This window comes from Odontesthes bonariensis, chromosome 17 (genome assembly GCF_027942865.1).
Source record: "Odontesthes bonariensis isolate fOdoBon6 chromosome 17, fOdoBon6.hap1, whole genome shotgun sequence".
Classification (NCBI taxonomy): Eukaryota; Metazoa; Chordata; class Actinopteri; order Atheriniformes; family Atherinopsidae; genus Odontesthes; species Odontesthes bonariensis.
In genome coordinates this window covers 9,973,870-10,034,817 of record NC_134522.1, presented here as the reverse complement: position 1 = coordinate 10,034,817, position 60,948 = coordinate 9,973,870, and the positions used below count along the sequence as shown (strand labels likewise).

General features: G+C 41.3%; 1 protein-coding gene across 2 annotated transcripts; it reads right to left on the bottom strand.

Annotated features, from left to right (window-relative positions):
- Window positions 1–5,803: 5,803 nt before the first annotated feature.
- Window positions 5,804–40,985, bottom strand: fndc5a (fibronectin type III domain containing 5a). 2 transcript variants are annotated; one of them, XR_012766850.1, is made up of 6 exons: window positions 40,402–40,985; window positions 20,606–20,721; window positions 19,147–19,345; window positions 9,261–9,350; window positions 8,969–9,172; window positions 5,804–8,586 (listed from the first exon to the last, which is right to left on the bottom strand). XR_012766850.1 is itself a non-coding variant. In XM_075448535.1 (6 exons), the coding sequence occupies exons 1-6, from the start codon at window positions 40,457–40,459 to the stop codon at window positions 8,527–8,529; spliced, it is 657 nt and encodes a 218-aa protein (XP_075304650.1). In that variant the 5' UTR covers window positions 40,460–40,985; the 3' UTR covers window positions 5,804–8,526. The 2 variants fall into 2 exon arrangements, 1 of the variants encoding a protein (XP_075304650.1); XM_075448535.1 differs by having other exon boundaries at window positions 9,039–9,172.
- Between the last annotated feature and the right edge of the window lie 19,963 nt (window positions 40,986–60,948).

The following is a 60,948-nucleotide window of genomic DNA, read 5'->3' as shown; positions in this document are numbered from 1 at the left end:
ATGCTGCACCCCTTAGTGGGCTGGGAGGGATGTTTTCTTTTGAAAGGTGGACTGAGAGCAGATTATGTGTCGGTACATGGCAGCTCAAACATGAATGCTTTCAGTTCATCCAACACAAGCTACATTTACTTCTTACTTACTCTACATTGTCTTATCACGGTCATTATTTAAAGCTGTCGTTGCGTACTGTGGTTAATGAACAATTAATTTGATTTATTTCCTCCTTCTCAACAGACATGGATGACAAATCGCACCCAAACACAATACTCAGGAGCCTTAATCCACCCAAGAATATACACCTGAAGCCTCTGTCTGCCTATTCACGGATGGCCACGTCACCAACAAAGTCACCTCGCCCGTTTATTAATTTTAAAATCGAGATAGTTAATGACTCTGCGAAGAAAAGGAAATTTGATGAATCTAGTCTGAATGATGGCAGCAGCAGTCCAGCCAAAAAGCTACGTAGCCCTAATGCTGTGTCCCCTGACCTTGGCTGCTTCACGGACTACAGCAGCCCTTTGTCAGGCAGAGATTCGATGTCACCCTTTACCCCCTCTTTCCCTGGATTGTATGAAGAGGCTCGGAGGACTGAAACAAAAGAAACTGTGCACTCGCGGCTTGGTTCGGAGCATGTTGGCTGCGGGGGCTCGTCGGTTCTAGGCGATAAAGAGGAGATCGAGCAGGCCATCTCTAACAGCGAGATGGCCTTAAATTTTTCATCCACTTTTGACCACGATGTTGACGACATGTTGTGCCTCAATCCCTTGAGCCAGGAAGAACGGAAAGTGGAGACAGAAGTGAAACCTGACCTGAGAACTGTGGAGGAGGACAATGGGTACATTTCCACATCTCACCCAAATGACGAGCAGGAGAAGTGTGAAGCGGACAGGTCATCGGAGCCAGAGTGTCACAAACCAACTCTGTGTGGTCAGCACTTTTCTTTCTTAAATAATGATTCGTGTACAACTGCAAGCGGGCCGCTGTTGGAGCCTTTGAGCTCCCCCAAGGAATCCTTAGAGGGGGATGTTGAGGAGGTTTGGGAAATTGGGGAGCCAATATTTGAGTCATCTATATGCCAGTCAAGTACTGCTGTTGAGCACATGAGGCGGCTGTCTGAAGCTCTCAAGGAGCACGCGTCCGCCTGTCAGGCCCACAGTGGAGGTGACTCCACCGTGGACACATCTTATGAGGACACTTTACCTCTAAAAGTGCAGGTTAGTTGCCCCAGCTGTTCTGCTTCATCAGGAGGTGGTGCTCATTTTGCACTGCTGTGTGTGATAATACAAGCAAACTGCTTTTTCTTTCTTTCTTTTTTTTTTTTAAAGGTAAAATCGAAAGTGGAGATTCCTCGCCCGTCTCAGACTTCCAGTAAACCAGCAGCTCAAGAGCAAAACGGGGACAGAACTGTTCGGAGGGACAATTGTGCGAGGAGTCAAAGGTGCTGTAGTGACCACTGCTACCTCTAGGAGGAGCAGTGTGACCACACCAGACGCACGTGGCAACTCTTTATGTCCTCATTAGTCTCTTGTCTCTACTTCTCTGCCTTTGTGGGTCATTTGTGTTAATGAGGGTTTTCCTTTTATTGTAACTATAGAATACTGGTATGTTATTTGTAGATTTAGCTACATTTAGCTGTGTATTTCTACAGTGACTAATTGTTTTTTTTTTCTTAGGCCCAACATCTGTAACAGCAAAACAGAATGGGAGCAACAGAAAAGGCAATATGTGCATTCTGTGACCAGTCACATGACTGAAAAGCAAGGAACAACTCAAGGTGGGAAACTAGTGTTCATAAGAATAATCCACTCCTAACTAATCCAGCTGTGTAGGTGTTGTTTTATGTCCTTTTCTTTCTCTTTAGTGGCTGATAATTGTCAGTTTGAAGTCCTGTATTGTGTGCTGACTGTTGAATGTACAGCTGCTTTTTTAAGTTGCTCCATTAGAGTTAAATAATAACTCGTGACCAGCTGATCTGTCTCAGGTTTATCAGTTTCGGTGTAGGTCAAATGGGAGTTTGCACTTGCCCCATTCAACTCTCACAGGCTGTATTTTAAAGATGATTCCAGGTCGTGTGACGTCATCTATTCATTATCTTAATTGCGTTAGCTGTTGACTGGGAACCCGGAGACATTATGCATTCCCTCTGGGTAGCAGTCTTTGCACTCACCTTCCACTCGGAGCAGCCCAGCAGACGATAATGCATAACTTTGCATCTTAATAAAAGGAATTCATTCTTCATACAGAGTCCATGTGTGCAAGTATCTTCCATAAATTTGGGGCATTCGTATGTGGAGGTCTGTGGGGACTGAGCCACCCTGAAAACGAATTGATTTCAGACAAATTTTGTCTCCTTGAAGCTGGCCCCAGAGGCGAGTCCACCAATCTGAGGATGAGGGCATAAATGAAGCAGTGTTTTTGGACAAACCGTAACGCGCTCATATGCCTTTCTGCCCTTGCTGCTGCCGCACATCTGAGCTACCTTGCAGGGTTCCTATGCTGTCTGGAAAAGTATAAAATTCTTATGAAACTGGAAAAAAACATTTGTTTCAAGACTATGTTCCCTGTTCTCTCTTTATTTTTATTAAATAAAAACACACATTTCTAAAAATGAACTGGTTAAACAAGCAAAGGGATATTTTCTGCATATACATTATTTATAAAAACATTGTAGCAACCATGAATATATCCTTTGGTTTGATTTAAAGACTTGAATTGGGCATTTTAGCCTTTGTTATCTAGCTTTTTTTATTCTGCTTTTATTTGAGCAGCCGTGTCGGAGCCCACTGGCCCACCGGACTGTTGCTACTCTTGTGCTTCGGTGCTCTGAGCAGGTGTTAAAACTTTAACCTCTCAGATGCAGGTTAAAGGCGTGGCGTCGTTCTTTGCTCGCCTTCGTAACTTCTGCTGCATCATGGAACTGAATTTAGACCCGAACAGTAAATGAACTGATTGTTTCATCGTCACCAAAGGGCCAAATGAAGAATACTTTGAAACGGAAACAGAACGGTCTTCATGCCCTCAGGTGCTCACAACACCTCTCGCCCTCTCCTTGGGTTTCCCGTGACGATGATGATTGAATTGAGGAAAGAAAAACTGAGACATTTGAAACCAGAAATGGTTGCAGTGTGAAGTGTTGCTTCTCCATAGTTGCAAATGGCATTTCCTGGCATTTGCTGCCTCAGTTCTTTTAAATCTCAAGGAGACGATTAACTCCAACTGTCTTTAACTGAACTACATTTTGGAGAATCAGTGTCCACACTGATTTTGAAATCAAAGATATCCAAAGAAGCCTTTTGTCTGTTCTCCAGGACTCATGACTGAGCTTCTGGACTTGATGACCCACGTTGCCGGCCAGACGGACTCTAATGGCGCGCAGTGGCGGCATCCCTCCGACCTCACCTGCAGGTATGTTGTTTCTGTTGAATATCTCTTGAATACACGTGCGTCAAATGTGATTTTTAAACCAGTTGTGAAGCAGATGTGTCCCAGCTATTGTGACGTGCACGGCTTTGAACCGGTGCTTGCTTTCAGAAACTACCAGAAACAGTTCGGCAATGAGACGCCTTCGATGACCCTGGACGAGTGGCGGGCCAAGAATTTAATGTCACACAGGCGCTTTTGCAAAGTCCCCAAAATTTTTGAGCGCAGTCCATTTCCTTAAATCTGCACCTCTGGATGGAGTAAACAAGTCGACCTCGACTCATTTCAAATCTGTTTTGTAAGTTATTCTGTGTCATATCAATGTTTGCACTGTTTTTTCCTTGCATGCACTTTTGTGTTGTTTTTTGTGTACTTTGCATGTGCCGTTTTATCGAGTTAATACACGTTTTAAGAGTTCTTTGACTTTATTGAAGTTAAAGAACAAGCACTTGAGGGTTTGAAACATGTGAGAGGACTCTCCTTTTAATAGATTTGAAGCTGTACCTGTTTTAAGGTTGTTTTTTTTTGTGTTATCTGTTCCTGATTACTCGTCTGTTCTGTAAAAGCGCTGCTGGTGGTAATAATGCTTGGCCTGTTCAGCTGTCGTCCTCTGTTAATGTGGGGAAGGGATGCTGCATCTTTCAGCTTTACTCTGAGTCACCTGAGCACTGGCACGGGTAGATACTGACAGATTTAAGCCCACACACACCGACTTGTTCAGCGTTTGTGTTATCGTCCAGTCTCCCAGGTGTTGAAGTTATCCTGTCTGTTAAGATAGGGCAGCTCGTCCTGAGCGGGCTGCAGGACGCGCGCACAGCCGCCTTTAGGCAATTTATTTTGTTCCTCTCTCTGGATCTGCTGGCGTTTGTCTGACATGCCGCACAGTTATGCGGCTGTGTTGCTTATTTTGCAAAACAGGCAAAAGACGATTATCATCCGAGCGTTTCTCCCACAGCAACATTGTGTCTGCTGATTGTTGCTTTTGTATCGATGCGAACACATTCTCGTGTTAAGCCTGACTAAGCTCAACATGACGAGTTGGTTTGCCACTCACTGATTTCTCAGTCATTACAAAATTGTGCACATTCTCTCACACAAGTTCCTAACTTGTCAGTACAGTAAATGCATTTTCCAGAGGTCGTGTTGTTGGGGGACTTTTCTTTGATTCCTCCCCCAGCGTTTGGAGATCTTTGACAGCTGAATCCTGGTAATGTTTCAGCTTCATCTATTATTTACCTGCATCTTCCTGGATTCTGTACAATTGTTCTCTTAAAGAACAATTCTCAACAAACTTCTCTTCTTTCTTTTTTCTTCACCCTTTTTTTTTTGCTCTGATTCACATGTCGTCACGTACATTTTTATTCTCCCCATTAAGAGAACACAAAGCCTTTTGATTGGAAAATATTAGATACTTTTATTTCATCGAAGCATACACAAGTAAGCATACACCGTTGTCTTCATAACTGAAGTTGTGTAATCTTGTGCATATAATAGTTGAACCATGCTAGCCCTCATTCAGTAATTACTGCTGTACACTTGATAGAATGAATATAAACACTAATAAAGCAGTTTGTTTTTCTAAACCATGCTTTGTGGAGCTCATTCCTGTAGTTTAAGTATGACTGAATACTCAAAACTTCTTTGTATAATCACAAGGCTTGGTTTGTGTTTCCAGGCGGACTGATACAAAACGCATTGTTTGAGTTGTCGAGGGGGGTGAAAAAAGAGGAAATAAATCCAGTGTCTCTTCACAAACTCGTTTGTAGGTTTTCAGATGTTGTACATATAATAACACGCCTCGGGCCTGAAATGAAGTCTTCGGTGTTGTTGAATGTGTAGTTGGAGCCCCACAGGGCTTGAGTGGAATGTTGCGTCCTTACGGTCGTCACCAACTCTGATCCAATTGATCCCGTATTCTATGAAGAAGGTCATGCATGGTTGATTAATTGGGTATCCGGATGCCCGAGCCTTAATTCACTGTTTGTGAGATCACTGTGTAGTTGTTAAACACGGTTGACCAATTCCCCCGTAAAATGAACTGTTCAGCGGTCTTTAACGGCTCACGTGTTGCTGTTTACGTTGTTTGGATGCGAACAGTTCAAAACTTTGATCAATCCATTTATGAGTTTCTGAGCTGTCAGAGTTGGGTGAGAATACCGATGCCACACATGTACAGGTCGAAGAAGTCACTCTCAGATAAACAAGTGACAGAAAGCGCTGAGACGTTGTGTTGCATTGTTAACATACTGAATTGTTCACGCTCTCTCGGAAATCCTTGACAACGCATTTCTGCAAACGGTGCAGATGATCGCTAACAGCATTTCTCTAGTTTAAATTCGCCTTATGCGAAGGATTCCAAGGTCTTTGTCATTTGAATGTCTCTGGTCTCTGGCATGCTGATGTGGTTTTCTTTTAGCTATTTCTTTTTGTTGGACCACATTTCCTGGTTATTTTTGAATAAACGTTGGCATAGGTATAAATAATTTTGGCCAGCAGCCGGTAAGCCTGACTCTGAGGTTCCCAAGCAGGGAGCATAGAGCTGCTGTAGTAGATGGTGGTAAACCAGCTGTCAAATATGCAGTAAATGTGATTTTCTGCAGGGGAAAATGGATGTCGGCTTTAAAAGGGGAGGCATCACAGAAAGTTTGAGAACCGCTGCCATAGACCAACAGAAAAATAAAGTAATGAAACCAGCCGCTGTGTGTAGCTGATGTGAAAGTGTTGTTGGCCTTCTCATCTCACTGCATGGAGACAAACATTTCCATTTCCAAAATGCCAAACTATCCAGTCAGGAAATAACCTGCCACAAAAAAAGCCTTTTTAGAATAGCCCTACATATAAATAAGTGATTAGGAATACAATATTTACAGCGGTGCCGACAGCGGTTGTGCAAAGTTTTTCTCATTTGCACAACTGAGGAAGAGGAGGAAGAGCGTTAAAAGCACTTCCACTGAATGCCACTGAGAAACATATTGCTGGCAACCTTTCAGATGGTCATGATTATCCATTACTGTGCGGATGGATGTCTATTGATTAGACAGTCTGCTTACGGGGACAGTGTTCCTGGGGAAAAAAATGGATTCAACCTTGAGTTGTGAAAGTTTTCCTTGAAGTGCTGATCACTGCAGCAGAGAAGTTTGTCCCGACCAAAGCTTCGATGGGTGTTAATCAGAGGGGTCAGTCCAAGTGATTTCACTGTGAATTAGTGGCTGCTTTCTCCGCTCTTTAAAGTGGAAGCGGAGTGTGTGTCTGCGTGAGAAAGAGGGGGGGGTGATGTCGATAAAAGCCTGCCATTACATCCGTCATCATTCTGCCTGCTGCACTCAGCTGTAACCTTCATCGTTATCCGCATCTTTCCCATTCTGATCAGGACTAAAGGGGCTTCGACCTGTTACTTTTTTTTATGCCCACGTGTGTTTGCCTGTTTAAATAATAAAAGACCATTCAGTATACAGAGAAATGAGAAGGTGTTCATCCTCCTGCCTCTCAGTACAGATCTCCAGCCCCTGAATGGAGCTCAGCCATGTTTGTGTGGTCCAAACATTCAGGGCCACTTCTTCTTCAATGCTTTCCGCTCAAAGAGTCCCTTCACGTTGCACATAAACAGTACAAGGGAATTATAGAGAATAATAGAGGTGCATAAAACTGGACTTTCACAGCAATGTGTTAACAAAAACGAGTCACTTCATTTTCACCAGTAGCAGTACCTTCTTATAGGAGTAAATGGCACATTTTCCACATAATTTAATAAAATGTTCTCTAGACTCACACCACGAAACAAGAATGACATATAAAATGTATTTACACATCAGTTTCCTGCCACTGATGACAACATGGCGTCCTGTTGAAATGTTTCCCTTCACCTAAATAAATAAAGACACAAATATGAGATACAGGGCCTCACATCTTATAACATAAATCATAGGATATATATTTACTTTTAAGGCAGAACTATTAAGTTCGAGTCAGCCCTCAAATACATAATCCATCCTTTCTAATATATTTAGCCTGAAACGTGGAATATTTGAAAAAGTCTTGATAGAAGCCCTTCTGTCTTGACATCTTTTTCAGGATGTCATAAAGAAGTCTCAGGGCCCATTAAAAGTTTTTCTTCCATGCCTGCCAACAAAAACGAGTTTCTTTTTCTTTTTTCTTTTTTTTTGTTAAAGAGGGCCGAAAGACTTTTGGGGTTCCGCTGAAATTGAAGTCCGGGGTTTATTCCCTCATCCTGGGTGTGCAGTTTGTTAATCTGCCACATGCTGAGAGTTCAGGTTTGGCTAATAAGACGATACAGAGTTCGGGTCCTGGCTTCCTTTTGCTTCCACCGAGGGCTGTTATTGCTGATTTAAGAGATCTCCTCAATGTCTCCTCAGAGTCCAGCCTCATTTAAAGTTAATTGGATGAATGCACTCTGTTATTGAAGCTCTGCTGCTCTCCAGAATGCTGTGAAATCCATCGCCCGCAAAGAAAGACACAAGGAGATACTAAAGGGCTCGTTCCAGGCGTGGAATGTTGTATTTTAGAAATACTATGTTGAAAATATGAGGACAAACACAAATATGACCAAGAATATTCCAGATCTTGTCTGCATTGTTTAGTGTATGTACATGTTTTAGACAGAAGGTGCCTCTCAATATGAGTTTGGGTGTTTCAGCCGAGTAATCCCTCTAAAGCGGCTCAGGTGCCTTCAACAGCACATCTTGGACACGGCTCTTCGGTTAGCCAGGTGGAGTCTAGATTCCCTGAGGTGGGGGGGGAAACGAGCTCACAGAGCAGCAAAGAGTCTCTGCAGAAGAAAGTACCTAAAAAAACAAACAAACAAAGCGGATACTAGTTGATCCCTGGGCTTGGTCTATCTGCAGTCTCTCCTTGTATCCGCTTCACTATCGTACAATAATCACCGAGCACGGAGCGGCCTCCCCGCTGTCTCTCCGGGCAGGCTGCGCTCGGCCCCCCGAAGTCCAGCACCTTCACCGCCGTGCTGATATCTGACGGGACAAAAGGCGCCGCGTAGAGGCCCAGAGTCGCAGCATCATCCTGACAAGCAGGCGGGCTCTAAAAGGGGCTCGCTTGTTTGCGTGGAGTCTTTGGTGTGAAGAGAAGGCGTCACACCTCGATGATGTTGACAGATGGCATCCTGTTGTTGTTGTTGTTGTTCCGGGGGAACTGTTGGGAGGAAAGAAGAAGAACGTTTGAGAAGACCGGCGGACTAACCGGGATCGCACAATGTCCTTCATTAATGAGCATGAGGATGCTTGTGTGGTTTTGTTTGTTTTCAAACAAAAAAGCGAAAGGAAAAAAAAGATTTTACTTTGACGTTTCTGCACGTATGGGTATGATATGGGGCTCTGCGTTGATCGAAACAGAACGTATAAGAAGCCATGACTCGAGTGCCTTTGCTGTTTGATGCAGAATGCTGCAGTCATGCACAGAATGGCGCCATGTTGGAGCAGCGTTTCGCTTCAGCCTGAAGCTGACGCTCAGATGACACTTTGACAGTTAATGAAGTGTCGGTGGAAAACGTGTAAAAGTGGCCGGGATCATTCACCTGCCCGGTGCCGCTGAGGGGGGACGGCACCCAGGGAGAGGAAGAGGAGGAGGAGGAGGGTGGGTTATACCTTACTGCGCAACAGCCCTCCCGTTGGGTGCTCAGGAGTGCTGCACTCTGAAGAGTTTTTGGCTTTGTCCTTGTTGTTGTTGGGCTCATTGTCTTTGATTATGTCATACTGGCGACAGAAGAGGGCGATCACACCTGGGAGGGGAGACAGCAGAGTGTTCTGTGAGGTCAGGATGGAAATGACGCACATTAAACCTGTCTGATTAAAAATAGCTGTCCTCACCTGCCCACATGATGAGCACCACCACGATGATGATGAGCTCCCCTGCCCTCAGCTGGGTGGTCTGGCCAACTTCCTCCATTGTGACTTCGTCTGATGGAGCAAAGGGAGTTGGAAGACATTAGGGGAATAAAGAATGATTCTGCATTTACGATTTAACAGCGTGAATTTGCTTCTGGCACCTAATCTATCACAGGAACCAAGGTTACTTAATTTGAGCCTTCGAGAACTTTCTTCTGTTAATGCTTCTCCTGATTTTTCTGATGTGACAATATTGTTAATATCCCCCATTCACCATAATGGCTTTTGGATAAATTCCCTTTTACAGTCGATGACCTGCCATAAAGTTTTTACATTACGTCAGCCTGCTGTGAGCTCCAATGCGAGTCTTGAGGCAGTAAAATGTTTTGCATCGACTTCATGACTAACACCTAAAACCCAGAGCTCGGGGGCAAAAAAGTCAGCATTTGTACGTTGGTGTTGTACAGGATTTAAAAGCTAAAACAAACGAACCTTTGCGTGATGTAACAACTGTACAGTCGTTATTACTGTACTCTGAAATAAGTGAGTGTTCGGGCTGTGATGCAGGTGATGGTTGTTGTAAACACACCGAGTTGTAAATATCTTCTTTGGTATTTTCAAAAGAAGAAAAAAAGTATTTGTTTCCGCATCACAGTCACTGATTTAATAGCGCCACTAAAGTAACACTTGAGAAGTTTGTGAACCCTAAAACTACTGTACATGCCTTCAGACTTGTTTTAAGGTACACCAACGCTTGTGACGCACCTTCTGAAACACCGCGGTTCATAACTTTGGTTTCCAGCCCTGCAACACGCCGTTTAGCTTTACAGTCTCTTGACACTTTTGTGGTCTTTTTATGGCGTCTTTGCGACCTCTTCAATGACAACAAATGCATGTGTATGGCTGCACATGTTCAGGGCTCACGTGGAGATTTGTTTAAATGACAGTGGTGTTACATCCCACAACTGCAGGGGGAGCAAAAGTGTTATCAAGTGTCACTTTGAGCAGAAATAAATCCGGAAAATGAATGGGTCTTTAATGGTTTTGCATGTCACCAAAGTCAAATGTTCGAAATGAAAAACACTTGTGAAATATATTGAATAAATTCAATACTGCATATGAAGGTTTTCATTGTGCTGACGGCTTTATTTTACGGAACATGTTTACACACAGCGGTGCATGAAACTTTCCAAACCCTACATTGTTTCATGACTTTATTTAAAGATCAAGTCTCACTCACTCTTATTTGTATTTGTAACATTTTTCAAAGCAAACTAAAATAAAATGGTATGAATAAAATTAAGAAACATGAAAGAATGACACAGAAAACAGTTGAAAATAGTAGTAAATAATTGTGATAAACAGCAAAAAGTTAAAAGAAAGATAAAAAATTATATTAAATCAGATAGATATTAAACATAAGAGGCAAAAATGACCATACTTGGTCATTTATTGAGAGGAATGATCAAATATTGCCTGAATCTTTTGGATGAGCAGTTCATTTGACTGATATTGGATTGATGTTTTTCCATCGATGGGATGCTAATGAGGTGTCACACAAAGAAAGTAACCTCACTAAAAGATCTACTAATGCTCAACAGGATAAGAAAGTTTGCAAAACCATCTCTAAAGAAGTTGGACTGGACTTCACCAGTTCCCAACCTAACCGATTTTGCACAAATACAAGAAATTCACCAAGACGAAGGTCCAAAGACCACATGGACCATCCACAATATTTCGGCTTAAATCCAAAAACATTTTTAGGAGAAAGGAAAATGTTGCCTTCCAGCATAAGAATGTTATTCTATCTGTAAAACATGGTGGTAGTATCATGCTTGTGGTCATTAAAGGAACAAACGAATATGAAATAAGATCAGTGGATTCTTCAGAAAAATGTCTGTTAGAAGAACATCTGTCTGTAAACTAACATCAACCCAAGATGCACCTGCTGTTCTACCAGGAAAACGGTTAAAGAATAGAATCGATTTCTTAAAATAGCCAAATTGAATTCCTTTACTATTAGAGAAACTGTCAAAGGGCCTGAAGCACCGTCACTGTGAGGAAACCCATCAACTTGTCAGAGTAGAAGCTGCTCTGGGTAACTTCTCATTGATATCAGGATATCATTTGTTTCATTGGTTTCTCTTCATCTACTTTTAGAATCAGTGAAAATCTGATGTTCTATGTTCACAGTTTTCTAAAAAAAAAAAAAAAAAAAAAAAAGATAATTGAGAGCCAAGAACAGCTTTTGCTTCTTTCTGTTTCTCTCTAGCAAAGCCAGGATGGTTTCAAACACCAGAGTCGAACGACCCATCTCCTCATAAACAATTTAGAGTGATATTTCTTACCATCTTCCTCCTGTTCACTGCAGGGTTTCCTGCTTCTCTCTGCAGCTCCAAAGATGTCTGCTGCTGCTGCTCAAACTGTGCTGCTCACTCATTTTCTCCATTTGGATTTTCACTGAAAGGCTTTAATTTCAGAAAGTTGCTGTTTGAAGGTTTTTGTTCTTTCTCTGGAGGTCTTTTGAGCTTTCTGGCAGAGCGTGTCCGTTTTCGATTCGGCTGACGAATGAGTGCGTTTTAGTGTAATTCGCAGCTGTCTTATTCCCTAAATGTTCTTTTAATTGAGGGCTTCTTCTCTCTCAGATCCCCTGTTTGTTTGTTTTTTTTACCATTTGTCAGATCGTGTTCTCTGGTCTTTACAGCTGCAGACCTCTGATGGCAGGGGACTGTTGCACAGGTGCAGCCTGAAAGAGGTGATGATTTTCAGTCCATTTAAAGCACATAAAAAGAGTTGTTCACATGCACGTAGAGTCAATTAGGGCGAATGTGTGCGTGAGTCATCCTGTGGATGTCAGATTTCTGTCAAACAAATCGCAGCCTTTTCTCACACTGCTGAGTGTTGTGGAAGTCACAGGCGTGACCTAAAGTTTACTGCGGCGTAGAGAGCACTCCGTCCCTTCAGTAGATGCAGCAGGTGACATTTGTATGGCCCGCTATGCAGGAGCCCCACGCTTCAGCGGCTTTTGGCAGCAAGCAATTCAGCCAATCGATTGGCCTCTGTTGCTTTGTGTTAAATAATCAAAGCGCAGCAGCGTATGTGCCTGATGCGGTTACCAGCCGGCTTTACTGGGGCAAACTGGTCAGCTGGAACAACTCAGAAGCACGCTGGCCGAGTTGTAGACGCGGCTGTGGTTTTTATCAACTGCTGCTCTTTCATGGCGTCGACTGCAGTTTTGAAAGAAAAAGTTCAAACATTTTGGAAACAACGTATGGCATTAGTTAAAAGTAGGGCTGGGCAACGATTAAAATTTAAAATCTAATTAATCACATGACTTCCCTGATTAATCACCATTAATCGCATTTGTACGCAAAATCCAAAAATGAATTCAAAAGTAGTGTATAGCTTTTAGCATTTAGTTTTATTTTAAATGTGCTGCCATATAAATGAAAGTGCCATAACATTTGTTGTGCAAACACACTTTTAACATCAGCATCTTTCTGTAGTTTTTATGTAGAAGCCTCGCTCCACTGTCTGTTTCCTTGAATGACTTGCTGCTATCAGTTGTGTGTTTTGCCTTTAAGTGATATTTTAGACTGGAACTACTACGCTGAGAAGACAATTCAACTTGGCGGTGTTTACAGATGACTTTGGTTCTGTCGACTCCGCCGTCTGGAAGAACTTTAAATGAAAACGGCCGAGTAAAAGTTCCGTACCCTTCTCCATGTTTGGTGGATCCGCCGATTACTTTCTTTTCCGGTTCCGCAGCAGACAGCAGCAGACTTTTACAAAATAAAAGCCTGTGAGCAGCAGACTTTTACAATAATAAAATAAATGACAGACTGTGGTCCGTGGCGTAGTGGGTTGAGCAGACGCCCCATGTACAGAGGCTTTAGTCCTCGCTGCAGCTAGCCAGGGTTTGAGTCCCGCATCGGACGGCCCTGTGCTGCGTCTTGTTCCCCCTCTCTCTGGCCCCTGCTTCCTGTCTCTGAACTTTCCTATCCATTAAAGGCACCAAAGCCCCCATGAAAAATAAAAAAAATAAAACCTATGTTAATGTGCGATAAACTATTTGTCAGCGTTAAATAATTAACGAGTTAACGCGATAATAACGAGTTAACTCGCCCAGCCCTAGTTAAAAGGTCACTCCAGGGATGTCGCTCATGGAAATAACCTCGCTGAGTACGTTGATGCTTTTGATGGAGGTCTTGGTTAAGCAGCCATCCAACATCTGGCCTGTGGGTAGGTGGTGTTTCCATTCACATGTGCTTTTAAAAACGAGCTTTATAAAGAATGGTTTTAAGAAACAGTCTGAGTAAAACAGAAAACAAACACATTCGTATTTTCTTAATACTTTTTTATGGTATTTTTTGTTGGTCTGCAGCTGTTAAAGGACTCCGACAAGTGAACTGGCCCCACCAGCTGTTTATCTTTAACCAACAGCTACTATTAAAGAGTCGACTCTTCAGAGTATAATGAGACTGAATCTGCCTCAAAACAGCAGTCTTGTAATGTCCTTGAACCCAAATCTTCAGGAGAAGATTCTGCTACAAACCCTGCATCCCTCCTGATGAGGACTCTATATGGCTGGTAACTTTAAAAACTGGGTTTTATCAAAATATCAGTGGAGGGAAACGGGCATTATTGCACATTTTGTTTTGTGCACAAACATTTGATGGAAATATGGCTGTGAAGGTCTTGTTAGGTTGCACCCTGCTGGGATAGGTTCATATGTCCCGTCACCCCGAACAGGATAAAGCTGCACAGAAAACGCATGATGGATGGCTTATGTTAAAATGTTGACCCATTCAAGGAGCTAAAAGTTTTTAGGTTTTGACCGTTCTTATTTTACTGTGTCACTTCTTCTTGTCACTTGATCTTATGTCTTCAGCTCATTTGTGATGAGTGATCCATTTAAGAGTTTTTATCTCCCAGACTTTCTACCTGGTCTTCTGATTTCCACGACCAGAAATAGGCCACAGCATTAAACCCAGCAGACTAAGGTGGAGCAGATCTCTCTCGCACCGCTACAGCAGCTCTGACCTGTGGGGTCATGAACGGGGAGCTCTGTGGATTTGTTCCAGTTTATCGTGGGCACTCAGATCAGAGTGAGATCTGAGGTGGTGGTATGTGCTGGAAGCTGGGATCCACAGACAGGTGGAGTGAACCTGTGGCTGAGTGCTTTATTTTGCAGTGCATTTATAGAGCTTGGCTAACTCCTTCCTGTGTTTATGCTAATCTAGGCTAAAAATAATCCCGACTTTTCCCTTTACTTAACATTCAGACATGGGATTGTTATTGATTTTCTTGTCTCATTATCAAAAGGAAAAGGATTACTTCTCCTTAAACGGCTGAATTTTAAGCTGTGTGGGATTCCTCCTTTGTCTTTTATGTGCCTCAGGAGTTTTGTTAGTCCGTTTTGGATGCAGCTGAACTAAGGGATGCTGTCTGGGGGAACATCTTGCAGTATTTATACTGCAGCTTGCCTTTGATGTACAGATGGAACTCCTTTGTGACAGAAGAAGACAAAGCTCATACTTCATCCTTCCTTGAGAATTTCTCTGTAGCGGAGAGAGAGGTTTCTAACTTTATTAGATCTGAGGAGACCAATGAGCCTTGTTTGCAGCACTTTTTATGTTCTATGTTTGGTTCAAGAAATGATCCTAGAGAGGGTGCACAAGTGCAAAGAACACACAGTTTGTGTGTTTCTGACAGCAGAATTCAGACATCCTTTATGACTTTTCCCTTTTTCCCTCTCTGTCAGTCACCTTCTGTTCCCCTTCTCTCTTCCTCTGATTTATTGTCTCTTCCTTTTTGTTTTTTGTGTACAGGTTGTGCTCTTTTTTTCCATCCTTCTCGCTTCCTTTGATCTCTTGCAGCTTAAGCCCATCATGAAAGGTGAAATGAGAAGAAGTATAGGAATAATACGGCATTTCAGGCTCATCCTTTGCTCCTTCTACTCAGATCAGGGTGATAAGGCAGAACAGAGAGGCTGAGCAGCTGAGAGAGGACTGTGAAACCTCTTTTATTCTTTGGATGTTTTCCTGTCAAATGGAGACAAGGGACCAACAGCTGTACCGAGACACACCATGCTCTCACTCTGTTCCCTGTGCAATTATCTGCTGTAAAAGACTAACTCTGTTTGTATCCTGTCGGCACATTTTGTCCATCAGACATTCAAACTGACCACACAGCCATTAATCTGCTCTTTCCTGCATTTTTCTTTAAATAAGTTCAATTATTTTCAGCTCAATTTACCACATTTATCTTGTCTCCCATGATGAGCATAATGGTGTAGCAACAAGGGTGTCGCATATTATTTGTCAAACCTCGATAAAGCACAATAGCCCAACATATGCAGGTGGATTTAAACAGGTTGCAATCTGAGTCATTTGGAAAATGAACAAATATTACTTTGAATGTTGCAACAACATTGATTTTTCAACTGTATCCCAAGATGTTGACTTGGATAATACCTGCTCATCTGCCATCAAAATGTTCCACTGTTCCAGCACAGCTGAGCTAATCAAACAGGCATCCTTGAGAAAGCAGAGCAAAGTGGTCCCAGAAGGACGTGTGGTGCCGTCTTAAACCGTCAAGATCTGCTCTCGGTGGATATTTGCGTTGGGATGATGGGAAACGCGTGAAGGAGCCGGGAACTCTTTTCTGCTCTGCAGCGCATGGGGACTCTCGCTGGGTGTGTGAGTACTGTGTGTTAATGTGCCGAGCCTGCCAGTGTGTGGAGATCTTCAGTTTTTGGGCAGCGGAGGAGCGGACTGAGGCAGAGTGCCGGTTCCACTAACAGCCGTCCACGTGGAACAACTCGACTCAACTACCTCATTTTAAAAGGTGGAGGGTGATGATCCGAACATCTGGAGGCTGCGCTCCCCCTTTGGGAAGTGGGCTTATTCGCTCTCGTTGAGAGTTGCATCAAAAGACTGCTGCCAGTCTCTTTCTGCCAGAGAAAGATAGTCCAGCTCTGTCTTCTTGTAACAGAAGCAGTTTACCAGCACCTGTGATTAATCTGAAGCAAAAGCAAACTGTTAAGAGATTAAAGAGGATTTTCCAACATATGCAACCATATGGTATTGCAGCGTCTGGTCTAATGTTGGAGACCATTTAATCCAAGACAATTTTCTCCCACCAGACACAATAAAACAGCTTTAACCTTGAACACAGATTAAATTAGATACAATATAGGTTGGAGGGAGATTTATGGAGGGATTTTTAATATTTTGAAACCCGTTTCTGTCTTGGAAAAGTTCAACTTATATATTATATTTCACAGCAATTTGAATGATAACACAATAATACTACAAACAGATTCCATACTACGAGTAGAATTGAGTTTTCAAAATGCAGCCACGGCTCAATAAAAAAGTTTCTGTGGGGGTGAAATGGGCCACAAGTATGAATAAATGCAAATTTTGGGCATAGTTAAATCAGTTTTCACAATTTATTACGAAGTTTCCAAACAAGCTTTTTTCTAAGTTTATTTTCTCATTTATTTAGATCCATTCATCCATTTTCTGTACCTATGGTTTTGGATTGGATGTTTTTAACCATCTGTCCAGGATGGGACCCCCCCCACCCTCATTTCTACATCTACTCATTTTTATATTTATTGATTGCAGCGTTTCTAAATGTGTTCATTTCTTCTTTGTATGTCCGTGAAGGGTCCCTGCTTGGACTTCAGCCGGTGAGATGTTGGTTTAAGGTGCAGTTGTTTCAGCTTTGCTGCCCTGGCTGGCTGCTCTGTTCCACTGGAGCTTTGCCAGCTTTGCTCTTTAGCCTTTTAGCTAAATGTTAATTACGAATGAAAACTCGACATGACAGAAAAATGTTTTTGCTACTAAAGTCACTCGATCAGAATAATGAAGTTGTTGCACCACTTATAAAGCCCGGCTGCCCGGCCCCACAGTTCGGGGAAGTGGTGCCCTTATGTGATGACACGGATCTGCAACATCATAAAGAACACACGACTCGGAAGTAGTTTCCAAAGCTGCTAATTTGAAGCCATCTCGATGAAAAGAATGATTTTAAATCAGTTTAGACTTATTTATTATAAAATACTTCATATGGAGAATTTCAACCCTGTTCCTATTTGCAATAATCATTTAATAGAGTGGGCGATCTTCCCTCCTCTGTCTATTCTTGGTTCTTTGCTCATGAGTTCTGTTGTAGCTGCTGGTCCGGCTGTGTGCATGTTGAGTGCATATGAGTCTATGCTGTCGGCAACTTCACCTTTTAGATGTCTCTAAATCACCCTCACTGCCCCTTAGATGTTCGTTTTACATCTGCCTGAGACTCATTATTGTTTAGTCTCATTCCTCTCAGCTTTTCCAGACTGTTGTCGTAGTAAAGTTGTGTCTCATCGACATTTTTGTTCATTATAGATGTGAAATCATGCCATCTTTTGCTGCCAGCAGGCTCTGTGTGCACACAACTTGTTCAGACAACTGCCACACACGTTTTACCAGGATTGTCAGCACATCTGGTAGATGTTTCAGCCTTAACTGGGCTACTTAGTTCAGTTTCATGGCCCAAAGGTCATGAGCTCGGCCAAACTTGGGATAAGGTACGTATCCAGGCATTAGGCAGCCGCTTTCACACAGAGTCAAACTGAGACCTTTAAATACAAACATGGCCAAGAAAAAAATGCACATGGGGGTAATATTTAGGCCACACACATGCTATCTGGGCTAGTGTCGACTATTAGAGCCTTTTGAGCTCGTATTCAAGTTTGTTTGAGTGTGTTTGCTGCCAACTAAAGGCCTTTCATAAACATTGTGGGTATCATAATGTAAAATTTGACAGCTTTTAAAAATCCTATTTTAATGGTTTCATTATTAAAGTGTGCTTCGTTGTGGCTGTGGTTCTGTAATGTATACATGATGACACATTATAGAAATCTGCCATGTGGATTGAAATATTTCTTCATTATGCTCCCTCATAGAATCTCTAAATAAAACATTTTTAGTGTCTGAGGCACTTCTGTTTATTTCTGTGCTATGCATGAGTTTGACCCACTGTTCTGTTCTCGCGGCTTTGAAAACAGGAGGAGATAAGATCCAGCCCGAAACCTAAAACAAACGAGCATGTGCCAGCGCACAAAAGGAAGAAAGAAAGCTGTAAATAAACGCTTGTTTTTCTTGATCCTCTGCAGTGATTGGTTTGTTGAAGGTCCCTCTCACTGCATAAAACAACGCACAGACAGCACATCCGGTGCTAATTAGGCCTCAGTGGTCCAGAGAGCATCTCTACGCTGTTCTGCAGTGATTGTTTTTATGTTCTACATGTCTCTGGAAGCCCTCTTGCCACCACAGCAGTTGGTTCAGACTCCCTCTGGCTCCACGCCCTCTGAAGTATCGGAGTATCGCGGCAGCTCATATGAGAGATGAGTGTAAACTAGAGGAGGAATAGATGGAGCAGAGCCTCAGCCAGAAACGCATCGATTCTCCACCCCTCGCAGCTCAGGCTCCCTCCTCTCTGGGTCTGATAAATGCCTTTCCTCACTCTGGTTTACAGTGAAGTTGTGCACGGTGCATGCAGAGTGAGGCTCACAGAGGAACGTCAATACACAGTGAACTATGCATCCCCCTTGGGCATTTTGTTCCTGAGTTGTGGTCAGCAGGGTGAGCTTCAAAAGCACTCTGTTGTAAAATTTAATTTCATGCTTTGTGTGTCTATTGATTTCTTTTGGTTTTTAGGCAAAATCTGTCACTAAATTTTCAAAAGGCCAAGTCCCCTCTGCACTCGTGCTGTGAAAGATGACAGAAACGGATTCGCACTTTTCTTTGTTAAAGTGTGGATGTGTTAGACGACCAAACAAGTGTGCGTTGTTTGTCTTGTCTTTCTGCCACTTCACCTTTGCTCTTAGAGGCCTGGGTCTCGGCCTCCTTCGGGGTTCGGAAGCGCAGCGGTTCGCTCAGCGGGCTCGTCCCAGACATGCTGATGGACTGGACATGCACGATGTAGTCTGTCTCCTCCTCCAAGTCCCATAATGCACAGGAGCGTGTGGTGGTGTTGACTTCCTGGATGAATCGCAGCATGCGCACGTCTTTCTTCTGTTGGAGCACAGATTAGTGACTAGGAGTTAGCGAAATACCAAGAGAAAGTCAAAACTAGTCTTAAAACTAACTGAAGGGGCAACCAGCTGAAGACTGAGGCTGAGTTCATGAAACCGTTGTTGCCCTTGGACCTCGTGCTATATGCCAAAAAGTGATGTCACAGCTGCCGATGCTCATGTGCAAAATGGACAAACCGGAGGCGCGAGGAGCTATGTAACCAATCAATGCAGTATAGGGATTTCCAGCTGACTCAGAACAAAACTTTGCTCTGTCCTTCCTGTATGTAACCTGTTCTGTTGTGTTAAGTCTGCAGCGAGTTAAATGTAGTAGCTAATTTGTCATTCATTAATTTAAACCTCTGTTCACTCTTTTGGGATTTGTAGTTCTCAATAATTTACAGATTACATTCGGAGAGAGCATACAGATACAGCAAATTGCCTGAGAGCCCAGATCACACAGCGAACTGATAAAAAAATATCTGACTGGACGTTTTATTCGCAAATACTTTTGTGTTTCTATACTATGAACAGCCGGTAGGCTACCAATCACTCTTTTAGGCACAGACTTGTTGCAGGTCATGTGTTAAACGGCCTAAACTGTTAAATTACGCACCAAATGATGTATTGGCTTCTGGCCGGTTAATAACACTGTTTCTGGACTTGACTGTCGCTCCATTTCTCTGTGTTTTGTTTTAGTTTTTAAGTGTCTCTAACATGAGTAACTGTTGCTTCTATGGCCAATATTTCATTGATGTTTATTTTGCTGCACTGATGGTGCATTAAATGAGAAATAGGAAATCTGAATTTCCAACATCCACCTGGTTAAAAATTAAAATGATAGAGGTGAAATTTTACTGTTGGGATATAAAAAACATTAAACAAAGTACTGATAGAGCATTAGTGTTCTCCAAACATGCTGCTGTAAAATATGACCAAACACTTTGATCCAAAGGACATTGGATTTGATTGGCAGCACCTGGCTGCTACGTATACTCCTAATTCCTTTAAAAACAGTAACAATGGACTTAAAACTGCTTCTGCATTTTGACTTAGTTATGAGTTTGCTTTGACCTAATTCTGAGACCTGATAAGGACAACATGATTTTTTTGTCATGTCCCAATACGTAAAACCAAAGAACTGAAAGATGGTCTTCTTTCTTTATCACATAGCAGCACACGCTTTGAAAATTGTGTCACCTTGTTGGCACATTTGCATTTAAATGAGGTGTTGGTGTTTGCTACAAAGTGTGTTCCCCACCTGCTGAGTGATGGCAAAGCCAATGACTGGGTCTCCCTCCTGGATGTCCCATGACACCACAGCAGAGTTCGCTTTCACCTCTTTGATGGTCACATTGACGGGAGGCGACAAGCTATCTGCAAACACAGAGACAGAAACAAAGGCGTTTAGTTTCCTCTGTGGTGTGAAGCAAAGGAGAGGCTCTGTTTCTGCGGCCTGCCGAAACGTCCAGCAGCGTGACAGGAAGCCTAATTCAGTGGTGGGAAGAAACGCCTCAGCTGAATCCACTATATGAGGTGGAATTCACGGTGGAGTATAACTTTCTTTCATATCATTTAGACATCTCAACAAGTATTCGATGCATTGCTAACATTTGATATCCACAGGATGAATCCAACTGACAAGGATGTGCACAAAACTGTTTCAAGACATCAGTATTCCTTAGATGAGAAACCAGTCTTATGACTGGTGACTGTATAGAGATTCACTCAGGATGACTTGTAATAAGAAATATCAGCATTAGATGTACTCCACATTCATAGAAAGGCACAAAGCTAATGCCTTGCCCACACAAAAACACGGGTTTTATGCATTTTAGCTTTTCCTAGATTCACATGCAACGCTGCATCTCCATCCAGGGTGAAGATAGCTACAAACTGTCTGCAGTGTTCTTTTGCTCCCAGGGAGAACGCTTTTTTTCAGCTTGTCACATCGGATCGAGCATCGTTATCACCTTTGTTTCAATAACAACAGTAGACACGGACAAGAGAGTGCTGCTGCTTTTCACATGTTTGCGCTTTATTAGGCAGTTCAACTGCAGTCTAACTTCACCAAGGAAAGCAGTACAGGAGCGCATTGGTCCTGACGCAAACCTCAAAACACGGAGGTTTTAATGTTGCCACATGCGGGAGCGGGCAGTTGGAATATAAACATCAAGTCCTGCAGTACCCTACAGTGCGCAGCTAGATTTAATAACAGAATAATAGAATGAACAAATTAACAAATTGAGTTGAGAGGAAGAGTAAAGCAAGACTTTGCAGTGCAAGGGCAAAGCTAGCTGAGTGTCAAAAGGACTAAGAGTGTTTGTTTGCATCTTTTCATTGAAGTGTTTCACACTTTCCTCTTCTTTTTCAGTGGTGGGTTAGGGTTGCTCATATTTTCCCCCAAATAATTTCAAAATGTGATTATTCTGACCAGGGGAACCCTTTTCCACCTTGCCTTGGCCTATTGCTGCTGCATTTATGTTGTTTTAGGTAGCACCACGTTTGTTAGATGATTCACACCAGGAGGCTGAATTGGGTTAAGGTTAGACAAGCAAATTTTACATTGGGGAGGCTATTATGGTCAGAAACCCAGTGGAAACAGCAATAAAAGAACAGTATTGTGGAGGGCTTTGCTACATAAGATAGATGAGTCGCTGCTACATAATCCAAAACGATTATGACACAGAACACGCATGAGAGAGAATTGGTTAGGACTGTCAAATGGTTTGGAAAATCAGGCAAGAAAGAAATCGCCGTAGATATATATAGAAAAAGGCAAATATGTAGCACTTGTTTCCCGTGTCTATACAGAGGAACTGGTCATGGATCATAGAGGACATTGTGAACATGTTAAAATGTTAAGTTTAGCAGTTAAACGTAGCCTGAAATGCAGAGTTTTCTGACATTAAACGCATGCTTCTTTGACCTTCAAGGATTTTCTTTTCAGCATTAGATGCATGGATTTCTTATACTATAATTTTAAGGATGAAAAACCGTGAAAGTTCTGAAATGGCTCCGAAAGCCTGAACCTGAACAAAGAAAAAGTCCCCCAGACATGATTAAACAAATGAAAAGCAAATAAAAACTATAATTTCCTTCTCCCAAAACACAAAATCAAATCAAATGCAACATATTACACAAATAACAGGCATTGTTACATTATATGGAGACAGAATAACAGTCTCACAGTCTCTTGCACACTTTTTTAATATGTAGGACACAACAAAACTTAATCTTACTAGTTATAGAAGCAGCAAATTCCTTATATTCCTTAGTTCTTTTTAAATACTGTTTTTGTTCAGCTATGTTTGGACACTGAAATCACTTGCATGGTTTACCAAATTGAAATTCATCAGAACAGTGTGAGTTAGATTAAAGTATTACAGAGCTGTCTGTTCCAGAGGCCCTGCATCACATTAACCAACGACGAGCTGCAAACATTACAGTACACATCGTCCGACTGGAGCTTATTATTCACATGTAAAACAATCTGCATCAACTGTTCAGCAGGGAATTACCTTCAGGAAAATCTGTGGATGTTCAGTACAAATTTCAACCCAGGCCAGTGGAAAATAAGTGACTGATGAGGTCCAGAATGAATCAATAGAAATTAAGAAATTTGACAAACTTTTTCACATTTGGTGTGTTGGCATTGAATGGCCCACAGGTGATGGTTATAATTCTAAAGCTTCAAATGTAAACAGAAATAGTGATTGAGCTGCTTTGTGCTATCGGGGTCAGATTGGACTGAAAATTTGTCAGAGCAGAGCATAATGGAGGCCTTTAAAAACTCTTCTTACAACTGTAAGTATTCATTAACCTTAACTGCTCACCTTTACTATCTCTTTTTCAGAATTTGAACACACGAGTGTGATAAAATGATCCGACCGCAACACATTCACCAAGATACTAATGACTCTGGACTCATTATAAGAAACGCCGCCATCCACAACAAATGTGTGTTTGAGTAGTGCTTTTCAGCTCGGTATCATGATTCAAACACACCTCCAATTTAATTAGGGTCACACACTACAAGAGCTGAGAATAATAGATTGCTTTCATTACATAATTAAGTGTGACACTGTGTGTGTGTGTGTGTGTGTGTCTCCACGTGCATTTCTGTGGCCTCAGCTGCTGTTGAGTAAGAGTCTATGATTACAGTTTGTGTTTCTCAGGGCTGCACAGCACAATCGCACACGTCTGATAAACACATCCAGCTCAGAAGACGAAGGACCTGCAGCTCGATGGCTACAGGAAACCTTTGGAGGCTGTTAAGCACAAATAACTGTGTCCAGGCTACATCCTGTGTGTGCATTTTATATTTCTTTTTGTAACCCCCCCCGTCCCTCTAGTTGCTTAATAATCTAATTTTATTCAGAAATACTTTGTTTACGCCTAATTTTTGCATGCATTTCTCGAGATAATCTAAACTCTGTGCTTTAAATTCAGACACCAAGAGTTCTGACGAACTTATCTGTGGATAACAAAGAAGATGAGGATTTCTCATTGAGAGCAATCAGATGACTTTACTTTTATGTCGCAGCCCGGCTCAATCTCAGTGAACCCTTTCGTGATTGTTGATGTTTGTATTGTAGTGCCGAGCTGGGAGGTGAATAAAGGTGAATAGAGGGTCTCACTTGAAGTGAGGCCTCTCGAAGGCATTTAATTGGACAATAAATCTAATTAAACCAATCTCATGCAGTCAGTAAGTTATTGAATAGGTTAATTCTAACTTGCCCTTTGCTGGGTACAAACCTCACAGTTGGTAATTACAGCACAATGGGCTGTTGTAGCTCTTGTATACACACTCTACATATTCAGAAACCGTGAACAAAATCCAAAACAGCCTTCGGTGCTTCCCTTTAGCCTGCTGCTGACGTTTTGATAGATGACCTGAATAATGGCAGATGACAGGATGGAGACCCGCTGCATCTCTTCATCAGTGGGGGGCACTCAGATTTACTTTTGCTCATTGTCCGCTGTTTACCTGTTTAGCTCGAGGGAAAGGCATCCGTGGCTGTTGGGCCTGATGGACCTGACAGAGTCACAAATGAAGCTCATTATCTCTTGGTTAGAGCTCACCTACTCTCTTTGTTTAGCTTCAGGGAATACATTCATTTCTTTGACTCGGACAGATCATTGCTTTGTTTACACGTACGAAAATGTTCTTGAAAATTGTCCTACAAAGAAAAAACACACATTGTTACTTCTTCTCTCTGTCTTACTGATATGTGATACCATGGTTGCCAACTTGTGAGCATATGCAAGCTGCCCATATGGATCACTTAATCAGTCCCTTGACACATTAATCAACAGATGGATCCGTTCACACGTCAAACAAACCGCGCCGGAGCTCGCCTAGAATCTGGTAAAGCTGATTATATCAGTTTGACATTTCACTTGATAATGCCCCCTCAGAGAATATTAAAATCAGACTAAAGCGCAAACAACAATGTGTTCTGACTTAGTCACATCACAGAAAAATGTGTAAACACCCGGCCAAACATGAACGACAAAGAAAATCCCAAGAAAATGAGCAGTGCTCTTCCCCCTGACAGGAAAAACGCTGACTGACAGATCTCAGATCAGCTCCCATGAAGCACACTAACAGGGCAAACAGAGCGAGTGGACATGTCCTGCCATTACAACACAAAGACTCTAAGGAGGGAGGGAAAGTATCACTCCATCTGTCCATTATCTTCTGCTTATATGACCTTGGTTTGGGGGGGGCAACGGGTCCAGAAGGGAAAGTCAGATTTCCCTCTCCCTAGCAACGCTCTCCACCTCCTGAGAGATCCTGAGATGTTTCGAGTTCAGGAACGATATATAATCCCTGGAGTTCTGGGTCTTCCCCGCGGTCTCCTCCCAGTGAGACGTGCCCGAACAGGACGCATCCTAATTAAACATCTGAACCACCTCAGAGCTACTCCAGCTATGATAACTGTTACAGAGGTGTGTCTAGTCACCCCAGCTGTCTCTAGTGAAAGTTTGTTAAATTACAAGGAGAAAAACAAAGTTGGGTGTTGGTGGTGATTCTCAGCCGTCACCATTGCTCTGCTCAAAACCAGTCCAGTGTCCACCTACTCCTCTGATTTCATTTTCAGAGCTGGTTGGCAGCCCTCTCAGGATGTAATTCTGCGCCAAAGTGAATCCACAGAGTGTTACTAATGTGGTGAGTATGTGCACATACAGTTCCCTAACACTCACGGCTTGAGATGGTTAACTCAGCCCTTCAGTACACTCAGCATTAATCCGATTCTCCGCAGCTCGTTGTAGCTGTGGTGTCATATTTTTGAAATATGCTTTGCTCTTCACAAAATGAATGGTGTGTCATGGAACCCTGTGTTTAATTCAATTTTATTATTTATTCATTAGGTTCATTTTCCTCCTTGACTTTTACTGAAACGTAATCATTTTCCTTTGGGGACTAATAAAGCATCATTCAATGTGATTTATTTTGATTCAGTTCAGCATAGTTCTTAACCCTCTTTTAAGCAACCATTGTCCAACTCAACATTTTTCCGTCCAAGTCTCTGAATTTGCTTTACTTTTGACTGTAACAACTATTGTCTCAGGCTGAGTGGACCCCTAATTACAAGTGAGCCGTTCTTTATCTGAAACTGCTGGATTTCAAAGGGTGAAAGTGGAAGAAAAGGGAAAAAGTTCAGCACACAAATACAACGATACGTTTTTAACTTGGAGATGTAATATCAGCCTCAGTCTGGAGTCACCTGTCTGAACTACAAGGCTCTGTACCTCACATCTCATGTAGTTCAAATCCTAAAATTCTACATGTAGCTTGTTAGCTTTTAATAAAGCCTGTATGTTTCTGATCTTCACAGAGCTACTTTCTCTTTGCTCCTTAAAGTGAAGGAGTGCTGCAGAGGTCTTTGAAATCTAAAACTCCTTTCCTGCTGTATGAGACTGTATAACGATAGCTCATGTTTCATTGATGTCTGTCACTTTCTTGCAGTGTGCATTTCTCTTGTTTCTGTCTTTTGTGGCTTATGGTGCCCACTTCCTGTTGCTTTGCATGAATTAATTGCAGTGCTTATACGTCTCTCTTTGAAAACAAACCTTGATCGATCTGAGACTCCTGGGTGAAATAAAAGGTAAACGTAGAATAGAATAAAGTATTTCATGGAGATGTTAGGACATCGCTAAGGCGGACCTTTTAAAATAAAGAAATGCCCTTTGTTATTTCTCTTGAGGTTTTTGCGGAACAAAGTTAAAGTTGTCTTTGAGTGTCCTCACACCCCACAGATGCTGGTTGCTTTTCTTTTTTCTGTCCGTCTTCTCTCCGTAGGAGTGTGTAACACTGAGGGACGAAGAGGCCGTGTTCGTGGTCCTTAAATATCCACATGACACGAGAGTCTGCGCTAATGAAACACCAGACAGATGTCTTCATAAGCTCTCTGCAGCACACAGTCTGTCTCACCCTGAGAGATGGGGGTGACTTTGAACCATGACCGACGTCCCTGTGTGTGTGTCTTTGTTAACCCGATGATGATCAGAGTGACAGCAAATTGTCTGTCCCACGCTGAGCAGTTTGGAGGGTGACAGCTCTTTAACGTCCCCCTTCATTAGGGAATTCACTGAGAAAGTGGGCTCATGTGGACAGTTAAGCCATTCTCACAGCTTAGACTTATTCAAACACACACACACAGTGCCTATCATTGCCTTATCAGTGCTCCTCATCTCTGTGACAACTTCGGATGGCGAGGATTCTCCTGCACACATTGAAAAGTGTAGAGCTTGTACTGCGGGATGCTTTCAGTATCAAATGATTTCTCTTCTGAGCAGTTCTACTTTCCTGAGTGATCTCTGTGCAAGATTTTTTTTTTTACCTCGTATCATTTTGTGTCGACAGTCTCTTTCACACATTGTATTAAACTGCAGCCATGGCTGATGTTTTATCTGTATCACAAAAAGATGTATTCCAACAGAATGCTATCAGTTCAGTCCCAACCAATCTGCAGCCGGGTTGGCTCACATTGCAATCTAATCTCAGTCTGGTGTAGAATAAGTATTCCTTGGGAAAAAGAAAATAATCCGATGCACAACCACATTATTACACTTATAAACCAACCAATGCGTAGGAGACTCAGCTGCCTCCATGGTTCCATGGTTCCAAGTTCCAGTGTGTGATAGCACATACTTTCTATTGGTGGAAATGTCATCATACAAATCTAGATTTTCATTAGTGTTGTATCACGTGAAAGCAAGAGTTGTTGGGTTGTAAATTACTTTAAAATGACCAAAGAAATTTTGTGATACAGTTGGATAAAAAAAAATCTTACCTTGGATTAATTTCCGCACGACTAAATATTTTACCCAAGCTAATAAAAGCAATTTTCCCCCACACTCGGGTATAGGAAACAATCTGACAGCTGCAGCTGAAGCTCCTGAACAAGCCTAAACTCTCCAGACTCTTGTCTTGCCTTGAGAATGTGATGAACCCTAACCCTCTTAGCTGCTGCCACCTCCCTATCACCAGTAACAGTAATGTCAAACAAACCTATTTTCATGTTGGCATGGCAGAAAAATCCAGTGTATGCTGGGTCGGTACCCGACTATATTGGCTAACACTTGACAGTTAGCATGGTTGTTCGTTGTGTCGTAGGTTTATAAGTTAAAATACCTTCTGTGAAAAAAAGCTGTTCAGTTAATTGTTTGAATGTGAGATATATTAGTTGTAATTTATTTAGCTTCACTGCACTTTTTACCTAAGTGATCTGAAACTGTAGTTCAGTGTCCAGCATCCATTGGCCCTCATGGAGAGATTCGGATTCGTACCACATTATTGCAGCTCTGTTATCATTAGAAAAGTGTTTTTCAGAGTCAGGCCCCTGGGCTGGCTGTGGATGAACTGGTCTGTATGCTTGTGAACTAAAGTGAAAACTGTTAGCAACATCATGTTCCACTGTTATCTGGCTTTATAAAGGCAGACACGGGCCTCAGGTGTTCGTTCTCTTGTTTGAATCACTCTTCTGGATCTAATTTATGTTCAGCAACTAAAACCTCTTTCATTCATTTTACAGCTAATGCTGTATAAACATATTCACTCTGTATGGGAGCTGCAATAAGCAGCAGGTGGGAGAGAATATCAAAGCAGCGTGCATTTGAAGACACACTTTTGTAGTGGGATCAAGTGAAACTTTGTCAGAGGATTTAACGCGGTGCTGTCTTAAGGCAAAGCTAACAGTTACGCTTTAGGCTTTGCAGTGGGTTGCATCTCTTTCCCCCCTCTAACATGTTATCAAGCTTCAGAGCTGTGCGAAATGCGGCCATGCGGCGCTCCCTGCGGTTAGCATACACACAGTTGGCAGGGGCGCCAGCCTCCCCCCCTTCAGAGTCAATGTGCCATGATAGAAACATCAGGATTTTGTGCTGATATGGAGTTTGCCCCTGCATGTGTCAGAGGAGACCATGGCCTGTGGTCTTGTGCTTGTGGATGCACAAACAAACATTTAATAGAAGCACTGACGTGTGGAGAGATGGAGGTGTTTAAGTCTCATTTAAAGGCTGAAGCAACTGGTGAATAATTTGGAGGTGCTATCTAACACATGGGTACGCTCACACTCTTACACAATGTCATTTTTTTTATAATTCATTGTCCACAATTCCTGTTTCATTAAAGTCTGCCAGCTGTTTGTCACATCTTTTCCATACGACTGCTTATACTGTTACATAAACCACAAAAGGAAGCTCCCCTATGGACTCCCTCTTTTCTTTGTTCTGTCATTTGTTTCATACATCTGTCAGAGTTTTTGGATCTTTAGCTGCCATCTCCTCGTCAGAGAAAATCCACCCCGTACATTTCTTGTATTTCTATGTTTTCAACACCTATTTCTCTGACTGTTATGGACACTTGGTGCTAAACCTCGCTCTCACACATGCACCGTCTACATGTTTTTGTCTCTCCTTTGTTTCATCTCTGTCTGTCTCTCCAGCGCTCCTCGCTGTATTTCTGCACTATGCTGGGGATGTTTTTGGCAGCTCCTCCACGGCCTGGTGTGTAAAGCTGACACTTCAATTGGGCATCTTGGTGCAGTGAGGAGATGGAGGCTGAAAAGGAGAGCCGCTAGCCTGGCTCTGACACATTCATACACTATTCCGCTATTGATTAGCTCATGCCTCTCACGCATTGGCTGCTGTTCAGCTGGTTTACAGTGTAGGAAGATTAGCTACTTTTAGAATATAGGTATGTTTTTCAGTTATTTTGGGATGCCGCCTTAAACAGTCTATGTTTGTGTATTTGTGAAGCTATATTTTGTGTGTTTCCTCCACACATAAACACACGATTCCAGGACTTCTGAAGGCATTCAGCAGACATCTTCAGAGGAGCCAGAATCAAACTTTTTATGTCTTTCCCTGAAAACTGAATAGATGTCATGATAAAGACAGAATATTAAACTCACCCATTCACACGCTGGCTTATACAGTGCATCTTATTATATACATTGCACCTTATTTGTTCAGTGCTTTTGTCTCTGCAGTCACTCTAATGAGCATATTGTGGGCAAAGTGGGTTTCAGTGTTTTGCCGAAGGACACTTTGATGGGCCACGGATGAAACCACTGACCTGCTGGTCGGGGATAACTGCTCAATCCAATGAGCCACAGCCACCCCAGCTGCTGTTAAAAGGTTTCTTGAAGTCAGTTTTCTGACCCTTTATGCACTCAAATCCTTTGTTGAAAGCCACATTTTCAAAGATCAATCCTTAACACAAGTTTGCAGCTCCTACATACTGTACAAATGAATTGAAATAGTGTTTTATATGCAAAAGGCTAATAATGAAAGAAGCAAAAAATGAATGATTAAAAGATTTGAATTAATAAAAAACTTTTAGCCAGATGCTCTATATGGTCACCTCGATCTATGGTTCTCATATTTTCATGTTATGGACCCGTAGATATAAACTACACACACACACACACACACTCAGGACTACTGACGGATAAGATTTATCTCCAGGAACCAAAGCAAAGATTTCTAACTCAGTTTGATTGTAGAACTGTCAACATGAATATATATATATATAATACCTTGGAGCCAGAACTTTCTTTATAGGTTTTATATTTTGGAAAATTCCTTAGGAATAAAATTATAGTGACAAACTGCTCTGCTGCAAAGCCCCAGAGACCCCTTAAAGATTCTTGGCGTTCCTACTCCACACTGTAATAAACACTGAATAAATACATCTATTAGATGAGTAGCTTTTTAAATCATCTTAACCTTGATATAAAGCAGCCTGATCGCACAGCAAAATGAGAAATAGTCACTTTTTATTGGTGCCTTTTTCAATTGGCATTGAGTTTGTTTGTTTTTTACAATTTTTTTGTCCCATCCAGCACAATTTTCAAAGTGCTAAACACTTCTCGTGTGTTTAACCAACGGGGAGGGACTCAGCAGCTTGCAATCCAGGAAAAAGATATTTTGGTGCGATACGTTCTTACAGGGTAAATTCTATGATGATGATGTTTTTCTAACCTTTGACCACCTTAATTTAAAGCAGCACTGGAGACACTTGGTTAATTTCATGTTGTTTGGCTCCTGCAAGCATTGTAGGATGTAACTTCCCTGTCATAAAAACAAATGTCCATTTGAGCCCTTTAAAAGTACAGCTATACATAAGAATTTTCTGTCATGTTGAAGAGGACACAAAGTAGTCAATCAAAAGCCCTCAAAGCAAAACAGAGTGGTGCAGGGCAGGAAACCAATGTTAAGAACTGCTGTATGTCAGCCTCCAGGCACTCAAGGGTAGTTTCAGGTTAGGGGGTGTGCACAACAAAAGCCAGTGTTCTTTAAAACGAATCAGAAGCATGTAGCCTAATACCTAACCTTAACTAAGTGCAAAACCTCGATGAAACAGTCAATATGTGAGTATTTATCAAAATGCAACGACACTGTGTCTGTGGACAAGAATAGATTAAATTTACGTGACTGTCTTGCTTTTTGTCATGAGACTGGGTTGCATAAACATGTAAATAGTGTGCAGGAATGAAATGTGCACAGTGCAGTGTAATAATATCAACAAATGTGTTTGCAAACAAGTGAAATAAAGCGTGAGAACAGATGATCAAGTGAATTAATGTCTGCTTGTTTTTAACACAAAACAATATTCAAACTACAAAAAATCATCAAAGGTCAACTTGATGTAATCAAGCTACTGATTAAATAATTTTAGTCATTCCTGGATGTCCACAGATGCTCACTTAGTGAACAGTTTAAACTTCTCTGCTGATTCTGGTTATTTGCGGATGTCCATAAGTCGGCCTCTCTGAACGCCTTCAGAATTTTTTTACTAATTCTGGCTGCCAATAGACGTTCAAAGGTATGCTCAACGAACATGGTATCAACCATACCTGTACGTCTATACACACTGTCGATATACCTTCCTTGGGGTCCCGTCTGCCTCCGTTCACAGCAGCTCGGCTCTGTCAAATAATCACACCTAAGGGTCTTTTTGTCCTTTTGAAGAAAAATGATTTACTCATGGGAAATGAATTTTCCAATCCTGCCAGCCACAAGTGCACTGAGGTGGAGAGGATGGGGTTGCAAAACGGCATCTTCCCAGTAAATGACACACACACACTCACATTTCTCTAATTAAATGTCAAAAAACAGGGTATGAAAATCAATGCAACATTGGGTACAGAGAGAATTGCAAGCCATCTAATTCAAAAAGGCAGAGAAGCGCCGTGAGGCTGATTATTTGACAAGCCCACTGCTAATGAAATCCACTCTCAAATCAGGAACAGACCCAGCCACCCACCTCCTCCCCACCCCAGGCAGGGTAGTGATATAAGAAGGAAATTATAACTCTAAAGGAGCTCACAGCTTGATATAGGGTTATGAATATGATATTAGCACTTTATAATACACTTTCCTCCTCTCTCTGTATTTCACTTCACACTTTCCGTAGCTTCCCTCCCTCTGCGGAATTCTTCCAGCCCTGCGGATGATGGGCGCACAGCTGGGATAGTAACGCTTACAGGATCGGTGTCACAGGCAGGTGGAGGAGGGAGTACATGAAAAATATTCCTGCTCTGACTCCTCTATGTTTCACTGCCTATTTTCGCCACTGGCATTCTCTGGGTTTCTCTTTCATGCCTCTCATTCAAGCATTAGCTCTTCATCTTGATGCCATTACTGCATATCATTAGCTTTGTGTTTTCTTTCTCTTGGGGTTTGTACTTTCCTCTCCGTGCTTCTTTCCGGATGCATAGTTGCATGTTTTTGATCTGTGGTTGCTGCCCAGTGTTTTGCTTGTAGTTTCTCTTTTCCTTTCCCCCCCCACGCATCGCTCATCCCAAGTGGTTACGGCACACGGCTGCCATCTCAGAGGTTTCTTCCTGTTGAAAGGAAGTTTTCCTTCCCACTGTCACCAAGTGCTTACTTAAAGGGGGTTACATTCACATTTACACAAAGGTAAAGAGAAAGGCTCCTGACATTTCTGTGTCAAGCACAGCTTCTGAAACAAGGGGTCAACCTTTTGCAAGGGGTAACAAATTAGTGTAAGTGGGTGTCTGTATGAAGGTACTATAGTGTAGGTGACTCCCAAAGGGCCCGTTTGCATCGCAGACTGTTCAAATGTAAACTACACCATCTGGGCCACCACACATAACCCCATAAAAGATATGCGCCAAACAAAAATGCTATTTTAAAGCTCTGCCGGGCTGTGGACGACACCGAGTGAGCAGAATTCAAACAGTTTTCCTCTTAAAAGATCATTTCTACCTTCAGAACCTGAACCCTGATCTCCTTGAGGATGCACATATATAGTTTTAAAATGACTGATTACAGTACATGGGTTGTACAAGTAATTAATTATTTAGTGTTACATTAAAGTGCTCTTTGTAGAAAAAAGTGTTTAAAACCACAGTTATCAACAGAATTAGAAAAAAATAATATATACGGTGTAAGATGAAAAATTCCTATATACATTGCCAATGAAATTTACTCAGATCCTTTGGGAATGGCCCATATTTTACTGCATTATCTGTTTGTGCCTCAAGTCTACATAGTGTCTAGTCTGCCCTGGAGCCAGCAGAGGACGGAGAGGAAGCAGCAGCCGGAGCTGGCACATAAGAACCAACTGGCAGCAAACAGAACCCAGAGAGGAGGAGAGGTTTGTGCTCTTCTACCTCTACCCCATTTAAAGTTGACATGGTCTCCCCATCACGTCAGTCTACAAATCCTTTCACGCCAACTCAGGCGCCAGTTTGAAACACTATTCCCAGAGATGCAACTGAAAGGCTTCACTGTGGGTTTCACGTTGGTCTGGAGAGTCAGTGGATGGGGAGATTCAATCTAACGAGAGTTATGGTGTGGATTATCCCGGATCAGAGCATTTTGTTGTGGGATCTCTTCTTGAATCATCGGCTCTGTTGGGGCTTATATCCACCTCTAACCTCTGACCTCAGACTTTTAAATGACTGGCAAGTTGCTTAAGAATTCCATGATCACGTGGTATACATCGTGAGATTATCTGAGAGGATATGGTCCCCAATCCAGTCCCCAGACTGGATTTTGAGCTGACTTTCTTTTCCTTCTGTTCATTGACTGGAATGGGAATTGAAAATCGAACTGAACATGAGAACTGAACTATACATTGTATCATACACTCAGACTTTTATTTCATCATGTATGAAAATGCCTGCTGGTGCCGTGCTGAGCCACCTCTGAATCGCCCCTCAGAGGAACAGCAGTGGGTTAAGAGGGGTATGTATATCTATAGTACTACAATATTGATATGTTTGCTCCCATGTTTGTGCTAAAAATTGAGCTAATAGTACAATGCAAACTGTGCACCTAAATGTTAAATGCACCGTGTAATATAGAGCTTTTCTAGTTTAGCCGAACACTCAAAACTCTTACACTAAAAGCCAAGCACTACAAGCAAGGGAGATGGTAACAGAGGTGAAACGGGTTTGCCTTGTGTCTGCTTACACACGAGCGTTTCTCTGTCGTCACTCAGCTGATTTCACAACAACTTAGTTGTTGTTAAATCAGCTCAGAACGTAATGACCATTAATGACCGTAATAAAGTCACTGAGAACTCACATAACAATTCCTCCTTCCTCACATACTGGCTCCATTAACTCGTTTAGCAGGCCAATGTTTCACCGATGATTGTTTTTGTAACACTCTCTAAAATTAAAGAGCACAAACTAGAAGCCAGAGTTTCTTATTGGAATATAAAAGATTAAACAACATACTGGTAGACCATTATTAGCTTATTTATTTCTGTTTCTTATTAATTTCTCTTTAATTGAGGGAACCATTGAACTAATATTATGTTAACAGCAAACCTAAAAGCGAGAGGAAAAGAGTTTCAACTTCCCAGTTATGGGGTACAGTAAATGCAGCGTCATCTGAAGTTGACGGTTGGCAGAAATAATGACAAAGGGGACCGGTTAACCTTGAAAAGTGACATATATTTCCTCTACAGATTTGAACGGCCCACTGAATGTGACTTTTTCAGATATTTGGGGTCTTTACCAGGGATGTTATTTGTCTTGGAATACATTTTATTTGTAAAGGTCAAAGTGTGCGTGCACAGGTCTCTAACTGGACCGAGAACACAAAAAATGAAAAAGTTCCCTCAGGGTGTAATATGTGACCTTTGACAAGTACTGGACATCACAACGTCCAAGACAAATACAGACGAAACCAAGAGCAAAATCTAACATCAAGCTCGTCAGCAGCTTGTAGATCTACCAAAGACAGCTGGAGGAAGTTGTTGTTTTTTTCTGCCCTGTGTGTTGTATCTTATATTATTGCATCTTAAACCTTCAACCACTTTTAATTGTAAGCAATCTCCATTGACATTTATTATGATAACTAGTTGTATAAGAATAAATAAATCTCTGAGAAGTGGGAAATCTAAGTATAATACAAAAAAAAAAACAGTATCAAAGGCCGTTCAAAGGCATGCGGGTGATTCTGAACGTAAATGACAGATGACAGAGGAACTGGCTGTTGTTAGCGTGTGAGTACACCGTTACATTTATGCCACTGACTTCTGTGACAGTCGGACACGATACCGGACAGATGACTGACTGCGTCAGAGAGCTGTTGCTGCCATGTCAGTCTTTTGGCATCACAACCTCTTTCTCCCACAGGCCCAATGTCCACATCATGGTGCCAGTTTGTCCTCTAATTCACACTATCTTCACTAAAACAGGCAAACTGGCACAAAAAAACCCACGCAAACCCGTTTAAAAAAAACAAAAAAACCCATTTCTGATGAGATGAGATTAAAATCTAAATGATCTTCTGTGTAATTCTTGCTTCCGCTGTTTGGTCTAAATCCTGGCTATCACATATTTGAGCCTTTACTATTAAACACAAGGCCATCGCCCCATTCATCTGCTTCTTACTAAGCCACTGGCAAGCTATCAAAGAGCTCAAAGAAGCTTTTTAAGATGAAGCAGAGAGTTGGATAGTGCCAGAGGAAAGAGCAGCAGCATGTTGATACAAACACTCATCTGTGCTGCTACTTTGAATGGATTGTGTGAAAATGGTTTCTCCTCAAGCTTCTGTCAATTTAGTTGTCAGGTGGTGATTAAAATATGGCAGGGTGGTAGGAAAACTGACAGTAAGAAAATGCGATGCCCAGCCCAAATCCTGTATTGTGGAGAGCCACAGCTCTGTCAAACTTAGATTATACATTAAACCTCCATCTTTATAGTCTAAAGCCTGGTATACACGACTCTTTCATTTTTTTTAAATCACAGCTTTTTCTATGTCTTTCTTCCTCACACAAATGCAGTTTTCACCTTTTTTTTTAAGAAGTTCCTGCAAGTTGAAGCTGTTTGGAAAATCTGCAAACTTCACCAGTAGACAGAAACAACACAAACCATTGCTGCATTATCAAAAATACAGGTATTGGGTGGAAAGAAATGTGCTGTGAACCTCTCAACAAAATGAAGTGCAAAACCAAAATATACTAAAAACAAAAAAGATAATAATTACTAACCAAAATGGATTGATAATCACATACATATGCAAAATTATACATCCTGGATTACTCTTGCATACAGTCTGACATGCCCTACACACACGCCTTTCCGTGCCCTGTTAAAAAGCCTGTTCACAATGAACAGTGATGATTCAGCCCTCCAATCAGGAGGCTGCCCCAGATAGCCAGTAGGACTAAAGAACACGGATTTGAATAGATTCAAGCTGCAGGGTTTCATTTAGACGACTATAAATGCACCAGAAAACGCTCGGCTGCTGTTTCTCATTAGCGACTGAACATGTAGGTCCTGCGCGTCCTCTGCCACTCACAGTGGACTCTGTGTCAGCTCAGCACTCATCTAATACCGAGCAACTGCAAAAAGCTCAAATCAAAAAGCTTGTTTTATTCTAAATTTTTTAAATAAGTATTGCAGTGTGACATGTCTGCATTACAACCCTTAAAACATAAACAAAAAGCCACAAAATCACATCCATTTCAGTCTTTTTCTGCATAAACATCCACATGCAACAAAGTAATTTAGTGTGAGAGGTAGAAGATGGATAGCATTTACAGACTTTGGCTGATGGTGCTGCAGCCTTTAACTCGTCTCTATGGATGCTCGATGGCCAAGCACTTGACACTATATACTGCAATCATAGAGAATTTATCACCTGGCAGGTGGCTGCCAGATTCCTTTTGTTTTTGTTGCCACACAAAAAAACCCTCTCCTATCTGAGAGGCTGTTTACTTCACTCATTATAAAAAATGTCTCTCAAACAAAGAAATGAGCCATGAGTCTTTCCACCGCTTGCATCCGAGTTCAATTTGTTGATTGATTGATTGATTCTTTTTTTTCTTTGTTTTGCTTCTCCAAACTCAAATCCATTAAACAGCTTGGAAAATTGCCTCCGGAGATTTATGGCCTCATTAAAATGAATGTGTTAGAAAGCAGATTTAAATTTTACATGGAAACATTATCTTTTCTTTCCTGGGATCAACCTGCGCTTTATGAGCCACTTTAAACACAGACACTGTAAAGCCGTCACCGCTGTGTAAATTTATGGTGCCGTAGCGTGCACCCACTCTCTGTTGCCAGTCCACCTCTCCACCTCATCGATTTGGCCTGGTTTTCCAAGTGCAGGTGTCTAAGTCTTAAAGTAAAGCGGGTGGAAAAAAAAAAACTTGGATCAGTCGAATCGTGAATCTAAAAATTGAGCAAACAATTTGGTAATTTCCTCTCAATATTTAGACTCAAAGAGTTTCAGAATCGATTTGTTGCCCTGAAAACAGCCGCTGACCTCTGCAGTCTCACTTCACGAAGCTCCCAGGAGAGAAGTCCTTTTTTTCCTTTAATGGATGTTTTGGCAGGTTTTTATTAGCTGCAGGTAAGAGGTGAAAGGATATGAGAGACCAGGGCCAGATAAACTAATATCTATAAAGGAAGAATGTGTGGAGAGACTGTGGACTGCTGCAGGTAAAGCAGAAGTTGTTGATCATCCTGCTGTAGCCCTGATGCTGACTTTGTGTGAGCTAAAGTGTGTTATTTGCCTCTGGTTGTGATCCAGCCATTTATTTTTAACCTCTACAGGGTCCTTTGCTCTGAACTTACAGAATTAATCCCCTCAGTTGCTTTTAAACATTCAGCAGTTTTTCTTTTGGTCGTGCTTTCAGAGCCGACACCACCAAATTAAACATATTTCATTTCCTCTACTTCCCCAAAGAGTCAACTACATGCAAATGTTTTAAACCAGGCTTGTTCTTGTCCATACGATTTTCCAATGACTGAGATCATAAGAGAACCATTCATAACACGGCTCGATAAATCTGGTGCAAAGAATGCAAATGCGTATTTATACCTTTGTAAGTACATCTGTGAACATTCGCTGAATTGATTTATTTTTTTCCTTTAAAACAAGTTCACTGCAGAGATGGTGAAGAATATATGTACTTAAGCAGAGTGTGACAATACAAACACAATAGCATTTAAGAATTATTCATCCGTTTTGAGTCCAATTTGTTGTCAAAATTGTTGTATTTGGTCAGATTCCTTAAAAGAAACCACACCGAAAACATTATCTCAGCATTATATATCAGCCTGTGGCCACAGAAAAACCTTTAGTGGTTGACTCATTTTGCTGAAGGAGATTATATGACACCATCTAAAGCTCCAGCGCCTAAACATGGGTTGTATAATGATATTTATTATACTGTTTCCCTGTAATGTGCTGCTGGGAAACATTTGGTCCAGAGCACGATGAATTAGCTTGCAAATGTGATTGAACACATCTGAGGGATGCACTGGAGCAAACTGTCCACAGAGGCCCCCACCTCACAGCCCACTGGATCCAAAGCATGCTGCCATTATCACACTGCCAGATAGCACAGGATGAGCACACAACATAGTTGGCACAACCACTAAAACCAGTGATCACAAGATGAATCCTTTTTCTTTGTATTCTGCACTAAAACATGTTGACTCCAGATTTTTACTCTGACGGGCTTTAGGTTTTTGTTTAATTCTCTCAGTTTTGTTTGCTTTAGTCTTTCTTTCCTTGTACTTCTCAATTTCGTTTAACTCCTGCTTTTTGGTCTTCAGTTTTACTTCTGCCGGGCATTTTGTTTGGTTTAGCTTTGTCTTTGTTTTACACCTGGATTCAGTTCTGATTGCCTCTCATCTGCCTTCTATTAGTCATAACCCCCATATCAGTGCCAGGTTATTCTTGTTCCTCCAGTGTGTATGTTCATGTTATGTCAGAACTCCTTCCTGCTTTAAAGAATTTCGGTTTTTTGTTTCTTAAAATTTATTTCAGGACTACCAGCCACTCCTGTACCTCCTGCTCTGCGTGGAAGTAGGGAACATAGTTTATTTCCTTCTGTTTTCCAACTTTCTGCATTTGGGTCAGCTTCAACTCTTCATTTAAGAAAGCATGAACACAAATTTTCTTGTTCAACCCTTAACTAACATTTCATTCGTCCCTAAAGACAACTAACAAACTTGAAACTTGAAAAACTGAAGGTTGTTAATTACATATGTGCAAAAATACATATTCTACAAAGTTATTCATCATAGCAGAGCTCATGTAGTTCAAACACAGCATGCCACGAGAAATCGTGCTTTCGCAGTACCAGTAAAAAATAATTGTTTACTTTTGTGGGACCGTGACAGAATGGGGCGAATTAAATAACTGGTGTTGGTAAACTGCACAAATGTGTGCATGTGAGGGGAAAGCAGCAGCACGGCGAACATCATCAGTGGAAAGGCTGTGAAGTGGGAGGATGCGGAGCGAAGCTGATGGCAGGAGTGAAGCGTGGCACTTCATGGCTGTGAGCGGTCCAGAATGTGTAGTTTGGGGCTCTAAAAAGCATGTTTTATAGATACAGTACATGTTGGGAATACCAGCACTCTCTGTGGAGCAGCATGCATCAGTGGCGTTTCCATGGATCTGGTGTGAGAGGGAGCTGCTGTCACTCCTCAGCACTCTAATCGTGTGTTTCCAGTGGCAGTTCATTGGAGTCCCACTTTGACTGACAATGTCTGGTAATGATCAACAGTCAACAAATTTCCCTTCAGCAGTCTCAGCGGGGGTCAACAGTGAGCTTTGATGGCATTTTAAGCTTGATGTTTGTCTGTGTGAGAGTGTGTGCAGCAGTTTGCTTTGCTGAAATGAGATTCAAAGGTCAGTTTGGCACATCAAACACACAAACAGTAAAAGAGTACCACAGGTTAGTTCAGTCTCACATTTATCCAGATGTCTGGTTGTAATTCTGTGTGGCTGCCTCCTGTGTGAACAGTTCATTTCACCAGCTGCAGCCCTCCATGTTTCTTTCATTAGCTGCATATTGTATCTTGCAAACAGGCTCTTTCCACACACATACACACAACAGGCAAAGCAACGCCTCACAACAATACTGGCTCGGGTCTAAAGGCTACACCTTTCAGCTTCATTTCATGCAGCAGCACACATGCCGATGGTAACCCCTACATGGTGTGTTTAATTGGGCAGCAAATCATCACCCGGGCTATGAGCTGCTGCGCTCAAATTTGGGGAAAGCATCCCTGTAATTACTCATCAACACAAACTTACCTGCTGTGACTCTAGAGACGCCGAGACAACTGAGGACGAGCAGGAAAATTATCTCCATGTTTCGAGCGCTCGGACGACATGCGGTCCTATGTACTCAGGCCGGGGGTGCTGCGTTTACCGCCGAACCGGTGTGCCGTGTTGTGCTGCTCGGCATTCACGTCGGTTCGTGCGTTATCGTCTCGACTGGAAAAAGGAGGGGAACGGCGGCTCTGTCAGCACCTCGGACAGCGCACCTCCGCCAATTAACAGCCAGGACGGACTCCAGATCAGCCGGCAAGCAGCAAGCAGCCAGCGAACATCATCATCATCATCTTCGACTGGTCTCGAGTCCTGCGCCGTTCACATGCGTCGTCGGTCCTCCAAATGTGCTCCACAACCCTCCCCAATCTGCCCTTGCTGGTGCTCAGCACCGATCGGAATGCAACGTGCTGGCTCTGTTTGTGAGCGCCTGTTACTGCCTGCTACACTGACTCCCGAAGGCTTAACCGTGACACTCAAAAAACATTAATAGAACATTAGTCATTATACCGAAAAAAAAAACAAAAACAAAACAAGTTGAACATAGAATTAAACTTTAGGGTTTCCTATAATGAAATATACATACATGGATTATCTTAATCCCTGCATCTCCCGTTCCACTTATTCCACATTAAAAAGAAAGGCCAGATATCAGACAACTCTGCCCAACATGCAGACTTCCTCAGAAGCCTTTAGAAGCACAACAGCGCGGGACGGAACAGCTGATCAAGTACAAACTTGTCACCAGAATCCTCCTCATCCTCCTGCTTTGCTTGCCCACTCGGTGAGCCAGCGCTCTGGATTATCGCTGCCCACTCGTTGATTAAATATGCATGCGCTGTCCCACGCAAAAGTCGCCCGTGCAAAGACAAACCCTCTGTGGAGCCGCTTTCAACGGTTATCTCCTCTCCATAAACAAACACGTGCCTCTTTGACTTTACCACTGAGTCGACACCCTCCCCCCCTCCAAACGCTCCTTCAGCTCACAGGCGTTTCAGAAGCAGCGAAAGCTCAAAATGAAGCGGATGGAGAAGTGGGAAAAGTCAGCTTACAGTACCTGGCGGGTTCCCTGCAGCGCGCCGTGGGTTTGAAGCTCTCCGGGATGTTTGAGTGTGTACGCGTGCGTGTCAGAAGACAAAGCACTGTCCCCTCGCTACTTAAGGAAAAAAAATGTTTTCTTTACCCCGCTGTGCACCTCCACTCACAGCCCGCTGCCTCCGACGTGCTTCAGGGAAACACTGTAGGTGGTGGAGGGGTTATTGTGCTGATTTTTACACGCTTCCCTCCCGGTGTAGGCTACTGCTCTCTCCTCTGATCTGCGCACACTTGTGTGTGTGTGCGCGCTTCTGAGTGAGAGAGTTTGGACACTGGAAGAAAAAAGCTTCTGTCGTCAGCACCATAATGTGTGCATATATTAATTAACATATGCCCATAGTGTGAGGAACCCTGGTATCATTTAAAAACATTTTTTTTTTTAACCAGGATTTGTCTTTAAAGCACACATTTAAGTGTCTTTCTTTCATTACGCAACATTACCAAAACCAGAAGCATCCCATCTCACAGTGATGCTGAGAAACTGGTCCATGCATTATCAAAGCATAATTTAGCAAATAAATCCCTGAAAATCTTTCACCTGATGCAAAAGGCTGCAGACAAAGTACTGACTGGTACTGACTGGGCTGAGTGTCACTCCACATGCTCTGGAGCTGCAGCAACCAGATCAGGTGGGGCACATGACCCTTGTTTTCTGCTGTCACTTGATGCAGCTGCTTTCAGAGAAGCTGTGCTCTGAATCAACTGCCCAACCAGAAGCAGATAACCAGCTGGTGAACATGTAGGAGCATTTTAGCTCATTTTGGATAGTTATATTGGTAGTTTTGTTCTCTCTAATTTAAGTCTGTCTATTTTGTAAGTGTTTTTTGTTTATTTTTCTGTCTGCGATCACCTGCTGATGATTGTACCGCTGCTCTGTTCCCACCACACACCTGTTTGCCATTAGTCACTGCCTCCCTCTGTGTATATTTACTCCTTGGGTTGTTTGTTCATATTTATCAGGTTGTCATTGTTACCCTGATCTTTTCCAGTCAGCCTGTTCAGTATTTTATTGTTTTGTGTGGACACGAGTTGTTTAGTATGTTCATAAAGTGTCTTTTCATTCTCACTGGTCTACACTTGGGTCCATGTTATACAACAAACTGTGACAATTGTCTCTCAAGTCAGCATTATTCACCCAATGCAACTATGTCAAGTTAACAGATTTCATCTGCAAACGCAGCACATGCTCTTCGGTGTGATACTGACGTTGATCTATGCGTTATGCTTCAGGGTTTGGCAGTTTAATCTTTTGCGTCATGTATTGTAAATTGGTGATATGCTTAAATGAGTTAGAAAAGCAGTCAAACAAATCTGGATTTATCTGGTTTAGCCTTTCCCTCTGCAACGAAAAGGCATAAAGCTGCAAGAAGTAGAAAAACTGAAGTAAAGTTTAAATGGTTTTATTGGTAGTTTTATTTTTGCTTTGTCTTCACCGTGTTTTACAGGGTAAAAAGCCGAGGAACTTTGAGGACTTTGGTTAGAACCAAACAGCCAGAGCACTTTTCTGGAAATAAATACCTTTGTATTCTCTACTGTAAACGTCCTCCCATTAAGTTCCCTCCATCAACATGTTCTGCGGAATAGAAAGTAACTGAGCAACATTTTGATCCAATAGAGATTTTAAAGACTTTTTTGTTATTTCTCCTCAATTTTTTAGAAAGTTTTATTCCAATGTGTGTTTGGGGGAAACATTTCTAGAGAGCAAATGTTCAAGGGGACGCTGTTGCTGCCAATAGGGTAATCATCATTCATGTGCTATCATTCATTTTAAGGGTTTCTCCCTGATCCGGATCCTTCAGAAATAGATGTAGGAATAGTAAATGTTTTCCATACTAACAACTGCCAGACACACTATTCAGCACAACACCAAGACTACTGTCTTAATATTTTTTACCATTTCAAATGTGAATGTACTTAATATTTCAAAACTGAAAAAAGGTCAACAAACTTAGCTGAGCCTCTTCGCCTCTCTCTTGCTGTCCCTGTCTGACTCCAGCTCTGACCCGTGTGTTTCTTGTAGCTGACAGTTTACTTACTTGCTTTTGTGCTCTGAAAAATGATTTTATCTGACCTGGCAGCCTCAAATATATATATATTAGGGCTATATCTATATCTATATATATATATATATATATTAGGGCTGGGCGAGTTAACTCGTTATTATCGTGTTAACTTGTTAATTATTTAACGCCGATAAATATTGGATTGCGCATTAACACATGTTTTATTATTTATTTTATTATTGTAAAAGTCTGTTGCTGTCTGCTATGGAACTGGAAAAGAAAGTAATCGGCGGATCCACCAAACATGGAGAAGGGTACGGAGTGAATGGGGCAAATCATTTCACCGCTACAAAACGCTATTTTTATACCTCTTCTACAGCTCCAAACAACATAACACTTACGTGGTAGTGAGTAGAGGGTCCCTAAAGCCAAACCGAAGTGTCCCGAGGTCTTCATGTGGTCGGATATAGAGTCCAGAATGAATTTAATAAAGCCAGTACCTTTCCGGAAATGTGTCTGCTGCAGTTGCCGCTACAGACCGTGGTGAAGTTGGTTTGCCCGACCAGCCCAATCGTTGCCCAGCCCTAATATATATATATAAACAGTGGCAGGAGGTACAAAACGTCTTGATATTGGCTGATATTGTTGTCACAGGTTGTTCACATCCACCCTCCTGTCCCCATAATTATCCACTCAAATTTTAGTTTATACCGCTGGATGGAAATAATGGCCGTTGCTGTGAAAGGAGTTTCAAGGAATTGTGGGACATAATTATTTAATTTTCTTTTAAAAAGGATGGTCCAGTGTATCCTAAAGGAGATAATGAAGGAAATATTTCAGCTTATTAATTTTGGTCATTCAAACAACTCTTATCATGGATGACACTTCGATACTTATTAAAAAAATCCTTTGACTCATTGATGTCTCTTTAATTTTGGTCCCTTAACCCTTGCTTACCATCGCTTGCTTAAATTTGATTTTTTTCAATATCCTGACTCAGAATTAAGGAAAATGTACAACAGAATGAAAGCGCACACTTAGGCAAATATACATAAATCTGTTATGAATTTGAAGCCCAGGAAGAACAGAGCACCCTGAAATGTCACCGGTTTCTACAGCCGGGGAGCAAGTGGTGGCTATCGGAGATCTATCTTTCAAAGTCCTGGGCCAACAGAATGTTAATGGTCTTTAAATTCAGCACTCAGCAAACACATAAAGGACTCAGCCCAAGCGAGTAATTTGCTCCAGAAATTGGCCTCTCTGATACTCTACATTCTTTGCCATTAAGCGCAGATCAAGCAGAAAATCAGCAATAAATCTGATGTCTTTATGGACATTCTCATTCATCTATGTTCCCATGAGCTTCACCTCGGTGAAGGGAGGAGTTGTTTATCTCACTGTCTACGTGTGTGCACGCTAGTGTTTGTGCCTGATAAGGGAGAAATATTTGTGTTCTGTAATCAGAGGGGGAGCAGGGGGCCATGAAGTGGAGCATTAGAGGTTACACTCAGCTCTTACAGCTCTTTAAAGTGTCCCATGTGTTCGCACTGATTTCAAGACTTTCAAACTGTGTGGCTGACTGCTGCCTCCCTGTTTATATGATTAAAGAAATGTAGGTCCTGTTGTTGATTGTTAGGAGGCACAGGAAAGTGGTTTTGAGATGCAATTGTGGTAATTAGATGTAGCCATCTATCTGTTTTCAAGCTTGGAAAGCATTTTCATTCCTCTGTAAAAGTTATGGAATATCTTTATGTGGCTAGACTTGGTTCCTTTTCAACATAGAGTACTCTGTCATCTACAGAAATACTCAGATGACTCTGCAGTTCTTGGGAGTATCAGTGATGGACAAGAGGCAGAGTACAGGAAACAGGTTGACCACTTTGGTGTGGGAACAATCAACTCATCTTGAAAACAAATTAGAGAGATGATTGTGGTTTTTAGGAGGACCAGGAATAAGCAACACACCGTCTCCATCCTGGGAGAAGAGGTGAGGTTGGTTAAAGAATACAGATATCGGGAGTTTACCTGTACGATGGACTAGATTGGAAATAAAACACTGAGGCTGTCTAAAAGAAGGACCATAACATACCGTACTTTTTAAGGATGCTAAAGTCCCTCAGCGTCTGCACCAAGATGTTGTATCAGAGCCAGGGACTGATAAAAACTGATAAAGAAGTCTGGCTCTGAGCTGGGGACTGCTCTGGATCCCCTGGAAGTGAATGTGCAAAGAAGAATGTTTTACAAGTTAATGACCATAATGGACAATACTGCCTCCCTCTACATAACATAGTGTTGACAGTGCTTTCAGTCAGAGGCTTCTTCAGCTCTGCTACAGCACAGGTTAGTACAGGAGGTTATTCCTGCCAGCAGCAGTGAGAATATGCAAGGCCACCTTATGATGATTTATGAAAAAAAACTGCAATATTACAATTTCACTTTGGGACTGTTAATATATAAATCAAATTTCATTCCAAAAAATGTTTTGCCTTGCATGTAGCTAAATACCAAGAAAAAATAATGAGAACATTACCTCTGTGTCTTGTGTGGTAGTTAAAGCCACGTCTACCACAAAGAAACTGAAGCACTTTTAGTTTTGAGTTGGTTTTTAAACCACAGTTTAGAGCCCTCGGATCCCGCTGAGAGCATGAAAGCATTGTGGATATCTTTTTTTGTCTTATCAGCAAATCATCTTAATTCTGAGTCCCAATTATAGTCAATGTATTCATTCTTTAGTTGATACTAAAAATATAATCCTATGTATATTGCTGGCTGGGACTATTAGTCCATAGTTGTGGGACATTTCATAAATTAAGTTATGCATTGAATTTAAAACTGCTTATGTATGAAGTCATTATCACTCAGACTCACAAAGTCGGAGCTCCACCTGACTAAGCAATACAGCCACAGTGGATTTTAAAAAAAAGTTGAGGCTCCAAAACAGCTGCTAAATTCTGCAACCTGAATTGGCATTTCTTTTCTTAAACACAGAATATATCAGTAAGTAGGACACCACGCCATGAATATTTCACCCACATCAATATTTCCTGACGTGACACTGGAGCTCACTCAGACTTTTCTTCCTTTAAAAATGATTTTGGGTTATGAGCGCGGCAGGTTGCTCAGAGGTGAGAGGGGTGGAGGCAGAGATGGAGGGAGGTGAGGGACAACAGCCTTTGTTCCGGTTTCAGCCTGATAGGATTGAGACTCTGGCTCGGAGAGAGCTGTGGCAGCAAGGGGGAGTAAGATTAGACATTTTTAATTTATACATGGAATATGTTTAAAAAAGTTCTCTGTGTTCTTTCCCACTCTTTAGTTTTATTTTGAAAAAATTGATTGGCACCTACTGTAAACATGTTGGAGGCTTGAATCCATTGGTTCTGCTGACATGCAGAGCAACTGGAGTTGTAGATGATTGAGTTCCTGCTCATAATCCCATTACAGCGCAGCAGATTCAGAGTTCATTTGCAGCTTTGTGTGAAGATGTGCTTCCTTCTGAAAGTGGAGCAAATCTGAATTGGCAGCAGCTCACTGACTCAAAGCTTCTTATGGTAGAACACGGCAGATGAGGCTTTTAAACTGACCGAAAATGAAACTAAATTAATTCTAAGGGTTTCTGAAATTAAAGCCTCGTCTGAAGGGCAGAACATAAAGTCTTACAAAAAAAAAAAACACAATTTAATCATCAACATACTCTTCTAAGATGTGGAAAAGCACATGTCTGTTGGATAAAACAAAAGTAAAGACCGAATATGTTGAAGAGCAAGGAATTTTATCGTGTTTTTCTAATTCTTAACCATGTGAGGTTGTGCTCATGAAAAATAATCAAGCATTTTGGCTGCATATAAATTGCTGCAAGGTGCAGATCTGCAAATTTTCCTGCGAACATCATCTTGAAGTGTTGAATTATGGTATTTTGACTCCAAATTGTTACCGCTCTTTCTGCAGCCTTTTTTTCCCTTTACTTTTCAGTAATTTTCTCCAGTGTCACCTGCTTCTTGGTTAGGTTTAGGCATAAGGATTAGGGTTAAGCACAAAAAAATGATTGTTTAGGTTTAGGAAAGATCCTAGTTGGGTTTGAAACACACTGCTTCTTAATATCGATTCAGTACAATGGATATAGACGTGAAAGAAGACCATTTTCATCAAATTCTGTGGGTTTTGGTTCCTATCTCTTTTGGTATTTGGAAATTTACATGTTCTGTATTGCAGTTCACTTTAATTTGAGACTATTTTTACTGTTTTTTTCCAGTGAGTTTTGATTTCTGCCTTGTCTTAGCCTCAGCTGTTTTCAGTTGGCTGATTGCCCCTTACCTTTTGTTCATTTGCGTTGTTTAACCACTCAGTTTCCTTTGCTGTGTCAGATCCTCTTTTAAGCAACCAGTTTTGTTTCTGGTAGTTTCTTTTGTCCACTTCCTACATTTTTAGAGTTCGATTTTTCTTTAGATTTTCTACCATGTAAGTTCATTGGTTTTTGTTCTGCTTGTGAAAGTTTACTTCTGTTATATAACATAGTCTGAACCCATTTAGACAAGCTTCTTTGGTCTTGGTCAGGTCCTGTGTTTTCCATGCTTTCTTGTTTTTATCACTCCATGTTTGCTTTTTCAGTGCTGAACCCAGTATAAGCGCTCTACTACTGTGTGTGGATTCTGTCATTGTAGCAAGCAATAAGGATTTTGATAAAAGTGCTAGTCTCTTCGGTTCTTGTATCTGATATTTTTCCCGCTTCCATCACATCAGCTTAAAGAACTGACCGCTCCTTTGCTGCATAATACATCCCAACTCTTGACAGGTTGCATTGTGATGGAATAACCAATGTTATTCACTTTGCCCGTCAGTTGGTTTCACATTGATGCTTACTGACATACATGCTATTGTCAGTTTGCAGTGCTTTCACTCGGCTCTCATTATGGTTTCTCAAAGTGTGCCTGCACTTGGTTTGCAGTAAGTTTACGTAGTGTATGAATATAATCATGTGCTTTTCTGCTCTACCTACTGGGTGAACAACGGTAAAGGTCAGAAGACTGTGAATAACTGAAAGCAGGAGGCAGAATTGACTGTAGCAAGAGGACCATATCTATCTCTCTCTGGGAGAGATAAAAGGAGTCCGGTCAGGGATACAGTTATAGCCGTCTGCCGCCTCCCCTCCTGCCTCTGTTTCTACCTTCCTCTGTGTTTGACTGAATCTAAGACTGATTAAATTCAGTCTCTCCTCCTGACCATAAGAATATCTTATCTCTCTTCCTATAATTTGGGTTTGGCTTTCTATTATGTTCTTTCATTCATCATATAATTTTAGCGCAGCTTCACTTCCAGTCCTGTCGTTCGTTTGGCTCAGTAATTGTTTTAAAATAGCTTTTTTGGAGACAATTCTGCAATCTTTAAGCATTTGGCTACAAGAGATGGTGAGATTTTGATTTTGGTTTAGGACTGTTCAGTCTGTTCAAGTGAGAAATCACCCATTCCACCCCATGAATTAAACAACAGAAGAGACAGTTGCTGGATTCAGCTCCACAGTCAGCACCTGTTCTTTCAACAAACCCAACAGGCAGGAGTGGACAGTAAAACAGCACTGTATTGAAATGAGTTTCACAGGTCAGTCAGACTTGAGTGATTTGGTTGTGTGGAGTAGTTACAATGGTGTGGGAGCATCTCTTCCCTTGGTGAAGTCAGTTTAATTGGACACGTTTTGCATCACAGAGCACAACTGCATGCTATTTTTTATGAGAAACTTTTACAGGCCTCATTGGAATAACACTGTCTGACTCTGCTGCAGCACCTATTCATCAAGAATGTTATCTTAAGCGTGGAAGAGTTGATCTCTGCTTTGTAAAGTGTAGGACATTATCTGCTTGTTGGGCATTAAAAAAAGGCACCCCAAATAAGTTGGGATGCTGTGTAAAATGTAGATAAAAACAGAATGCAATGGTCTGCAAATTCCCTAATCCCATATTTAATTCACACGAGACCATAAAGGACATATCAGATGTTAAAGTGAGATATTTGACCTTTTCCTTTTCTTAGTTGATCTGGAGTTTGATGGCAGTAGCATGTCTCAAAATTGGATCAAGGGCAACAAAATGCTGGAAAAGTAAGTGGTACTAAAAATGAAACGGCTGGAGGAACATGTTGCAACTAGATAGGCTAAAAGAGCCATCAACATGACTGGACAGAGAAAGAGCACCTTAGAAAGGCGGAGTCTCTCAGAAGTAAAGCTAAGCAGAGGTTTAGTGATGTTAAATAAAAAACAAAGTAATTCAAGAAAAATATTCTTCAGGGTAACATTGTGGACATTTTGAATATTCCATTATCTACAGTACATAATATCATGAAAAGATTTTTAAATCTGGAGATATTCAGATCTGAGTGCAATATCGGATCCATCCAGTATTGATGCCCGTGATCTTCGAGCTCTTGGGAGGATCTGCTTTGAAAGGAGACATGATTCTGTCATTGAAATCACTGCATGGGCTCAGGAACCCTTCCAGAAATCATTGTCTGTGAACACAGTTCACTGTACCGTCCACAAATTCAGGTTTAAGCTCTCTCATGCAAAGAAGAAGTGATATGTGATTAGAATCCAGAGACACTGCTTTCTTCTCTGAGCCCAATCAAAATTTATTCTGTGGTCAGACAAATCAAGATTTTGAATTTATTTTGGAAATAATGACCTCCAAAGTAAAGAGGAGAGGGACCATCCAGGATGTTATCAACTAAAAAAAACTGCAAATTTGATGGTATGGAGGTGACTCAGTGCCTATGGCACTGGCAACTTGCACGTTTCCAAATGAAGGCACCATGTAATACAGGTGAAATGTAAATACAGGTTTTAGAACGACATATCCTCCAATCCTGACAATGTAATTTCCAGGCAAGCCCTCGCATATTTCAGAAAGATGATGCTGAACCACACTGGTCAGGTGCTGGACTGACGTTTCACCAACAAAAAACATTTAGAGCATCATGACACAGAAAATATGACAAAAAAAGACCCAGGACTGTCGAATAACTCAAGAATGGAACTACATTCCTCTCCCAAAGGTCCAGCGACTTGACTCCTTAATTCACAGATGTTTGCAGACTGTTGTTAAAAGAAGAGGATTGCTACACAATGGTAAACACGGACCTGTCCCAACTTTTTTGAGATGTGTTGCTGCCATTGAATTTAAAAACCGTCTTATATTTTTAGTGAAGTAGTGGGGTGTCTTATATTCAATATTTGATGTTTTCTATGTTCTGTTGTGAATAAAATGTTGGTTTATAAGATTTGCAAATCATTGCATTCTGTTTTTTTTTTATCTACAATTCACACAGCGTCCCAACTTTTACTTGGAATTGAGGTTTTCATAAGCTTTCCCTGTTTGTTTGAAGATTTTAGACCTACTTTGAACTCTTTGATTTAACTGCAACGGAAGCCCAGATGAGCGAAAGTACTGACTTAGTGGATGACTTTGTTCATTTTCTCTTTGTTTTTCCTGCTCGATTTTAGTGGAGTTATACATGCTTCGTTAAATGATTATTTGAAGATCAGACAAAAATTGAGCAGCTTAGGTAATTCTCTGTGGGAGTGCTGAACTCTCTGATTCGTAGCCAAATAAGTAAAACCTCTCGGTTTCTGTGCTTCTCTGTCAGCCAAACAATGCTCTGCTTATGCCCGGAGCTGCTGCTGATCTAACATCCAAACAAAATTGGCATTTGCGAATTCCACTCAAAGTCTTCATCAAAGCCACATCGAACTCCACTTCTTAAAAAAACTCGGAGTGAGCGCAGAGAAGGTGTGATGAAACAGTAGAGATTGATTGAGAGAAACCCCCTAAGCTGCTTCTGCATCTGGCTCCTGCCACTCTGAAGATCCAGCGCTCCAGGAAAGCACTCAGAAAATCGACTGCAGATGCAAAAAAGGAAGAAAAATAAAAAGGCTGACATCATCTTCCACCGTCTGATGAATATTCATAAAGCAGCAGGAGGAGGAGCGATCAGGATAGTTGTGATTGCGTTGTTGGACATTGTGAAGAATTTAGTTGATAGATGGGGGTTGTTTATTCATGAAAGTGAACACAAAAAGGAAATGACATGACTAAAGAGCCCATTTCACAAGTGTGTCTTTGATTGTTGACAGCAGAGGGGTCACAGTTGTCCTGCTTAGGATTTAATCTGCTGTCACACTTACTACAAATGAATGAATCAAAAACCCCAGTCATGTATTCATAAAGAAAATGTACAATGTAATGCTAAAGTAAAGCAAAAAAAATAATCTGTGCAGTAATTAATGTACAGAATGTGAAATAAATTTATATTTATCATTAAAATCCTAACTGTATTTATTCAACTTGGTGTGTAGAAGTGTGTATTCCCAGGCTTTAAACAGCCCTGGGCTGCCTGGGGGCTAAGCTACCACAGTTCACAGTTTGGTTTCCATCACCACACCATTTTTCTTCACGGTACCACATTAAACGCCAAGAACTAGGTAGAACACTTTTGTCAAAATAAAATAAAAATGCTTAAAAGTGCAGGACTTGAAACTTCAGCCATATCACAACTTCCAACCATGGATTTTAGTTATGCCACAATGTGACATAACTACATTGTGGACATGAGGACAGACGTACCTGTTGCACATTTTCTGGTGAGACTCAGATGGTCAGGTATGCCCACAAAGTGTCAATGTGTAGGGGGTGCCCCAACCTCTCTTGTCCAAACAGGCACATATTATAAGATGCTGAGAGGAGATGGTCACTCTATAGTCATTCTTAATTAGAAGTCTACATAAGAAGGTTGGGGCAGTCAGATGGGGTGGGGTGTGAACTAGATCGCAGGATTTTAAGAAGATTTTTTTTTCCACGTATTTTGGTTCTGTTTTCAGTTTTCTTTTCACTCTGTGTTAGGTTGGGTTCATGCAAAACACTCACATGCTTAGTGGAAAAGATCATTGTTCTTAAAAGACAACAGTGCGATGCCTTGGGTAGGAGACTGGTCTGAAATGATGACTGATGTGAAATGTCTCGTCTTTTGTGTTCTCAGTGATGCTGCGCTTTTACTGGATTTTTCAGGAAGTATTTATTTTCGCAGTAGTGCTGAAACCTGGGACCTGTAACATTATTGTTATACATTTGTCAGTTTCAAAAACAAGCCACCTCTGTTCTTGTTCGGAGCTCAGTGTGAGCTTCTAATACTCATTTTGCATGCAGTGGCTTTCCATCTGTGTACTACTTGTACCTTTTCCCCCTCTTTGAATAACTAATCCACTATAAATAATATACAAGACAGAAAAGATGATCAAAACTATGGCAATAAGACCTGGTTCTAATAAAGTGCAATTTTCCTTTAAGGCTCCCTCTGGCCCTATAAGTGCCCATGTGCACACCCATACATGCACATTCACAACATGTATACATATTAGAAGCTGACGATTAGCAGAGGAGACCGTGGGAGCTCACACAGGAGAAATAAACGCAAATTATACCAACAGGAGGATAGAACTGAGCTCTATGTTGCCTTGTATGCAGTCACTCTGAGCTTGTGGGGGTGGACTCACTGGCTTGAGGAACGCAATTACTGACAGCGCTCATTTTCCTACTTAAACAGCACATCGGTTGCTGTATTATTCAGTTTCTCTTTCAAAATCATGCTTTGTCCTCCTGCTGAGTTGATGTGCAGCCCCCAAAAAAGCTCCATGCTTTGTGTAGGTGTTATTAGACACTGCAGGGATGCTGCTGCAGCTGTGCTCTGCTGGTCGCCCTTGTCACTTCATCTCATATTTTCCATCAGAGGCATTGATACACTGAGTGGTAACATTGTTTTGGCTCCGCACAAAAATGCACACACAGACAATATATAAGTGTCTTACTGGCCAGCGTCTTATGTTGCCACTTCTGGTTCATTGTGTGACCACAAAAACTTGAGAAACAAGGATTCAATATCATTTATCAGGCCTTGAGTTTATGTCCAATGTTATTTCTAAGTGATTCCATAGCTCTTTCCTGCCATGAAAGTCAGCTGAAAATCAACATCCTTTGCACGGATCAAAAATCGCCTCTGCACAGAAGCTGGAGAAGCAAACTCTAACGGTAAATTGAGATCATGAAGATCCCAAACACATCCAACCTTACTCTGGCAACAGCCTCCCCATCATCCTCTTTGCCTGTCACTCAGTACCTCTCACAATTAAAATGGACCGGTGAGCACCCGTTTGTCTGAATCCACCGGACTGCAACACATGTATTTTCTCTTTTTTTGGGCTGTTTACATCATATGTCTGTGTTTTTCTTAAACTGTCATGTTGGATCCTTATATCTGACTTGAACCTCTTAGTGACACTGAGGTTTTCCCGACTGTCTAATTGTGAAATACTATCAACCTCATGTTGGCTAAACTAGAAGCTGTTTAGATTGTTTGCTTGTAGAGAAATCGGATTTGTGCCATTGGTTTTAATTTCATGACTTTGAGCCTGTGTGAAATGGACCGAACAGCTGATCTGAAGTGCAGGGTTTCAAGCAGAAATTAAGCTTGTACCTAATAACGTGTCATGGCTTCTTCAGAGTGACTAAACATGATTTATCTGATGATTTTAGCGCTGGTGTCTTTCATTCTTTTTTTTCTCTTGCATCATTGACCAGCATCCGTGCGCTTGTGTACGTGTGTGTGTGTGTACTGCAGAGAGTATAAAGCATTTAGGTATGCACAAAGGTCAGCCCACTGGAGAGCTTCGACAGGTAAACCAGCAGTGCTCTTGAAGAGTGGCCTCAAATCAAAAGGCTCCTTCTTTGCAGACACCCCCTCAGTCCACTTACTGATGTATCAGGTCACTTTCACACACCTACACTCTATATCTGTCTCTCATCTTTCATTGAACTTGTGTTGGTCACAGCTGCAGAATAGTAGTAGTCAAGTAGTTTGCGCTATAAATATAGAGAATTTTTGGTAACAGTCTGAAAGTGGGTGTACTTTATAATATATATTGGGGTTTTTATGCCTTTAATGCACAGGATAGCTGAAGAGAAACAGGAAGCAGAGAGAGGGGGGGGGATTATGCCAGCAAAGGGCCGTCTGATGCGGGACTCGAACCGAGGACTGTAGCCTCTGTACATGGGGTGCCTGCTTAACCCACTACGCCACCGACCACCTCACTTTATGATATTTTGAACGAGTAGATTTTATGGCTTGAAAATTTTCCAGGAATAACTGATGACATCACTCAGTTATCAACACAGATGCGGCTTCCATATCTCTACGAGACAAAGACGATGTTCAAGATGTATAAATTCAGCATCTCGTTGTGGGACCACGTACAAGTTTGGTTTTTGATAAATGTTTCCATTTGATGGTTATTACCATGGATCGTGACACTACTCAGTTTTGAAGATGGAGACAAATCTATTACACTGAGGGCTTGAAAATGGATCTGCAACAACTCTCTGTTGGTGCTTTGCAAACACATATTAAAACATTTTATCAAATCAAATTTATTTGTATAGCACATTTCATGTACAAACAGTTCAAAGTGCTTTACATAAAATAAAAGCATTGCAGCAGGGAGTGCAAGAAGCATTAAAAATACATAAAAGAATATAAAGAGAAACAAATAAAATCATTTAAATGAATTTGAAAACAGGCAACAGTCTAGATAAGTTAAAAGATATTTCATGCATAGACACATGAGAAAAGAAATGTTTTTAACCTGGACTGGACCAGCTGACCTGAGTCCTTGGATCTCAGAGCTCTGCTGGGTTTATATTCTCTGAACATATCACAGATGTATTTTGGGCCTAAACCATTCTGGGATTTGTAAACCATCAGCAGGCTTTTAAAAGACCTTGAATTGGATTAAGTGGGAATAGAAAATGGACAGATAGTTGTGTGCCTTCTCAGACGTAAGTGTGACCACATGCGGCTCTGTAGTCTGAGTGACCAGATTGTGTACACTCAGTTGGTTAAGTATTCAAACAATGCATTCTTCCTACCCTCAAAACCCACGATCTGTGCAACATAGTAGAAGAACTGTGACCAGCAACCAATTTTTAGCCATAAAGAAGGCATATTTTCAGTGTCCGTGTTTGATTCCGATACAGTCTAGCTGATAGTGATGGACTTTTATGGCCGTTAACATAAAATATGTTGAAGCGTTTGTTATTATGGGTATCACATAATCGCTACGGTATAAGATATGCGGCCATAAGTTTAAGTAAAAAAATACAAAAAATGTCTGAGAGCAGCAGTTTAACCCACACAGCAAAACGTCAAATACGGAAACTTGTGTCCACATACACCATTTTGCCAGTTTTTTATACTACCACAGAGGGACGTGGTGTCATCGCATTTACTGAAAAAAAATCATCAAACGATCATTGCATCATATTTAAGAGGTGAGAAAGTTTAGGTATGAAGGGGTTGAGGCATTGAGCTACACAATTTAACCAGATTTAAGTCAGATTTAGACGGCTAATGTTCAACTCTCGTCCCAAACACAGATATTTAACGTAACGTAACGTATTGCAACAAAAATATCCTTTTTCTAAGTTCAACCAAGTCATGCTCCCTTTGCTAAACATATCAAACGTGTTGGACATACGGACCAGACATCTGGCTAAAATACAACCTACCTTACTTGTTTCCATTGGCACAATGTTTTCTTTTTTGTGACTATTTTCCCATGAGACACGGCTGGAAAGTTGTGGTTTCACTTTAGCGTAAGTGCACAACTCGCAGAGTTAATTTTGAGGCGCTGATTGGAAAATCAGCAAGAAAACTAAACTTCATGACACTCCATTACTTCCTGGAAGTCCAACACTTCCAGGGCCAATTACTGACATGCAATCAAAGAATAATAAGTCACTGTGTCACATCTTGACAGGTGACTGATTCAGCGTTACCCCACTTTTATTCATTAATTTCTCCACCTAACATGATTTATCAAAAAAATAATATTAAGATTCAATTATAAACATCTGCTACTCACACTTTAATCTCATGCTAAATACATTAACAAACTCCTCTCCTGCCTCATTGTTAACCCAAATGATCATCTCTTTATATATCTGTGTCTTTGTCCATCGCTTTGCATGCTTTTCTTTCTCCTCCATTTCCTGTGTCCCCCCTGGTTATTCCTATTAGACATCCTTCAGCATGGGGTTGACAAAACCCTGCCTGCTGCTTGCTGATACAACCACAGAGAACTGCTCCAGCCTCTCGTCTCTGATGTGACGCCATGCGCTTGCACATACACACTCACACATTAAATTCTCTTTATATTCAGTCGTGTGGCGTGTGTGTTCAGAGGCTCAGAGAGGAAGAAAGAAGAGGAGCGTTACTAACTAAATAATTTTCTTTGCTAGGACAGAGAACAAAGAAGTGAAAGCTTTTCCACTGACAATGGTACAAGTACAGACTTTGATTGGCCAAAAACAGGGAGGCAACAGATTCAGAGAGTGTTGACGGGCTGAGACAATGATGGATGCACACAGACGGAGGATGACAGTGAGAAATGAGAGGATGGCAACTGTTCTTGAGGTGACACATGCTGATGATGACGTTCGCAAATGAGGAATGGACAAACAGAAGGATAGAAAGGGGTGTGAGATATGAACCCGAGCAGTCACAGCTGTAGAAGTCAGATTCACGCCATATGGTTATGACATATGTGATCACTTGGCTTCTGTCAGGGCAGAGAGCATGCATTCATTACATATAACAGAATGCATGCTAGGTAATCGGATCTAGTTTATTACAATGCCAAAAAAGCCTGCATGTGGAACTGCAAGCGGCAGTATATTTCATAGCAGATGAATTTAGCACATTTTACAGATGTGCTCGATTTGCTCAGCAGAGCAGCTTGATGCATGTTTCCAAGGAGGAGAAAAGACAATAATGGACTGTTTGTATTATTTTTATATCTAAATCATGCTTGCATGTAAATAAGAGCAAAATTAAATGCTTGGAAATTTAACAAATGTCTGCCCACAAATGTTGAGGAGTACACCAGCATATGTGGAAAAAAAAGTATATTCTATGCATGTGGTCTGCTAAAAGTCCCCACATGGGACTTTACAGCTTTGGTTGGGTTGTTTGAATTTTTTATTAAAAGTCTGGCAGGGTGGACAGAAAAAGAACTAATCCTATCTGTTCTTGAAGGAGAAGGATCGGGCTCTCATTGACCTCTACAGTTTGACCAGGTTAAACGGCAGATAAGGTTGGCACCAGATTTTTGAAGGACTGCCGAAAAAAAAAAAAAAAATATGATTCCACTGCATGTAATTTAATGTTGTTCTTTTTCAACAAAAAAAATGACAAGCAAAACCAATATTTTAGTCACAAAGGAACATATATAATGTTGAATATAAGACATTTTACTATATCATAAAAAACATCAGCTCATTTTAACACATTTGAAAAAAGTTAGGGCAGGACAACAAAAAGGGTGGAAAAGTAGGTGTTACTAACATAAAACAGCTGCAGCAACAGCATGTTGGAACATATTAGGTTAATTTGCAGTAATTGGTCAGTTACATGACTGAATAAAAAGGAGCACCTTCAAGAGACAGAGTCTCACAGAAGTAAAGATGGGCAGAGGTTCAGCAATCTGCAAAAAATTCATTTACAAATTGAGGAGCAATTTCAGAATAAATTGTGAAAACTTGATGTCTTTTTAAGTGAGGGCCAATGTTAAACCACATACTGCTCTATTACAACAGAAGAAGAGTGCAGGTAGGAAGGAATGCTACACAGTGATAAATATGGCCTGTCAATGTGTGAGCAAGATGAGCCAATATTTTTCATGAAATAGTAAAAATGTCTCACTTTTTAACATTTGAAATGTTTTTTGTTCCGTTGTGAATAGAATATTGGTGTATGAGATTTACAAATTATTCCATTTTACACTATGTCCAAACTTTTGGAATTGAGGCTGTTCATTTTTAAATAAAATCATAAATACACTCCAGTGTGAGATGAGTATAAATATCCAAAGATTATGACTTTCATGAATCTGGTATATGTATGTGTTTGTTTATACTATATGTACATACATTTTCAAATAAAATACAGATTTATTTTTACATTTGCAAACATTTCTACTAAAAGAGTAAAGAAAGGGCAACACAAAGCCAATGAGAAGCCAGCTTTAGCTCCACCTTCAACCTGCAACGCACAGGATTTTTCACAGGCCGAACTGTGTGACGCAGGCTGTGGTATTTGGGTCCAGCAGCAGCTGTTGTGTACCAACCTGCTCCTCACAGAGAAGCGCCACATGGAGTCCAACCTCCTGTAAAGAGACGGGATTTAAAAAAGACACCATACCTGCGCTCAGTTCAACTCTTAAACAGTGTGACAGAACACAGACCACTCCCACGTGGATTCAACTAATTATATTTTGGCAGACGGGCTGTAACGTAAATGCATCACCAATATACTTACACAGTGATAATGCTAGAAACATACATCACTTGATGTGTTTACATTAGGTGAATAAATGTGCTGGGAAATATGCAGATAGAAACAAGAAGTGCTGACGTGATTAAGAAAGTGAAGCATCTCGTTTCGATCGGTTTGCACAGATGAATCACATCTTATTTAGAGTGTCTAAGCTCAATAAAGCACTCATTAGCAGGTGATGGATAACAAAGTCTTTTCAACCAACAGAAGTAGGTCTTTGTCTTTTTATGAGTCATAAACCACGTTCATCACAGATATGACGTTCATCAGGCAGCGATCAATCTTTCACTCATTCCAACCCACTGAGGAGGACTAAAAGGTTCTCGCTGCTGAAATAGTCTGCCGGGCTGTCAACTTGTCAACGTCACGCGTAGAATATACTGTGCTGCTCTCTGACTACCGTGTGAGTGATGAGGAACACAATTGCAGAGTAGAACTTGGCAGCTGAACGAGGTTAGCCCTGAGTGACCCCCAGCGCTGCCGGCCACTGAGAGGATCTCTACTGTAATTGAACCGAGCGTGGCCACATCCCAGAAGAGCCCCCGAGGCTCGGTGATCCTAAAAAAGGAATGACGTCAGAACCAGTTTAGATGCACTGAATATCTGTGTTGACTTTTAAAGTATTAGAAAGCCAAGCTTCAAGAGAATGGTGTTGTCATGTGGCTGAGTGACTCACACAGTTTAATGAGAGTATCTGTCAAAACAAAGGCCTTCTTCTGATGTGTCGAGGTTCTGTCTTCTGACAGTTACATCAAAGCTGGAGTGATTATGGTGTTGTGGTACGTTGGGGGTTGTTTGACTTATTTCTTTCCAAAGGGATTCATCTTTGGATTAAAGGCAGGCATCGATCTAATCTCAAATTTAAATTGGGCTGTAATCTTAAATGCTATTGATTTTAGACAAACCGGTCAAAACATGCTTGTTTTAGACTTGTTTTAGAATCAACAGGCTGATTGAAAGTTTCCTCAGTGAAGGGTACAATGATAAGGATGTATGACTCACTGTACGGAAGATGGATCATTATTTGTTCACCAGCATCTTGCTTGACTTGCTGCACTCACTCGGTGAAGCAAAATATCACATATAAACACAATGTAGCCTTGTAGAATTTGTGTGTAGTTTAGAATTATATGATATAATCTCGAATTCATCTGTGAGTGGTCAAAGTTATTTGTGGCTCGAGGAGTGGCACTATGTTAGCAAACACACAGCTGATCCACTCTGTCAACATTTAGCAGCACTAACCAAAGAACATTAGTCTTTGACTGCAGAAACCCATTTATTACATTTATTTAAGCGTAAACTAGTATTTAACATGACTTCTCAGAATTGGCCTTGTTTGTGTGTTGCTTTGATAGATTAAATACACATAGAATTAACCAGAAGCTAAAAGCTAACACATAGGGTATGAAAGGAAAACTTTGGTCGCAAATTAAAAACATATGTTTGTCTCTGGCACACTCTAATGCCACGAGTTTTCTTCTTTATGAAGTCTATCAGTCTGTTAATTCCCTTTACATTCTAACTGCTTTTTGTTTGGCATTTTCCCACTTCATCCCTATTCATAAACTCCACATATATTGGAAAGAAGTTCCTTTACATTCTCTTTCTTTTTTCTTTTTCAAAACCCAGATATAGGTTATCTGACGTTAGTCTGCATGATTGTTTAATGTGAAAAATACAAAGTATTTCTGAGACATGTTGAATTGTAAAGTTGCAGTTCATTTAAATTCAGTTCAGTTTTATTTGTACAGCATCAAAAGTCATCTTAAGGCACTTTAAAGATACAATCCAATTCAATCAAATTATAATACAGTTCATTCAATCAATGATTTTGCTTATATTTCAAATATTAAAATTAGTTTTCTGTTCTCTCTTCAGCAGGACACATTCATACAGAGCACATTTCTTATCACTGAGGACATTTTTGTTTGTGTTCTGGCTTCAGCTGACTTTTGAGGAACCAGCTCTGGTGAAGTAAAGGTTGTTAGATTGGCACATTTGGGTG

Excerpts from the sequence above, each read along its gene's own strand:
- fndc5a (XM_075448535.1), bottom strand. The coding sequence starts at position 40,459 with ATGGAGATAATTTTCCTGCTCGTCCTCAGTTGTCTCGGCGTCTCTAGA. Across the intron at positions 9,351-19,146 it reads CCAGGCCTCTAAGAGCAAAG|ACGAAGTCACAATGGAGGAA; the intron begins GTGAAGTGGCAG and ends TTGCTCCATCAG. Across the intron at positions 9,173-9,260 it reads GGTGCTCATCATGTGGGCAG|GTGTGATCGCCCTCTTCTGT; the intron begins GTGAGGACAGCT and ends CTCCCCTCCCAG.